We start from the raw sequence: 72,089 nt of genomic DNA on the forward strand, positions 1-72,089 counted from the left end.
AAAATCTTTTCCTGACATTTAAATTAATTTTTGATGTAAACAAATTATATTTCTTACTGAAGGCTCGTTTAGCTTGTGCTATTCGGCATTTTATATCGCTCCTGCTTCGTCCATCTTTAGTAATTTTACTTCCCAAATAACAAAATTCTTCTACCTCCATAATCTTTTCTCCTCCTATTTTCACATTCAGTGGTCCATCTTTGTTATTTCTACTACATTTCATTACTTTTGTTTTGTTCTTGTTTATTTTCATGCGATAGTTCTTGCGTAGGACTTCATATATGCCGTTCATTGTTTCTTCTAAATCCTTTTTACTCTCGGCTAGAATTACTATATCATCAGCAAATCGTAGCATCTTTATCTTTTCACCTTGTACTGTTACTCCGAATCTAAATTGTTCTTTAACATCATTAACTGCTAGTTCCATGTAAAGATTAAAAAGTAACGGAGATAGGGAACATCCTTGTCGGACTCCCTTTCTTATTAGGGCCTCTTTCTTATGTTCTTCAATTGTTATTGTTGCTGTTTGGTTCCTGTACATGTTAGCAATTGTTCTTCTATCTCTGTATTTGAACCCTAATTTTTTTAAAATGCTGAACATTTTATTCCAATCTACGTTATCGAAAGCCTTTTCTAGGTCTATAAACGCCAAGTATGTTGGTTTGTTTTTCTTTAATCTTCCTTCTACTATTAATCTGAGGCCTAAAATTGCTTCCCTTGTCCCTATACTTTTCCTGAAACCAAATTGGTCTTCTCCTAACACTTCCTCCACTCTCCTCTCAATTCTTCTGTGTAAAATTCTAGTTAAGATTTTTGATGCATGACTAGTTAAACTAATTGTTCTATATTCTTCACATTTATCTGCCCTGCTTTCTTTGGTATCATAACTATAACACTTTTTTTGAAGTCTGACGGAAATTCCCCTTTTTCATAAATATTACACACCAGTTTGTATAATCTATCATCTATCTGGGAAAGTATGAAATTTTAATTAACAATATATAAATAAAATATTTTTGTAATTGAAGAAATTTATACATCGTTGTATTATAAGTTTGTTGTTAAAATACTTTTTTATTGTTGGTTTCCATAGGGGGAGGAAAACGCTCTGTCAGCCGCCGTCATGCCCGTACTGATGGCAGTGCAGGGCTCTTATCCGCAAAAAAACCTCCCACTCATGCAGGGCCCGATCTAAATCATAAGGTATGTACACAACCCCAGCAAGATCACCTTGGCACTCTACTATCCGAATCTAGACGACCAGAAGGAGTCCCCAGGGGGTCATCAACGAGCGGCGACGACTCCAAGAAGCCCCCGCTGCCCGACCCCAGAAGCTGCCACCTCCCTGATCACCCGTCATCTATTCAACGCCTCTATTAATCCGCATCTCCTCCACCTGTCGTCGGCTCTCCTCACTGGCCTTCTCTTGTTGCGATCGTAGTTGAGACGCATTCCCATTTGTCGCTATTGCTGAGCATCACCTCGATTATATTGTTGGCTCCCTCTACACCCTGATCCTCGAGCACTACTCTTAAGTCGCCGCAAGTAGGGCAAAAGAACACCACATGCTCTGCTGTATCCAGCCTGCCGCAGTCATGACAAAAACTTTTATTGTTTCTACCCATCCTGTACAGATATTCCCGGAAACATCCACGTCCATACAGGAACTGGGTTAATTCGTAGCTTGTGTACCCTGCTTTCGCTCCACCCAGTTCCTGACATCGCTTATGAGCCCGTAGGTCCACCTTCCTTTGTCCGAATCTCGCCATCTGTCACGCTAAGCCATGTAGAGACCGTCAGTCGCTTCCTTTCTGTCCCGTCCGGTCACTTTGAAGCTCTCATTTTTGCTTGTAAGTCTATTGGCGGCACCTCAGCTATAACCGATGCCTCCTTGGTGCTGATCGTACGATACCCCGCGATGATACGTATATTTAGCCTACGTTGTTGTATAACCAAACGCTTCATGTTTCTAGTCCTCGAAAACGTTCCCAACCATATAATACTGCTGAAAAGTGCATACTGGAAAACAGTTTCCTCTTCCCCGTCTGAGGATCGCCCTTATTCCTCATAATTTTTCTGAGCGCCTGCACCACATTTTTGCCCTTTTTCGCCGCCTCCTGAACATATACAATAAATGATCGGTTGTTAAGATAATAATTCCTATTATCTTTTTTTCTAAGATCACTATAGTTATAAATGAAATGATCAGAAAAATGAATAAAAATAGAAATAAATTAAATGAAATTAAAACAACAAACGATAAAGAAACCTTTAAATGGAGTAGATTAACATTTACGGGAAAGACATTTACCCAATTAAACAATTCATTAATAAATATAATATAAAAATGGCTGTAAATACAAATAATGCACTAAAATAGATTTTTAATACCAACAAATAATGGTATACACAAAATAAAATGTAAATGCAATGCAACATACATTGGACTAACGGGAAGAAAATTAAAATTAAGATATAACGATCACATAAGACCTTTCAAAAAAAATGATTCTAATTATGCAACGCATTTAATAAAAGGACATACGCCAATGAAAATGGAAGCATCAACGAAAATTAATTCACAAATGTGTTAAAGGAAGAAGAATGAACATTTTAGAAAATCTAGAACTTTTTAAAATCTAGAATCTATTTTAGACTTTAAATTAAAGAGCAACAATAAAATGGATCATAAATGATCAGATCAATAATCAAACGGTTGTTCTTTTCAAGAATCTCAGTTTATTGAAAGCAGGAAATAGAAAAATAAAATTAAAAGGTAAGTATAATCATTAATAAAAAATTTATAAGAAGAAGGCCAGAGAAGGCATGACGTCAAATATAGGGAGGAGTGTTGACTAAATGATGTATAAAGATTAACAGAAATTTAAAGTATCAGTAAAATAAGTTCTGACAATGGAGTGGTTCCGAAACGCGTCAACAAGTGATAAAAGAATGAAGCTAAGAAAGGTAAGCAGTACTAAACATAGAAACTACGATAATGTTTTTAAGCGGAATATTTTTTGTGAAATAAATTTTAGAAGGTTACTTTATAATGTGTTGTTTTTTTTGTAAGGTGGTTATGACGTATTTATAGCACCTGTGGTACAACAGAGTTCTATCAGAATTGCTTTTTCTGAGAGTAACAATGTTCATTATACAGCTAGTGTATACAAAAGATTTTTAATAAAAAATATCAACTACATTTTAGCGAGTGTGGCATCATTCAATGAATGAGAAAACGGAAAACAGTTTCCTAGTATATCTGACACAAAATCTTGTTGCTCATGAGAATGACTATATTAGCATCTGGAATGTCTCTCGTGTCAGATAGCCTACAACTGGTTTTGGAGTATAATGAACAAAAAGCCCAAAATGAGACCACGGTAAACTAGTTTTGTTTAATTTGTTACTGAGCAATCGAATAATTTTTCTTAAAACATATACAGTTAGTAGATTTTATCATATATGTTATTAAACAATTATTCCGTGATAAATATTATTCAGTTGTACCCCCATATAAATTCTCTTTTTATTATACTAATTACGAGGTTCAATAAGATTTGTTTTTAATAACAATTTATACTTATGAAAATTCTGGTTAAAATATACTTAATATAACGAAAAAAGATTTCACATAAATTCTTGATTTTAAATAGTTAAATAAAAAAAGAACGCTTTTTAAATCACTTAATTTTACTAATTAGTTAAGATAAGGATAATGAATTAATGGAGCTAAAAATGAAAAGGTAAACTGAAAAATACAATTAATTTTTCATTTTATATCACAGACACAGATTGAGACTGGCCTTGAAGATGCTATCACTAACACTGTTTTAATTTTATTGTAAAATACCAGATTTACTTTCTACTTTGTAAAAAATTTTTTTTTTTCACGCCTTCCATTCTTCAACGGAAGAAGGAGGTTGGCGGAATTTTACATTTGAATATCCCTGGACTGATACCAACCAGATGGAATATAGTTTGGAAATAAACTATAAACATTGCAGGAAAAGTTGGCTATGAAAATCATAAATGGTGGTGCATTGAATATTTGGAAAATTTATATGAATATATTGAGTATGGAAAATTATTTTGTACAGCATTATTTTCGGTTGTGCAAAATAGTTTTCCATATTTTCCCAGACGTTCTCGTGATTTTTTAAAACTTTCGATTTGCTTGTCTCTTTTATTTATTTGTTGACTACTGGTAACGAAATTACTGATTTTTGTAGCGTTTTCTATGTCCTTAACAGAGGGCTATCTAGCTAAATAACTTTACAGTAAAAAACTATAATTTCAATCCCAAACAAGAATACAAATTCCATTAAACTTTGATTTCTTTTTTTTACAACGAAAGATTATAATGGTTATTTTGATTAAATTTGAACATAAATTATAGGTTAACTTATAAATCATGCTCTAGACGAGAAACAGTACTGTTAAGCAGTTTTCCTCGATATCAGTCAGGCTTTTGACAAGATTTGTCATGTAGGGTTGCTCTATAAACTGAAAAAGATTTCACTGCATATTTTCTACGCAGTACTAACATTTTCCTAGAACACTGGTGTTTTCAGTTTAAACATGGACAGGTCTTGTCGGATTTGTTCCTTATTCGATCACGGGTACCTCAAGGAAGCGTTTTCGGACCCATCTTGAATATTCTATTTACGGCTGACTTGCCAATTACGGCAGATAGTACAGTTGCGACGTTTACTGACGATATTGCAATTATTGCTGTACACGAAGATCCGGCCACTGCGTCTCATTTTATTCGAGATTATATCACTCTCCTCGAATCGTGGCTTACATGTTGGAAGATAAAAATAAACGAAACAAAATCAAAGCACGTCACGTTCACCCTTACTAGGGAACACTGTCTTCCTGTTTCTATCTTCAACGTTCCGATTCAGATATCTTAGGACTGTAAATATTTGGGTTTTTATCTTCACCGACGACTTACTTGGGCGAAACAAATCAAATCTAAGCGGAAACATTTGGATCTCAAGTTTGAAAACATGTACTGGCTGAGAGGACATAGATCTCGGCTTTCAGTAGAAAGTAAATTATTTATTTATAAATCAGTTTTGAAGCCTGTTTGTACTCACGGGCTTGAATTGTGGGGTACGACATGCAATTCCAGTATTGATATACTTGAACGCTACCAGACAAAAGTACTGCAAAAAATGCTAAACATACCCTGGTACATAAGCAATAGCCTCATGTATAATGATCTTAAGTTGCGAATCGTTCGGCAGGGAATCTCTGCGGTCAGCTTTCGTTATCAAACTCATTTGGATCGTCACCCGAATTATCTGGCGGTCAATTTATTGAATAACACGATCAGTGATTTTTCAAGATTGATAAGGAACAATATACTTGGTTTACCTTGTCCGTTTCAATTAGATGACTTTATGGTCTGGCTGTACGGAGTGATCTATTCATTTGGTTATCGTTAAGTCACCAGCCGCTGGATCTGTGACTACTTAATGTTATTTCAAATATATATATTATTTACTTATTGTTCAATTATCTTGCTGAACAGATTGTAAAGTTGCCTTGTCGTTATAATAAAAAAAAAATTATTAACAACTTCAAAAAAAAAAAGAAACAAGGGATATTTCGGAAAAATTGCGATATTTCATCTCACTTACTGTATAAAACTATTTTTTTTCTTCCAATTTAATAGAGTATAAGTATAAGAAAGAATATCAGATATAAAAAATTGAGTTTCTCTAGTAATTTTTTTTTTAAATAACAATATTTAATCAGATTTCTTTTATATCAGAAAGTTTACAGCTAAAAGATAGTTTAGCCATATTTACCAACTTTTGTCATATATAAACAGCCACGCTCTAGATATATATGTAAAAATAAAAAAAAACGACAAACGTCTCGCAAAGAAACATTTTTGGTACAGTCTGAATAGTTAAACCAACTGTTTAGTTGATTTTCTGCTTATTAAAATGGATAGAAACAGCAGCCGATGTTTTTTAATTATTTCATTGATAGAAGGAATTTTGTTTTACCTTTCATTATTTGATTTTTATATTGTAAAATCTACGTGGATATGAAGAAATAAAAGTATTTCAAAACTACGAAGTTTTATTTTCAGGTGTCTTATTTATCAACTAGATAATATGACATGTATCCACCGGGTTGGTCTAGTGGTGAACTCGTCATCGCAAATCAGCTGATTTCGAAGTCGAGAGTTCCAGCGTTCAAGTTCTAGTAAAGGCAGTTACTTTTATACGGATTTGAATACTAGATCGTGGATACCGGTGTTCTTTGACGGTTGGGTAACAATTAACCACACATCTCAGGAATGGTCGAACTGAGAATGTACAAGACTACACTTCACTTACACTCATACAAGTCATCCTTATTCATCCTCTGAAGTAATACCTGACGGTGATTCCCGGCTAAACAGGAAAAAGAAGACAACATGAAGTGTTATTTATTGGATTTGTTCCACAAAACAAGTAATACATTTACAATCAGCTACTTAAGTGGAACCATAAATAAATCGTTTGATAATAAACACATGATACGGGTTCTTAAGAAATTCCCATAACGAATAAATCCATACAAAAGTTATCAGTAAGTAATGTTCACGAAGTTCATTACTAATAAAATGTATATATTTGCCTTCACTTCATAGTCCATAAAAACAAAAAAGTAACCGATAAACAAAAAATAATCATGCAGAAATTGACAAGAACAATACAACTTGTAGCTATAAACAAAAAAGTAAATATATAAACAAAAACATCACTAGATTTGGGAGTAGTAACTGCAAACTGTCATTCATTAGCCACTTAAGTGAAGCACATGGAGACTCTTCAACCTTCGGACGTTTCCGCTGTTATCAAGCAGATTGATCGCTAGGTGGTTGACGTGATTTTCTAGACGTTGTTGATATCTAACAATCTTTTTCCTGTTTAGCCTCCGGTAACTACCGTTTAGATAATACTTCAGAGGATGAATAAGGATGATATGTATGAGTGTGAATGAAGTGTAGTCTTGTACATTCTCAGTTCGACCATTCCTGAGATGTGTGGTTAATTGAAACCCAACCACCAAAGAACATCGGTATCCACGATCTAGTATTCAAGTCCGTGTAAAAATAGCTGGCTTTTACTAGGACTTGAACGCTGGAACTCTCGACTTCCAAATCAGCTGATTTGGGAAGACGCAATCACTACTAGACCAACCCGGTGGGTTGATATTTAACACTACTGTTTTACAACCTCACGAACTGTCGGAAGTTCTATGTATTCATGAATCTCATTGTTCCGTTTGAACTATGGCGCCTTCGCAGAAATTCTGCTGGGATTGATTTTTTTTTGTAAAAACAATTTTTTTTTTCAGGGAAATTACGTAAGCTAATTAACAAGTAATCTATATCTGAATTAAACAATTAAATTTTTTACTGGTCGTCGGTTTGTGTTAATAAAAAAAAATAATTATTGCGAAACTTGACGCAATTTGACGTGTACATTCAACATTATAACAATATTCAAAGTTTATTTTAATAAGGTAACAACATCACGAAGTTTCTAGTTAAACTTTGAGCACATAAGTTTTTATAATAGCAAATACAGTGAAATCTCTTTATTCGCTCTTCTTGTATTCGCAATTTCGTTATACTCAATGCAATATTTTGCGATGTCTATTCTATAATCGCGGCTAAAACTTTCCGTATTCGCGTACATTACATTATGTAGTGACATTAAAAAATGAAAATATTAAAAGATTTAATGACGCAGGTAGAGTATGAACGTTAAGAGGTAGAATATACGATCTCTGGAAAACAGTTAAATGTTAAAACGCCCACCGAAGTCATTAAATTATCACATGATCTTATCCAGTTTTTTATAGATGCTGATTCATCTTTGAATAGAAGCTTAATCTTTAAACGCAAAATTGAAGATGCCACGCAAGAATACACAGAACTATACACGGATTTAAAAACAAGAGCGAGACAAAGAAAAATTACCAATTTTTGTAAATGCAATCCAAAATACTGTAGGTTAGTTTTGTAAATTTCCTTTAGAGTAATTTTAGTTTTAGTGTACGTAGTACTATAATGCTGATTTTTTTTTTTTTTTTTTTTTTACTTTTTAAGCCGATTACCGAGTACGATTTAAACACGTAATACCGGTTTCTAAGACAGTACATATAGTAGTGAGTTTTTAAATCAAACAGTTCGGTGTACTTCGGAGTAAATTAGGAAATATATTTTATTTTGTTAAATATTTTTTGCGTAGTGTACCAGTGTACCTATTTACTGTACTAAACCAGTGTTTATAATTAATTTTCATCAAATTAATTAATTAATTAATAAAAATTAATTAATTAATTTTCATTGCCGTATTTCATCAACATCGCCCTAAAATGTACGCATTTTTTTTTTCATTCCACGTAGAACCTAACCATTCTTCCTTAAATAAGTATTAGTTTCGTTCTATATTCGCAGTTTTCTGTTTTTACGGAATTTTTACTGTCTCTAACCCTCGCGAATAAGGAGATTTTACTGTGTACTAAATTTTTATAAAATAATTTTTTGTTACTTACTCTGTAGTTTAATAGTTGTTATATTGTCTAAATTTTGCGTTAAAACAAAAGGTTTTAATTATTTTAATTTAACTAAAGGTTTTTTAGTTTTTGATTAATTATTATTTATTTTTCGTTTAATTTTTATTGCTTAATTTTCTTTAAGTGTTGTTAATTTAGATTTACCGAAATAATTTTTGTTTCTTTATCCACAATTAACAGTTTCTTCACCATTTTACACTTGAAGAAAAGTATATCATACTTGACAACCGACAGATTATCATAAAATTTTATTTTAACATACTACAAAAAAAAAAAAATTGTACCTGTTAAGCATCAAACCGATGTATAAATATACATATTATCTATTATTAAAATCTAAAATGCCATGTAGGGACTTTTACTTTCTTCTTTCTTCTCTCTTCGACCTGTTTCAAAGATCAAGTCATCTCCCTTGAACTAATCCTTTTCCTAAACCTGATTTAACTTCATCTGATAAGAATTCCATCTTGCGTTTATTAATTGGTAAATTAATATCCTAATAAGTATTTTGGATAAAAGAGGTGTTAAACTGATCTTTTGATAATTCTTGTACATTTCTATATATGATTTCTTTCGGATTGTAATTATTCTCCCTATATTAAAAATTGGAAAGAGAAATACTGAAAACACGAAAATTATATTAACTCGAGATCTAACTGATCTAGTGGGACGGGAAGTAGTCGAAAAACTGCCCCTAGTAAAGTGTATTTTTTTTTTTTTTAAATAAAGGGTATAATACGAAATTTCATATATTTACATATTTTTTTATTTTTAGTAACTTATAAAAACTTAGACAATATTTTATCAGTTATTACATTTTAATGTGAGTTTTACAGTTAATTCTCTAAGTGATTCATGAATTTCCTTTTAAAAGGAAAAAAAGTATTAATTAGGAAGGTTATTTATTATTCGAACATCAAAAGTTAAAACATTTTATATTTTAAATAGTAAATTTATGAAAGATAAACGAATTAAATTAGATATTAAAAGCCGACCTGCACAAACCAGGAAAGAATTCATCAAGAATATAAACCTGATTGTATGAAGTGTAGTTTTAGAGATCAGTAAGAAATGTTTAAAAATATTTGTAAGGAGTTTAAGATTATAGAGGTTAGAAAAACAAAAAAAGTAGCGGCAAAATATGGTGTTGCAAGATAATGTTGAAATTTCAGTAAACCGTGAGAATAAAATTTTAACAGGAACTGAAGAACAAAATATGTATCTTAGTCTTCTAAAAAAGCGAGACAAAACTAGGTTCGCTATAAACAAAGGTGTAATTAATAAATTTAGATAAATGAAGTGTAAACAGTAGAAAAATTAAAAGAACATAAAAGGGCAGCAGAAAAAGTTAGAATATATGAAACAGAATGTACGCTGTAAGAGGTATATTGAAGCTTATAATAAAATAGAAAGGGTTGAATAAGTGCATTAAACCATTGTGAAAGGAAAAATAACTAATTCCTATATTCTAATTAATATAATTTGCATTTTTTTTTTACATTAGAATATCATTTTACGTTGACAAAAGATATATATTATTAACATCAAATAGTCCATAAAAAGAAACGAAGAAAAAATTAAAAAGAAAGAAAAAAAATATTCAAAAGCTTCTAATCTTGTGGATAAAAATTAACTTTATATTATATTAAAAAACCGGTATGTGTTTGATCTGTTACTTAATTCTAACAGAGAACAGCAATAAATCTTGTTAAGTCTATAAACCTGAAAGTGTAAACGAATTCTTTGTTACTAACATCTATCAACTATTGCACATAATTATAAGGACAAACTTTTGACAATTAATTCGTTAACTATTTAATATATATATATAAAACATTGTAATAGCAACAGAATTATTTTTTTTAGTTTAATTTGAAACTGAATATATAATAAATATTAAAATTAAATTCCTAGCCGTAATTATGGACGGTATAAGATTATAAAAAATTATATTTATTCTATTTTCTATGTTTTTATTACAGGAATAAAAAGACCGCCTTCTAGATCTTGTTTTACTATTAGTTCAATAATAATACATTTTGAATTTTTATGTTAAAGTTTTTTTTTTTATAGTTCTTACAAAACAATTTTAATAGCCTGAAAGAAAAATAGAAATTAATATTTGAAATTAAAAAAAACCGTGGAAACCGGTTGTTTCAACAGAATCTTAGTCATATTAAATTGGATCATTTTTTTATACATAATAACGTATTCCTTCATATATATATATATAAACTGCATTTATTTACACAATAAAGTTAACTGACTAGTCTGCCCGTTTAATATATATATTGGAAGAAGCCATCAGATGATATATTTATACAAATAAATATATAAATATATTATATATATTTTTTTATAATATTTATATATATATTTATAACAAAAACAAAATTGCTAAGTTCAATCCATTTTACATATAATAAAATGATAACTTCTTGTTCTTATTTATCCTTTACGCATAGTCCTGTTGATTTATCACGCAAAAACTACTGGACAGATTTTAATAAAAATTCACAGATTTATACCTCTTTCTTTTTTTTTTTTTGCCTGTTTAGCCTCCGGTAACTACCTTTCCAACAATACTTCAGAGGATGATATGTGTAAGTGTAAATGACGTGTAATCTTGTACAGTCTCAGTTCGACCATTCCTGAGAAGTGTGGTTAATTGAAACCCAACCACCAAAGAACACCGGTATCCACGATCTAGTATTCAAATCCATGTTAAAATAAGTGACTTTATTAGGACTTGAACAGATTTATACTTCAGCTTCGTCATTATCTCCAATTAGACTTATCACGATATTCCTAATGGGGACTAAGATATTAAAGATAATTATTTTACTCATTGAAAAATAATGGATGGTAACCTGCAATACAGTTATTACTATAGGGGGTACATAAATCTTCAAGATTATATACATAATAAATGTTTACTTTTATTATTTTAATTCTGTTTTACGATATTTTTGTTTGTTTATTCTTGTGTCTATTAAGCTTATGTTTTAAGAATTTATAACTAAATAAATTTATTTTCACTTGTATTCTCTTCATATTTTATAGGATAAAGATTACTATTATTACTACATTCATTAAGAGGAAAAATTAATCCTTTTATTTCATTAAATTTCTGTTACCATGGTAACAATATACTAGTCATTTAACTTAAAATAGTTATCTATCTATCTTATCTATCTATCTATAAAATAGTTAATATATACAACTATTAATAATACTCGTTCAATTGAACTCAGTACGAATACTTTGGATGTCCTTTTAGATATCTTTGGATTGGCAAAAATTAAAAAAAAATATGCCCCCAAGAAAGAGAAGTAACCTAACTTATTATTTAAAGTTTGCTTAAAGAATGAGAGTATTTCGGACATTAAAACAGCTGAAATGCGTGATTCTCGGTTGGCTAATCGAGAGCGTTACGCCCAGACTAGAGCTGCAATAAATTGACAACGCGAGTTACAATTAAATTCCTCACGAGTTCATACTGATGTCATTGTAGATCTACCTTGGTCATATAGTGATAGAAGGGAAGGGGAATCTAGAGGGCAGAGCTTCTTAGCTACCTGAAAGCGAGCGATGCAAGGCCGACAAACTGGAAATAAATAAAAGAAAAATAATATTAATATGATTAATTTTTTATAATACTAAATTAATGATTTCAAACCTAACATTTACTTGTAGTTCTGCGAAACCGTATTTTTTTAAGGTAAAAATTATTTTATCTTAAAAATCGTAAAAATTTTATAATTTTTTTATATTATTATTTGAAGAATAATAATTTAAAAGAGATTTAATGCCAGTAAATGTTACAAAACTTCATATCTCTTCAATTTTATACTATTATTATTATTATTATTATAATCTCTTTTGTGATTATTTTTACCTGCATATTTATTATATATTGATAGTGTTGTATAACTACCAGCAATTCTATTTAAATTATAATACAAATGTAACTGGATGAGGGAGATAGGATGTAAATGTGATGTACTACTACTTAGATATATTTAAAATTATTATTAAAGTTATCGCTCCATATCTACCACAATTAAAATTCTAATTATTATTTTTGTTGTATTTGAATTTATAATTGTTATTATTATTATTATTTTATTTTAAATATTGCATTTTTAATTTATGTGACATAACTATTGTAATGATATTGTAATTATTGTATATGTTTTTGTGTAATATTGTGCAACATATGAAGGTTTTTACAACTGTTCTGTTGCACGAACAAAACAAACAAATAAACAAATTATTATTATTAACACTAGTAGTAGTAATAGTAGAAGTAGTAGGACAGATATTTTTCCAAAACTGACTTAAAAAAATAAAAAAAATAATAATAATTTACACATACTTCTGTGATATGGTTGAAAAAAATTAGATTAGTAAAAAAAGTATTATTTTTCAATTTTTAATGCTTTTTCAAGGTCGGATTGTATATTTTTCTTAAAACTTGATTCTATTCTGCTTTTTAAATTTTTTATTAAGTATGGATAGACCTACAAAACAAGACCTACACCGGCCCCTAGATAGACCTACAAGACCGGCGTCTAGATAAAAATAAGAAAATAAATAAGAGAAACGATACTATGAGATGTAGATATTTTTTGAATTTATGGGTAAATATGTTTTGATATTTTAACGAAGATTTTTAAAATAATTTTATAAATGTATTTACGAATATATTTAAAATATTATCATGAGATCATGGATCATGGTATATATATATATATATATACAAAGTGTAATAATATATATATAATGATATGATATAAAATCATAAGAAAAAATAAATCATAATATAAATCATAAATCATCATCATTTATATAAATCATGATATGATGATATATATATATATTACTGGTAAGTGTAATGATATATATATATTACTGGTAAGTGTAATGATATATATATTTATATATCATTACACTTATAATTCAGCACTAAATAGTGATGACTGCAAAAAAAAACTACGATCTCATCTTCACCGATCGCATAATTTATGTTTAAAACTTTTTCCAATTGAATAAGAAAAACAAACCTTCATCAGAACTATCAGAGGAATTTGTAAAAATAGATGAAGAGTAATCAAAATTTATTTACTTAATTAAGGGAGATGATAGAATAAATGATATAAAAAAATAAAATATGATAATATAATAAAAAATATAGGCAATCAACATCGTTGTTAAATTATATGAATGATGTTAAAATTTTCGTTTACTAAGCCTCAAAATAAAAAAAAAATACTTGACATATTTTACTCTTGGTAAATTTATCCGTTCGAGATCCATACTCTGAAATTTATCTTCTATGTAGTATACACACGCATACTTTTTTGTGTATATTTTCTATTTCGTGAACGAAATTGAAAAATTCTGTTAAAATCGTTCGTCGTTTTTTTTTTTTAAATTTAAAACTTATTTTATAAAAATTGTCTTTATATAAATCTAATTCTTTTAAAAAATTTCAAAAATCGTGCAAGTAAAATTTTCATGAAGTCCAGCTTCTGCTGAGATATGAACCCATCATCCTTCTCCACCTCGTACTCCTTTGAGATTCTGATTCCAGACTTTAATATTTCAATGCTCCATACATAAAAATTATTATACCAAATTTAAAGATGATTCATTTCAATAAATCCCGATTTATTAACTCAAATAGATGCCAATGCTCACACGAACGGTTCGGTTATCGAATGAAGAACGCTGATTCACGAGGCAGGAATAGACTTACGGAGATACAGAATAGCTATATTTTTCAACTAGAAACTAATTTTTTCGTACTTTATCACACATCTATAATTCAATCAGTATTATTTTATTATAATGCGTTTATTTGCAATGAAATTACCAATAAGATTTTTATTTAAGTTTTTCATAATAAATGTACTAATAATAAATATCACAAACTAGTTTAAATATTTAGGAGAAATTGTAATGAGAACAGCAATTGATAAAGCGTCAATTAAAAATAGAAAATTAAAACTGAAGAAGCTTAGATTTATCAACAAAGACAGCTACAATAAGAAAAATCTCGCCAAGATTGTGAAACTTCGAAGTTATGCAGCTGTAGTAAGACCGGTAATTTTATATGGTAATGAAACATTACACCTCTCTCTTTATCTCTTTAGCCTTCGGAACCACCGTAAGACATCACTATAGAGGATGAATGAGGATGGTACGTATGAGTGTAAATGAAGTGTATTCTTGTACTGTCTCAGGTCGACCATTCCTGAGACGTGTGGTTAATCGAAACCCAACCACCAAAGAACACCGGTATCCAAAATCTAGTATTCAAATCCGTATAAAAGAAACTGACTTTACTAGGATTTGAACCTTAGAACTCTCGACTTCGAAATCAGTTGATTTGCAATGACGAGTTCACCACTAGAGACCAACCCGGTGGGTAAAACATTACACCTAACCAACCTCGAAAAATTGCTCAACTGAAAGAAGCTTAATAAGGAAAGTCCATGATCCAAAGTTAACAGAGGAAGGATGCAGAGTGAAATGTAACAACGATATCTACCAAAATATAAACATAAGAAACAGCGATAAGAAAATGAAGATTAACTTTCTTTGGGCATATAATCAGGACAGATTGAATAAACTGATTTTTAACAAGCTGTGAAAATCTAAGGAAGCATGAAAATCGAAACAAATCACTTTTAGCAGTTGGAAGAGGATATCCATAGGATGATACGCTTGAAAGAAGAGAGGTGTTGCGATACAGATAATCTTCGAGGAATAATTTAGAGGCAAACATTTACCTCACTTTGAAACATTACATCTGATTAAATTTAAATCTTGGAAAATTATAACTAAAGGATTCTCAGGAATCCTTTAAAAAACTCGAATCCTTTAGAACAACCTTGTAAAAAATTCATACAATCACCACCAAAGACTGTTAAATAAGACAAAATTCTTCTAATATAAAAAAAAATTATACACAACCTTAATGAGTACATAATTAATAACCTTGTAACCATAATTAATTTCAACCTTATCAGTAAGAGAAACACCACCAATAACAGGATTCATAATAAAATGAATAATCATTAAATCATAAATAAATTTCACAATAACAATCCCAGTAATAATAGTATCATCATCGATCTATCCATAAGAAAAAGTAATAAGTATAAAAAGAAAAGCTAATAAGTACAGCTATTGATGTGGGGGGGGGGGGGGTTTAACATTTTTCGGTGTTAAAGTTGTGCATGTGCCAAAAGTTCTTGTGGTAAAAAAGGACAGATGAGCAAACATGAAGCCATGCCGAAAAAATGAGAAACGCATGGAAGAAGAGCAAAAAACTAGAAAGAAGTAATATTTGATTGGCTGAAGTTGGCCTTTTCGAAAAAGAAGTTTGTTAGATATACCTCTGTAACTCAAATAAAGTATCTAACTACTCGTACATATGATTTATACATGCTATCAATGTATTTTTCCAAAGTAATTTTTATATTCAAAAAAATTAATTCTTAAAAAGTAATTAATAATTTTATAATTTATTAATAATTATATAAAAGTAATTAATAATTAAAAAGTTATTTTTATATCCAAAGAAAAATTACAATGAAATTGTTAACCGTACGGTAAGTCTCGCAGATATCATTTCTTCCGTTCAAAAAACAAAAATTTCTGTAATATAAATAAAACTGTTTTTAACAAAACGATACTTATATCAAAATAAATATGTGAAAATAGGAGGAGAAAAGATTGTGGAGGTAGAAGAATTTTGTTATTTGGGAGGTAGAATTACTAAAGATGGACGAAGCAGGAGCGATATAAAATGCCGAATAGCACAAGCTAAACGACCCTTCAGTAAGAAATATAATTTGTTTACATCAAAAATTAATTTAAATGTCAGGAAAAGATTTTTGAAAGTGTATGTTTGGAGTGTCGCTTTATATGGAAGTGAAACTTGGACGATCGGAGTATCTGAGAAGAAAAGATTAGAAGCTTTTGAAATGTGGTGCTATAGGAGAATGTTAAAAATCAGATGGTGGATAAAGTGACAAATGAAGAGGTATTGCGGCAAATAGATGAAGAAAGAAGCATTTGGAAAAATATAGTTAAAAGAAGAGACAGACTTATAGGCCACATACTAAGGCATCCTGGAATAGTCGCTTTAATATTGGAAGGACAGGTAGAAGGGAAAAATTGTGTAGGCAAGCTACGTTTGGAATATGTAAAACAAATTGTTAGGGATGTAGGATGTAGAGGGTACACTGAAATGAAACGACTAGCACTAGATAGGGAATCTTGGAGAGCTGCATCAAACCAGTCAAATGACTGAAGACAAAAAAAAAATCAAAAAAGGTAAGACACTACATTTCTGTTATCAAAATTTGTTATTAATTTAGAATTTTCGTAAAAAAAAAAATACATGTTAAATATATGTAACAGACAATAGATATACAATAATAGATAATAAACAATGTTTAAGCGTTCCATTTAATAAGAACAAAAAAAATTGTTACAAAACTCTTACCGGCCCGATTTCATTTATTAAACAACAAATAATCGTAAGAATTGTATTATTTCTATATGATATGTATTTTTTGTTGTTTAATAAATGAAATCGGGCCGGTAAGAGTTATGTAACAAATTTTTATTTTTTTTCTTATATTGAACGCTTAAGTATTGTTTATTATGTATTATTATACATCTATTGTCTATTACATTTATTTAACATGTATTTTTTTTTTTAAAGAAAATTCTACATTAATAACAGATTTTGATAATAGAAATATAGTATCTTATCTTTTTTGATATTAGTATCGTTTTGTTAAAAACATTTTTATTTATATTAAAGAAATTTTTGTTTTTTAAGTGGAAGAAATGATGTCTGCGAGATTCTTACTGTACGGTTTACAATTTCATTGTAATTTTTTTTGGATATCACTGCGTTTTGTTAGATTATTTTTATTTTTATTTTTTTATGAATTACTGATTGTTAATTATGGATTTATTACTCAAATTTATTGCCTTTCTAGAACAAACAAATTGAATTTCACGGCTATTTTTTTTGTTGATAGTCATTATATTCACATCATACCATATTTTTCATTTTTTAATAAAACTAGTATAATGACCTTTACGAATAGAATTATATTATATATATATATATATATATATATATATATATATATAATTAAATTATGTATAAAAAAGAGTTGCAAATCTTTTTTACAACAGCTCACAAAAACCTTTTTCAACATTAACAGAATTAGGTTTAGTTAACAAAACCGTAAATTTAATCAAACAACATTAACACATAATCTAAAATAAAATTTCTGGAAGAATTATCTGATCCTTTTCCCATCGAAATAGGCATAAGACAAGGAGATGTACTTTCTCCACTATTTTTCTACTGTGTTTTTAAAAAGGTAGTTAGAGAATGGAACAAAAATTTAGAAAAAAATAGTGGAATAAGACTGGGAACTAAAGGACTAAAGATTAATTGTTTAGCTTTCCCTGATGATATGGAACTATTAGCTAACAACTAAAAAGAAAGAAGCCGAACAACAAATTAAAGAATTAGAAAAAAAGTTGCTAAAATGGAATTAAAAATCGCGTTTGAGAAAACGAAAATTTTGACCAATGATAAGAACTGCCAGAATTTTCTTAGTATAAATAATAATAATAAGAAAAAAAAAAGATAAATTGGATAATTTCAAATATCTCGAAGAATAGATCGGTTGGAATTCTTTAGATAAAAAAGCGTTAACAGTTAGAGCTAATAAAATTGAATTTGCTTTCCAATTAACGAAAAATATATATAAAAAACAATCTTAATTATGGAACTCAAAATTTCGACACTATAAAACTGTGATAAAGACGGAAGCACTCTACGACTTAGAGCAGAAATCCTAAAACTGTGCAATAAAAATCTACAAGAAACTCTAGAAAAAAAAAATAAAGGAAAATTATAAGAAAAAATTTTAGGTCCTAAATTTCAAAATAATCTGGTAAAATTAATTCCAAATAACAAACTGTATATAAGAATTGAAAAATTATCAGATGCAATAGGAAACGATGAATTGCATTTTACTCCCACTTATTTAAAATGGATAATATTAGGTTGATTAATAAATTTTTTTATTTCTTCCAAAGTAAAAAAAAAACTAAAGGCAAATGGTTCACACAAATTCAAGAAGACCTAAAAAAATTTGAAGATAACTGAAGAAATTATAAGAGAAAAAATTTTCAAGAGAACATTAAAAGATGAAAATAAAAGGTTCCAAGAAGAATCAAAACGCAAGAACAGCAGAGATGAACTTTCTGAAAAACGAAGGAAAGAGATATCAGAAAGAATGAAGAGGTACTGGGAAGAAAGAAAAACAGAAAAAATAAACAACCGCAAATAAATAAATGATATAACGCGTTCCAAGGTAACTACCCTGAGAAAAAATAAGAGCTTATCCACCTTTATCTAAAACTTCAACTTTTCTTTTATATCAATAGTATTTCCTTTAAAAAAAAATTAAACTCAAAGTTTGATATCCTGTGTTCCTTAATCCTTAAAATATCAAAATAAATATAAAAAATCCCTTTCGGCACGCCGGAAGGCGGAGGTAGATTTCACCGGTGTTAAGCAGGGGATAAAAAGGATTTCCACCTTAAAGTTAAGAAAAAATTCAAATTTACTCAAAACGACAATGGTTGTATGTGAAAAAAAACTTCACCTGTTTAGCATACGATATTTTCTTACAATTCCAGCAACATTTTGGTTATCCCGTGCCGTTAGGGTTGGTCATATGAAAAACTGTTTCAGACTTTTAGGTAATGTTTAGAGGACTAACGACCACTTTATAAAACAGAGTAATTAGATGATAAAAATTGTTAGTTACATCAAAGAATTTGCCTCTATTCTTTGTTTCCAATTTACAGAAAAAAAAATTGATAAATATTACAGAAATAAGTTTTGGTACAAAAAAATAAATCCCTTTCGGCACGTTGGAAGGCGGAGGTAGATTTCACCGGTGCTAAGTAAAGGATAAAAACGATTTCCACCTTAAAGTTAAGAAAAACTTCAAATTTACTCAATACGACAATGGTTGCATATGACAAAAATTTTCACATGTTTAGCATACAAAAAGCTCCATCTTCTTACAATTCCAGCAAAATTTTGGTCATCCCTTGCCATAAGGGTTGGTCATATCAAAAGTTGTTCCGGAAAAACGATTTGGGTAATGTTTAGAGGACTAACGACCTGATTTAAACCGATTCGATACTGTGCCTATTAAGGGAGGTATGATTTTTTTTTTGTCATCGAAACCTCATTTTTTCTATCTCCTGGGCCAACGGTTAGTGATATCAAAAACTTTACTTAGATAAGTTTTAGACCCTTATTCAAAGAATAGTAGAAACTTTAAACGAATTCGATATTTTACTTAATAGGAAAGTTGTAGCGATATTTTGTTTTTTCGAAAAATCCCCCCCCCCCATTTCCATCCCATGATTCGATTTTACCCATTAACGAACTCGATTGAGATTTTGGGTCGATACATTTTATGTATCAATTTGAAAATGATTGGGAAAAATTACGGTAGTTATCGTGTTCACAAGAAATTGAAATATATATATATATATAGATGTATATATAAACTTTTGAACTGACGGTTGTTTTGGGGCCTGGGGGGATGTGAAACGCGATGATATATCGAAATTTTCCGGAAGTCGAATCATGGTACCCATTACAATAAGTAGCTTTCTTTTGAAATCTACCTAAAAATAACAGGAATCTTGTTATTAAATATAATACAATACGGATTTAATTTGTAATATAATTATAATTTTCCTCAAAATAATGTATTTTATACATGTATGTATACGTGAATGTATGTCTGTGTATAGGCGCGCGCACGTTTAATGATAGCTTTTAATGATTTAATAATTCTTTAAGTTATTACTCGGTTATAATGATAATCTATGATGTTGATATATGATAATTTTTGCTGAAATATATTTCGCGTGAGTTCAAGGCGTCAAAAAAGATTCTCGCTTTATGAGAGAGTTAATATAGAACAACATAATAATTTTATATAAGCATTATATTAATAAATTATTTTAATGACATAATAAATGATTAATTAATATAATTATTTATGATAAATATATATATATATATATATATATGTATAGTACTACGTACGATCAACATAACATAATAACATAATGTAGCAATAAAAAAAGAAGGCGTTGTAGGCTAAACTAGGCCACTTGAATGACCAGTAGGTACATATGTAATGCAGGTATTATTAATTCATTCAGTTATTTATACAGGAGTATGTTTATTTCATACATTAAAATCGCTTAAAGCGAAATTATATTCATTTCAAAAGTAATCTTTCTTTTAACTAGAACCAGATGGATGTATTAATTTTGTTTTTGTTTTATTTGCATGTTTTTTTTTTTGTATGAAGGTTAAGAACAATGATAATATAAGAAATTATCTAATTACAAATCATATTTTATGGCCTTTAGGTTTTTAAAGTATAACAATATTAACAATTAATATAACACCAATATACACAGACACCCTCGTATATTTATGCAATTACAGTTGGTGACTTTTATGTCTCCATATTTAACAATAAAAAAATAAAAAACAATATAATTTATTATTATTATTATTTTTATTAGAACAGTAATTCATTCAAATAACGATAAAAAATATCTATATAAGGTGTTATACCATCTAATATAACATAACGTAATGATGTAAATAACAAAAAACCAAAATTGGATAAACAATAACGGTAAAATAAATATGTTATACTGATACTAAATTGCATAAACTATTGCAATTCATTCTAAAAGATTATTAAGGTTGACAAAATAAAAATGGAATTTTTAATTTTCATTCAGTTATTTTGCAGTGTCATTAATCAAACTTAAATATATAAAACGGTAACAAATAAAATTTGACCTTTTATAAAATTACCTTTTATCCGATAATAATTTCTCTTAATATTTTACGATTTGTTTTTTGTCATTGCATTTATTTATTTATTTATCATAACGTACAATATAACAGAATAACCTACTAAAATAATAATAGCAATAAATAAATAGCAATCATTGATTGCTCAATCTACATACGATTACTTATTAATTATGTAAGTAAAATAAATCATGATTCAAGTTTTAATTTTACCTTGACCTTAAACATTATTTTTAACGGAACATAGAAAATAAACGTAAATAATTTGTTCAAATGATGAGTGTAAAACGGGTTTGCCTAGAAGCGGTCTTTTTCTTGTTTCTTATACCTAGCCTATATATTAATTATTTTAAACATATGTTAACCTACTACTATAATTCATTTCAACTATTATTATTATTATTACCTATTTTTTTTTTTAAACTGAATTATATGAACATCGACTTCTAAGGTAAATTACTTTTTTTTAACCTTCTGGACTACTGTTAGGTATTGCTTAAAGGATGATATGAAATGGAAATTATTGTAGCATGTTAAAATGCCATGGCTGATTGGGATTTGAACCCGGAACCTCCGGATGAAAGGCCGAGATGCTACCACTCGCGTCAACGGAGTGGCGATTAGCCCTCGTCAGATTCTTTAAAAGAGAATCAAATCACCAGTAGGATCGTCAGATATAAGGGTATATAGAGACCTTATATTTTAAATAAAAACACAAAAAAATACTTAGAGATATTTACATATACAGAGTGTAAAGCGCCCTAACATTTACATAATTCACAAAGAATAAAACGAAACATTAAACACACTTTCAATTAAAATACACAAAAAAAAGTTTTGACAATCCGTGTAGATGTGGGAACCCTTACTATGTTCAGGCTCTCACATATGAGATTCTCAGTCAACATAACATTTGAGTAAGTGTACACTGACTTTCGTCAAAGGCTTACATCAAACGGGTTAGTAATCTGCTGACATGTAGGCAAGCAACTTTTTCTTCTTCTTTTTTTTGAGATGACGGGCATCAGCTGCTTTAGTCATTTTACCCTATGATAATTGAAATTTCTAGCGTATAAAATATGCCATGCCTGACCGGGATTCGAACGCAGGTCCTTCGGATGAAATGCTGAAACACTACACTCCGTCACGGGATCGGCAATATTATCTCTTCTTTGTCATTTTTTAAATTAACAGCGATATTATTTTTAAAATCCAAGTCTCTCTCTGAGGTTTTCATATATTTTTAATTCTTCCAGTAGATGTTTAACAGTAAGTGATTAGTCAAATACATTGTACATTGATTTTTCTTCTCCGGTTAACAAATATGAATTTCTTAGTTGCGTGTGACCAATTATGAGTCTCGACATCGCCAATTGTTCCCGGAGAGTCAGTTTCAAGTCCCTCTAAATGGATTAATTCCATTCATTACTCCAGATGGTTCTGAAACTCGTTTTTGGATGATTTGGCTTCTTTTTACTGTTCCTGTTTTGAGTACAGAATTTTAAGAACAGCTTAATTAAGGGTACAATAAAACAATGCAACACCTTTTTTTTAGGATGTAATTTCTGAAAATGAAGGATTTCAAGTGCCAGATAGGGGTGGTTTTTTAAATTTTAAGGGTGCAAGGGTTAAAAAATAGAGTTTTCATGAATCAATCAAAAACCATAAATGTTAGGAAATTCAAATTTTTTTTCTAAAATACTAGATCAAATTCCCAACAAACTCTTTTTTGTAGCAACTCTCTACAATCAAAATTGACCGAGTTGAATTATACTCCATTTATCAGATCCACTAACTGGAATTCAGAACATTAAGGATCTGACTTCAGTTTATTGAATTACAAATCAAAACAAACATTTCCCCAAATGTTCATTATACCTTTGATTATTTCTTTACTGCACTACTATAATAGTGGTATAATATGCTTGATTAATTAATTCACCATAGAAGCTTATAGATAAGTTTGTATTTGGGAATATGGAAATGGGATTTTGAAGGGTAAGAAAAATTTCACTTCTGATGGGGATTCAAACTTAAAATCCGCCAAGTGGCGGATGATAGTAAAATCTATAATTAAATTGGATGTGCGCGCGCGTATATAAATATGTATATATATATACATACGCGCGCGCGAATCCTGGTTAAGCTTGGGATTTTTAATACGACAAAAAATTCATATATCATTATTAAGCTGTAATTGAACGTGTAAAGCAATTGTTGCTTTTAGAATAAAAACGAATAGATATATTTAAATATCCTATTTTATATATTTACATAACGTAAGTACAGAACATCTTGTTTACGTATTACTACATGTTAGTCCAAATGAAAAAAAAGATGTGTTACAGTCTTTTAACAGATGATCATTTTATTTGTGGCTAAATTCCATACTTAGATCTCAAGTGTGCGTTTGTATCTAACTCATTTACTTATGTGCTTACTTCGATCTCATGTATGCAAACATGTGCGCGTGTGTGTGCGCTAGTGCATGCGAGTGAGAGAGATTGCTTTTTTTAATTACAGTGTCATTTCAGTAGAATGGACTTATTTTGACCATTATACAATTACACAACTAATCTAGTACTCAGCAAGGTCAATGGGTATGTAAGATTATAAAAATGTATCATAATTCTTAATAAAATATTTATATTTTTTTACTGCTACAAGAAATAAAAGAAATTATTACAGAGATAAGCTGGATAAAATAAGAAACTAATTAAATATTTTAAAACATGTACACATATTTATAATACATACATGCGTACGAGCTTATTTCTAGATATTTTCCAGTATTGAAATGATCCTTGCTCTGGTTTTAAATCATAAAGATAATAATAGTAATAAAAACAATTATAATACAATATTTTTCTTCCACGTTTTGGTGTATTTTATTTTCAATAAAATTAAATCTCTGAACTACAGAGGATGTTCGTTACATAAACCGAAAACTATTTCAGAATTAAATTTTTTACAAATTTTGTTGGATATTTTAATTTTTTTATTGGCAATTTAACAAAGTTATTGTATATAAAACCTGAAAAATTATGTTTTTTCAAAAACAAATACTACAATTATAATTTTGGAAGCTAATTTATTTAATTTTTCAAGCTGAAAATTATATGAAACAATTAAATTTATTTATATAAATCTTTTTAGCGACATTTCGAAGAAAACTAAGAAATTATTTCGGTCGCATGCTGTGTGTGCTTGGTTGTTATGAAAAATACGACTAGAGGTGTGAGGAATACGAAAATACCAATCATATATTAAATGTTTCGCCTCAAAACTACTAGAACAGTTTCATTGAAATTTGGATGTGCTGTAGTAGTGTATCTGAAGTTGTGCATGTGAAAATTTGGTGAAGATTGGTTGAGTTGTTCTTCAGTTACGCTCAATTTAAGGTCGAAAAAATTTGAGCTGGGTAAGTTAGAAGCGTGGTTCGTTTTAATGCTGCAAGTTGGCACGTGGAAACAAAATAAAATAACGAAAAGTTAGTCTTCTTGCGCAGAACTGCACAAGAATTTTTTCTTTATTTTTACTTGTAGGACATGTCCTGAAATTTCTCCTGTTTTTTCGTAAGACACTTTATAGACATGTTATTCGCTGTTAGGATGAAAATGGATGGAAGGGAAATTTTGTGGAGGAGCTGCGGTGTGGGAGACTATAGGAGACTCACTTCCGAAAGCGGACCAGAGCACAGAAAGAGGATATGTTTTCATTAGAGGCTTATTAAATTTGTAAATCTGTTTCTTGATGATTAAGTAAATCAAGAGGACTTTGAGTAAATTTAATTGTAGGAAAAAATCTAATATGGATATCATATAACTTCCTTGTTCGCCTATTAAATTACATATACACATTTTTAAAAGTACATAAAATTTTGTTTCATTAACTTTTGATATTTTATTTATTTTTTGTTGTTATTATTGAATTGTTATTTATCGTAATTTTTTTTACAATCAGAGGTTAATAATTATTAATAAATCAATATATTTAATTTAAAAAAAAAATAAGTTAAAAAAAGGAGATGAAGTCTGATTCGAACCGATGTGCCTTCCCCTTCTAAAATCCAGATATTGCAATAATTAAAATTTCATTTGGTTATAACTCTGGAACCAATGAAAATAAGTACCAAATATGATATATCGTTGAAAATCTCTCAAGAGTTGCACTTAAAAAGCCCAAAATACAATTTTTTTGGATTTTGGGCTTTTTTGGACACTTTTGGTTCAGTCAATTACAATCAAAAGGGAAGGTGCAGAACTAGATGTTACAACAGTCCTAAATCCAAAATTTCAACATCCTACGGCTAATCGTTTTTGAGTTATGCGAGATACATACGTTCGTACATATAAAAGTACGTAAAGACGTCACGCCGAAACTAGTCAAAATGGTTTCAGGGATGGTGAAAATGGATATTGCTATCTAAATCTGAAAACCGAAATTTTTCGCGATCACAATACTTCCTTTACTTCGTACAAGGAAGTGAAAATTGTGTTCGTTGTGATCAACATTTGTTTTTTTGGTATGAAAATAGTATTTTTGGTGTTTAAAGACTCAATCAAGTAATGTTCTGACTGCATAGTCTAATTGAAATTAAATATGCTAAGAAATTTTGTGGATTGGAGGAAGACGCGGGGATCGCGTTTCTGTGAATCGGTTAATTTAATAGTTGTAATTTATAGTATATAATCCTAGTTGGAAGAGGTCATAGTCAGTTGTGTAAATACACTGATGGAAATGTATGCCGAAGTATTTGCATCGGGGGTATCCTGGGAGAAGCCAAACTGATGACTGTGGTATATTATAAGATTTAGAGCAGTGGTTCCCAAACTTTTCCGAGTCGCGGCGCCCTTTTTCAATTAAACTTTTTTCATGGCACCCTACCCTAAGTAAAAGTATGACTACTCGTAAGTAAGAGATAAAAATAAATAAAACTCGCGTATCTTCATTATTTTTATTACTTTATTACATTAAATTAATAATTATAAATGTCTTGGTTCAATTAATTATGGAGCTTTTACAATATTTCGTGGCGCCCCTGGCGCCCTGTGAAGAGGCCGCGGCGCACAGTTTGGGAATCAATGGTTTAAAGCTAAAATATTATCTTCGGTAAAGCCCATCAGGACTAGGAACGGAGAGGGCGGTGTAGCAATCGGAATCGTCACAAAGAGGGTGTCTTCCCCTACGAAGGTTAGGAAGAATACAGTTAAAATGTACAATTTAAAAAATGAAATCAATGCAAAAGAATTACTATTTATTATATAGTAAAATTATTTAAAGAAAAAGTAGTCGAAAGCTATCAATTTAAAATGAAAGGAAAGAAATTCATTTAAAAATTTACCACAGCATATAAATTAAATATGTACAATTTAAAATAAATAAATATACTGTATTAAAACTAATTAACTGTAGACGTATGACAGCTAAAAAAAAACTTATCTTAATTAAATCACATACACATCTGAGATCTATAACCCTATCTTGTGTGAATAATAACGGAATTGTGAAGTTAAAAAGAACATAAACACACATTTTATGTCAGCGGGGATTATTCGTGAGGACACACCGCTGTGTTATGTTGTATCTGATTTCACTCTCTCTTAATCAATGTTAGGTTTAAAACTCATTCAAATCTTTTGATGTTATATATTTCTTAACAAGACAAAAATAATATTCTAATATTCTAGAACTTTTCTGTCGTAACAATATTATAAAAAAAGTTACATGAATGAATTTATACTAAACTTGTCAGTGGATATATATTCCAGAAAAGATACCAATAAAAACAACTAAATATATTTAAAATATTTATCTATACAATAATAAAAAACAAGTTTTTGTATTTAAAAGAATATGCCTTATCTATAATACAAATACAGTATATATCATAACCACGGAAATAAATAATAACATGCGGAAATAATTACGTTCAAGATGAACGTATCCTAGTTTGATCAACAAAAATAAAAATTTATAACGGTAATTATAAACCAAAGATCAAACCACCTACAGTGCAAATATATACGATTATCTCGAAAGGCTAAAATGCGTTATGAATATTACGAAATATCCGTAAACTTATAAAGAAACCTGTTTCAGTTATTAAAATACATATAACGCGTCTTAGGTAGTATATTCAGACACTACGATAATATAAAATAAATACCTACAACTCATTGTAATACTTTCTTATGAGCTTATATTACGTGCAATAACTTTGGAAAGTGGGCGTCAAACAAGTATGGCAGGTAAAATATATAAACAATAATAATATCTTAAAAATAAACTGTATTAAATAATAATAATAAAACTGATATTGTAGAATATTTAAGTAATATTTTCACTTATATTATTTTATAAAACAGAGTAATTAGATGATAAAAATTGTTAGTTACATCAAAGAATTTGCCTCTATTCTTTGTTTCCAATTTACAGAAAAAAAAATTGATAAATATTACAGAAATAAGTTTTGGTACAAAAAAATAAATCCCTTTCGGCACGTTGGAAGGCGGAGGTAGATTTCACCGGTGCTAAGTAAAGGATAAAAACGATTTCCACCTTAAAGTTAAGAAAAACTTCAAATTTACTCAATACGACAATGGTTGCATATGACAAAAATTTTCACATGTTTAGCATACAAAAAGCTCCATCTTCTTACAATTCCAGCAAAATTTTGGTCATCCCTTGCCATAAGGGTTGGTCATATCAAAAGTTGTTCCGGAAAAACGATTTGGGTAATGTTTAGAGGACTAACGACCTGATTTAAACCGATTCGATACTGTGCCTATTAAGGGAGATATGATTTTTGTTGTCTCCAAAACCCCATTTTTTCCACCCCCTGGGGAAATGATTGGTGATATCAAAAAACTTTACTTCGATAAGTTTTAGGCCGTTATCCAAAGAATAGTAGGAACTTTAAACGAGTTCGATATTCTATTTAATAAGAAAGTTATAGCGATATATTTTTTTTTGAAAAAACCCTCCTATTTCCATCCCATAGTCCGATTTTACCAATTAACAAACTCGACCGAGATTTTGGGTCGTTATATTTCATGTATCAATTTAAAAGTAATTGGCGCAAAATTACGGCAGTTATCGTGTCCACAATAAAGTGAAATATATATATATATATATATATATATATATATATATATATATATATATATATATATATATATAAATGTATATATATATATATATATATATATATATATATAAATGTATATATAGACTTTTGAAATGAAGGTGGTTTTGGGGTCTGGGGGACGTGTAACGCAAAGATATGTCGCAATTTTCCGGAAGTCGAATCATGGTAGTCATTCCAATAGGAGGTTTTCTTATAAAATCTATCTAATATGTTCAGTATCGAGAAAGGTTCAAAAATTTCTAACGAGGAATTAATAACTAAAAAATAAGTTTTATAAAACCAAGATTACGTTTAAATTCATTTCAGAAAGGGAAAATCTGGTTCGTATTTAGAGCAATAGTATTATATAATATTATGACATAACAGTTGTAGAGTTAATGATGTATAATAATTTGAATTCATAATAATAATAAAAATAATATTTTAAACTATCTTCACGTGAAATTTGAAGAAAATTAATTAATTGAAAAATGTTGTATTAAAAAATAAAACACATTTCTCCATGCCAAACAACCCTAACTCACACTCAATAATACATCGAATTTTTTTTTCGTATGGGGAGGATAAAGCTCTGCCAATCGCCGCCAGGCCCGCTCTGACGGCAGTGCAAAGCTATCACCCGCTAAAAAATCTCCCCCTCCATTCACGCAGGGGCTGGATTCAATCCCTGTGGCATATACCCAGTCACCGCGTGATCACCTGGGCTCTCTTCTATCCGACTCGAAACGACCCCGTGAGTCCCCTGGGGGCGATTTACGGACAGCGACTCCGAGGAGCCCTCGCCGCCCACCCCCAGAGGTTGGCTCCACGATAATTCGTCTTCAGACTCCACGCCTGGTTCATCCGTTGAACCATATTCTGTCGAAGTCTCTCCTCATGCGACTGAGGAGAGTTTACTATATATATATATAAAAAAGTTTGGGCCTTAAAAATCTTCAAACCTATAGGATAAATTTCACTGACATTTAGATATGATGTAGTAATGCATCTCAAGTTGCGCACGTGAAAATTTGATGAAAATTGTTTGAGTCGTTCTTTAGTTATACGCTCAAAGTCGAAAAAATTTAAGCGGGGCAAGTTGAAGCGTATTTCGTTATGATACTGAAAGTTAGAACGTTGATGTTTCGTAATCTGCGGTACATATTATTAATAATATTAAACCAAAATTTAAAAAAAAATATTAAAACCGAACTAAATCAATGAAAAGTCTATCCTTTTGCGCAGAACTGACCAAGAAATGTTTTCCTCATTTTTATCATGACACAGGTAATATATCTTATTATATTTTTTGAGAACGGATGGCATTATTTTATAAGGATATACACTAAACAGGAATTAATCTAAACTATTTGTCAAAAAAAAACCATGGAAAACCGACTTCCAAAGTCACAACATAAATTAAAATTAAAAAAAAATCGATTAATTTAAATCTACGATAAATTAAGGTTTGTAAATTTCTGGTTTATCCAGAAATGGATAACCAAAAATTTCCTGGTTATCCAGAAATGGTTTGGTTTCTGATTTGTTCTTAATTCGATTTTAATAACTGAAAACTAATTAAAAAATTTAACATTTAGTTTAATATTTTTATTACATTTTTTTTTATTATCAAAAAATGGTCAACTAGTATGGTCATTATTCCGGTGGAAAATGGTAGCGTGTGAAAAGATGCCATTTCTAATCAGGATTGAACCCCGGCCCACTGCACGAAATTCCGAAACGCTACCTGCTCGGAGGACGGCGTTACATTTTTTGTTTTGCTATTATTTTTTTAATTATTTTTTCCCGGTTATATAGTTATATTGTTTAGCTATAAGTTATACAAGTTTAAGGAAAGTACGCTAATCGGGTCAGATTTTGCAAATCAGGAGTTTTGCAAACTTTGTTGGCTGTGCAAAATCTGTCGGCTGTTTTTTGAATAGTAAACGTTTCAAATTTATAACATTTTACATTTAATCAGAACATCTAAAAGATAATTTGAAAAAAAAAAACATGAAAAATCACAAAAAATAAAAACCATTCATTTTTCAAAATTTTATTAAAAATTTGATATTGAATTGAACAGTTTTTTTAAATATTTAAATTCATTTCAAAAAACGAATACGTAATATAACTCAAAACTTTCACATAACATATGTATATTATTATATGTGAAATTATAATTTCTCAGATGATATAATACATAATACATGAGTATATAACAAAATATTATAAGCATAACATTAATATAACAGTAAAAGTATGTGTATTATAGACTGTGTACATATATACCATATTATTGAATAAACAGTCTGAATGCTGAAGAATCGGTTTTGTAATCGATGTATTATACCATTCAAAGTATGCAAAACAACGAATGGTATTACTGAAACATCGCCCTTCAATCTTCAATATTTATTAGATTCTAATGCAATGAAGAAATTTAAAAATTTCAATAATACTAAATAATATCATGAAACGTCATTAAATTATTGAAGTATCAAAACTGCATCGATTTATTTAACAAATAAATCGATTTATAATAAAATAAGCTATATATAGCGATGAATGATGTGACAATGATGGTAGTGATGTAATCAGGTGTTAATAAATATTTTTATCGTTTTATATTTATAATTTATTTTAAAAAATATATATTTTTAAATTCCTATTAAACGTAATACCTTTCAAGTTCTCTGGTCAAGGTTTGTACTCGTAATCCAATAATCTACTTTCATAAATTTTATTTTTAAAGTAGAGTGAGAATATTTACGATTATTTAATTATTTTTATTATTATTTTTTTTTTTTAAGTAAAGTGAAATATGTTGTTGTTATTGGCAATGCTCACGAATAAATTATGGTAAAGTCGTCCTTACTTTTTTTTTTAAAAACTGTATTTTGAACAAAATTTCATAACATGACCTACAGAAATAAATAAATATAGCGTAACAAGACGGTATAACGGATCGGAGTATCGGATTCCTGCCAAAGAACAAAGTAGTAGAAAATATGATAATTGGAAAAATCCAGAAAGGAGCTATACTAACTCTTTTAGTAAAGGTAACAGGTCCGTTTAACAATCGTCTTTTGTAATATTGCCCGCTGACACACTAAACACATGTCGTTCCATGAGAAGAGTTACCGGATCAAGATTTGGAATTTAATGGGAAAATGTGAGAGCGGTTGATCATTCTCACTCTTCGAGTTGGGTCCAGTCCGGCAGGTAAAGAGGAAGGAATATAAATACTCCAGTTAAAAATCAATTCTGCGAATCAGTCTAGGCGAGACGTTATTATGCCAGATTGCGAGAAGAGAGTTTGCAAGATGTGAGTCCGCGAGGAGAGTGTGCGAATCAGTCTAAGCGAGACGTTATAATATCACTCTGAGAGATGTCACTCAGCGAGAGTATTCTGTGAGGAGGTCAGTGAAGAAGCGAATTTCTAGTGAACTAAGTTCGGCGCGATTACGGTGACATTACAAGTAATTCCAGTACATGAAAACAAGAAATGGTTTGGTGAGTTACTGTTAGACTATAGTTGAAAGAGATAATGAACTAAATTTCATTCATAAATTGTTAGTGTAGTTTTATTTATGAACAGTAAAGATATTTGAACTTAAAGGTATTTGGATAGCAAAAAGAACTTTATGCTTGTCTTATCTATTGTACTATTCTAGTTAATAAGACTAGCGGTCACGATAATGTCTTTTGTCGATGGGTCTGAATTCTTTTTTTTCATTATTTATCTACTTATGAATAAATCCTAACGATTACTTTAAATTCTGTTTTATATGTAACCACTTATTATTATTATTACTGCTATTATTATTGTTGTTGTTGTGGTTGTAATTACTACGATCGTTATTTGTTTATTTATTACTGTCATTATTTTAATTATCATTATGAGTTGTTTATTATTGTCGCTTCTTATTATTATTACTATTGTCATTATTATTGATTTGTCTGTTTTACTTACGTTCTTTAATTAATACATTGTAATTATATAAACATTTTCAATTGTCAATCTCTCAATATACTGATCGACCCGCGAACATGCGGCAATATATATTCTGTTTATCATAACAGTTCTTGTACCCATTAGTTTTAAAATTATAAGATTTTATCGAACAAATCGTAAAAATGAAAAAGAAAAATCATTTATACTTTAAAAGAAAGATATCTTTTTAATAAAGTTTTTTTTTATCCTAGATTATTTTCGATAATGTTTATTACGATGAAGTATATAATCATGAACTATATATATTTATATATATATATAATCATGAACTATACATATGAAGTATATATATTTATATATATATATATATAATCATGAACTATATATATGAAGTATATATATATACAGGATATGCAAAAGATCTAGTAATAAAATTTACGTTCTGGATTACCCAAATAGATTTTTTATAAAACACACTGGGCTCTTACTGATATATATTATAAAGCAATAATAATAATAATAATTTACTCATTTATTTAGGCTTACGCTCACTTACAGTAACCGATGGATGATAATGAATCTTAGAGCGTGTGAAAAATTCCATTCCTGACCGGGATTGAAAAATCGGGACCTCCGGATGAACGGCGGAGACGTTATAACTCCACCATGGAGGTCGGTAATAATAACAATAACTATTTATTGTACTGCAATTTTAATTTAATTGGAACTAAATTAAATTACAAAGTAGCCATTTTTTATTTTTGACCTATAGAGGTTTTGATGAGTAATTATGAGGCACAGTGTAGTTTCTGAAGTCTTAGTTTTCTAAATGATCGCGGTTGTTTCAGTATGATGTATATGTTATTAAAGAACTCAAAGGAAGTCTTCGAAGTGATATAGCCAATTAATTGGTTTTCGAATGCTTTAGATCCAGAAAAAATCGTCTATTATTTCGATGCAGCAACCAGCAACTTCTTTGGTTTCTTTAGAAAGTTGCTGGGAGAAAATTAATGTTTTCCGACTCTGTGGATGTTGTTGTTGTTGGTATTTCATTAACAGAATCCATTGAATATAATTAATAAGTAACTAGTAGTATAGTTTAGATAATTTGTTCAAGGTCTTAGCACTGGGCCTTTATCTATATTACTATTATACATTATTTTTTATCTATAATCTATTTATTTTATTATTATTTTCCGAATGTGAACGTTGCAATCTGTTCAACTAGTGAACAATAAGCAAACTCCCTTCCAAGGCCCAATGAGATAAGGACAATATGTGATATTTAAATGAGATGCAGTCTTGCACAGACTCAAGCCGATCATTCCTGTGACGTGTGGTTAATTGAACCCCCAAACACCAAAGTACATCGGTATTGACTGTCCAGTATTCAAATCCGTATAAAAATTACTAACTTTTACTAGAATTTGAACCTGAGAAACTTCGTCTTCGAAAATCAGCTGTTAAACAACTGATTTGCGATGACGTGTTAGACCAGCCCGGTGAGCTATTATTATACATGAATATTTTCTATATTATACTAAAATTGCTGATTTTCTGTTTGTTTTATACATTTTTTTTTTTGATTGATAAATTAATTCATCAGAAAAGCTTATTTAAAGAAACTTGTGCGTGTGAATATAAAAATGGAAAATTGTAGCGTATGAAAATTGCTATACCTGACTGGGATTCGAACCCGGGACCTCCAGATAAAAGGCCGAGACGCTACCTTACCGTCACGAAGATTGGCTAAAGTTATTTTTTTAAATTTTTTTGTCCAACTTATTAAGGATTAAATTGCGCTGTTGCACTTCCCCTTGTTTAGGTCACTTTTGGTAACAATTTAATCTTCAATGGATGGTTAAAAGAATAGATGTGGAGGCCATAAAAAAGTTATTATTATTATTATTATTACATAAAATTGCAAAATCTCTTATTTGGCGAATTTTTCAAAACAAATTAGTATGTTTTTGATAATATTTTATAATCATTATTTTTTTAAATGATTGTATTAGGTGTGGTAAGGAGGTCTCGCTTTACACAATTAGCAATTAAACCTTAGGTTGGACTTTTGTATAACCATTAGATAGGAAGAGTTCCCGAACAGGTTACAGATAGAGCCACCAGTACCAAAAGAAACACAAGTACAGGAACACAATAAGAGTTAATCAATTCAGTAATCAAAGAGGTTCATATTATTAACACGTATTCAACGGCTGACCTTTCAGATCGACACAGATCCACTGATTCCAGAACACAGAAGGAGACAATCTTAACATGAATTCACCGGTTGTCGAGGAAACCTCTACAAAAAGTTTGGAGAGGAAAGACTTAAGTATAAGAAAAAGGAATGGATAATAATAAACGGGTAATTAACCAACAAGTAGATTTCAAAATGAGACAAAAAATACTACTCACGTCCCTTTCAGAAATCCAGGCAGCGGCCATCCACTTTTCCCCAACCTTTTGAGAAATCAAAGTATCCTAATAGCAATAACATATCTACTGTTCTCTAATTTTGCATCGATTAATAATAAATTCTGTGAAAATTGAGCACAGGTACTAAAATTATGTGCAGAGTTATAAAGATTATACAAAAAAAATTACAAGAAGTAATTATCGTAACCATTTTATAAAAAGAATTTGATGTGGACACTACAAGACTTCCTTGTACGCCTATTAAATTACATATAAAGATTTCTTTAAAATTAAAAGTACATAAAATTTTATTTCACTAATAACTTCTAATATTTTTTCATATTTTTTTGTTCTTATTACTGAATTATTACTTATCGTAATTTTTTTTTACTATTAGAGGTTAATAATTATTAATAAATAAATATATTTAAATTTAGAAAAGTTAAAAAAAAGGAGATGAAGTCTGATTCGAACCGATGTGCCTTCCCCTTGATCAAAAATTTTATTAATTAATATTTAATTTGGCTATAACTCTGAAACAAATGAAAATAAGTACCACTTATGATAAATCGTTGAAAAGCTCTCATAGAGGGCTTATTACTGCAGTTAAATAAACAATCAAAATCCAAATTGTTTTAGATTTTGGGTGTTTTTGGACACTTTTGGTTCAGTCAATTGCAATCAAAAGGAGAGGTGCACAACTAGATGTTACAACAGTCCTAAATCCAAAATTTCAACATCCTACGGCTAATCGTTTTTTGAGTTATGCGAGATATATACGTATAGACGTCTCGCTCAAACTAGTCAAAATGGATTTAGAGATGGTCAAAATGGAAATTTTCGTTGAAATCTGAAATTGAAATTTTTCGCAATCACAATACTTCCTGTACTTCGTACAAGGAAGTAAAAAATAATTGTTTGCCCCGAATCCGAATAAGATTTTTATATTATAGAACAGATTTTTTTTTTTTATTAATTAATTTTTAAATGAAAGTAAAAAAAAAAGATAAAATATTGATTTTGTAACCGTTTCTCTAATATGAAAAGATTTTTCTTTTATATTCAATATGAAAGACCAATTTTGATGAATATAGATAACAAAAATTAAATTTACTGTTTCTTCATAAATACTTCAATCAGGCTTTATACAAAAAGATAAAATATCTATAAACAATTTCTAAATTTTCCAGTAGGTTTGAAACATTATTAAAGAGTATAAAATATCTTAAAATAAAATAATAATAAATTAATATAATAGAAATATTATACGGTAAAAAAGTTGTTGAAATACTCGTACATTTACTCGTTTTCGGTCATAAATGGAACCAGAAATAACAAATTACTATAAATTTTAGAGTTTAAATTAGAACAGAATTGATGACGTCAACATTATAAAATTTTACTTTTTTTGGAATTAATGAACTAACAAGGAATTTTTTAAGATTAAAATGTAAATTAAGTAGAATATGTATCTTTTCTCTGATCATGATACAAAGGTTTTTTAAAATTAATTATTTTTTAGGGTTAGTTAACAAGTTAGACCTACAATAAATTTGATAAAAATATAAATTCCTCTCCTGTAATAATATAAATAAATCCTATTACTCAAAATTACTAATATTATTTTAAAGGAATTATCATAACGTTTCACAACTGATCATAACTATGTTATATTTACATATAGTTTAGTAATTTAATGCTTTACTTTTTAACTAATAAAAGTTTATCCTACTTTTTTTGTATTTAAGGAAATTATAAAACTATAAAAAGGCATAATTATTCAATTAAAATAAACTTAATTTGTAAACTATATAATCTACAGTTTACAAATTATAATTAGATGGACTCGTTACATAAATCAAAAGAATATATAACCTTTTATGATAATAAACACAGCTTTCATCTTATAAGTAGGATACATTCTAAAATTATATATTTCAACAAGATAATCCTATTAGACTAATTCATATCACTGTTATCAATGACACCTTTTTTAATTAACATATTTATTTTCAGTTAATTTGAATAAAAATAATAATACGTAAAAGAAAAGACCGTAGTCCCGTCGAGAATGCTCCTTTGGGTGTTCTCTTTTGAGGCAAACAAGTCATAAAAACCGAGTCCCGGTTCCAAGGGTGTGGGAACAGGAACGACGTAGTAGGACCTGGTAATCCTACTCTGGGAGTTAGAGGCAGGCATTAATAATTAAGATCCATCCGGCTTATAAAAGGACACTCCTCCGGATTGTGTTATGCTTTGCTGTGGAATCCGATTCGGTAGGCGAGGGGGGTGGAAATAATAAGTAAAAGTCAACTTAATATTTTAAGCGTAATAAAACTGTTGAAAAATATTTAAATTTTAAAACAGCGGATCAAAATGTGCTTATTTAGTGCAAAGAATCAACACTATCAATTTTCTTTCAGCAAATGTTTCACCATATTCTCTCCAAGACAAACCCAGACGCTGTAGTATACACGGATGGATCGAAACAGAATGATACCGTTGGATGCGCATTTATTTTTAATGGTCGAATCTATATGTTTGGTCTACCTGGTATTACGAGTGTCTTTACTACTGAATTATACGGAATAAATAAGGCTTTGATTATCATTAATCCTAAGTACCGTCTTATCCTGATTTGTAGTAACTCGTGTAGAGTGCTCTCCAGGCCTTAGAAATTTTTTATTCCAGACATCCTAGTGTCACCGAAATTTACAATGCAATTGCCGAGTTGAACTATCGCAACGCACAAGTGAGCTTCTGTTGGATCCCTAGCCACATGGGAAGGTTCCGGGTAATGAACGTGCCGATTACGTTGCTAAAGACGTATGTAGTCAGCCATCCTTCACTACCCGTGTTACTGTATCCGACTTTATTACAGCTATGTAAAGCTCATTCTTCGCGCAAAGTGGCAGGATGACTGGACGGCTACAGTAGATAATAAACTCCGGCACATTAAAGGGTCTGTGTTGGCGTGGAGTTCCTCATATAGGAAAATTCGTTGTGAGGAAGTGGTCCTCTGCCGATTGCGGGTAGGATATATGACAGCTACTCACGGGTAACTTATGTCAGCAGTAAGCGCACCACTATGCATACGTTCCGACTGCCGCTTGACTGTAAACCACATCCTTGTGAATTGTGTGCATTATGCGGCCTTGCGTCGCAAATTTAAATTGCCCATGAACATTCGTCGAATCCTGGGCAATAATAAAGAAGTTTTGGACCAGGTGTTTTTATTTCTGCAAAGTGTTGGTATTTTAGATACGTTTTAGTTGTGTTGGTTTATTTTTGTTATGAATTTCATTTAATGTTTTAGTTTAAGTTTTTTATTTTGTTTCTCTATTTCATATTTTAATTTAAGTTTTAATTTTGTTTTTAAATTTCTAGTGTATGTTTTATTTTTTGTTGTTTTATTAGATTTTATATTTTGTTTTTATATATTTATTTTTGTTTTCCGGGCGATGATGACGTAAAAACATTTTTCACCTTAAAAAAAAATAAGTGAATTAAACATCTACTTCTTCGTCATATCAAGGATAAGATTATTCAGGCCGTCTATGTTTTATTCGCTTTTCCTCATTCTCTTCTTCCACAAGGATTATATTTAAAAGTTTTGACTGGTAAACGTTCTGATGACATTATATTTAAACGGTCACACCAATTAACTTTATAATTCCTAATTGTGTTTAACAATTGCGTCATACTGAGTTCTCGTCTAATTTAGTTAGGTTTCTTGTCTACTCTCGTATAACCCCTGCTCTTAGGTATCTCATTTCCTCTAGATGAATCACAGATTCTTCCATTTTTGTTATCACCCATATTTCACTCTGTAAAATAGTATTGGAAAAGGTAATGTTTTTATAAAATGTTTGTTTAGTTTTCCTTTTAGCCTTATTTTTAAGAGTGGAATATACTGTTCTACGGAAAATTCTAAATTTATGTAAAATGACTTCATCCTTATAAAATGATACGTCACATTCTAAATACTTAAGACCTGCTAAAAAATATTATTTTCAAGGACTACCTTGGTTCTAATTGGTAACCTACGCAAGAAAAAAGTTGTCTTAGATTTAAATGGCGATATTGTCATCCCAAAGTCCTTACATATGTTTTACAATTTATACATAAAACTTAAAAAACAGTTTACTGGTTGAATTTTGAAATCTAAATCAAATACTTCACAAAATTATTAATTTCAATCAATTTATTTTGAATTCACTTTCTAAAATTTATGGTACGACTGATTTTAAGGCAAATATTCGATTCTTGAAACAATTTTACATACTTAAGTTGAAAACTAAAGGAAACAAGAGATTAAATTAAAAATGGCATTCAAAACTAAACAAAACAAAAAGTAAATTATTCTCAATCAATAAAAAATTAAAATCTAATGTAAAAATAAAAATTTTATTTCCCCGACAATAGTTCTACTGCTGTTGCAAAAGCATAAATGCAGAGTGTTCCGCGAAAAGAAATTTTCAGAACATGTTCTACTAGTGAAAATAATTAAAAAAGGTTCATATAAACGTAGGTCTGGAAACGCTTTGTTTTCGAATCAGGCTAGCGAAAGATTTCGCCGGGATTTCAGCTTTTCTAATAAAAAAAAAAAAACGTAATGTAATTTTTGAGACTAAAATTAAGAAGCAAAGTTGGTAATTTCTTATGAAATTTAAGCTGGGAAATTGGATAAAGCAGGTCCCTGAATTGTAACTCCAGTACATTTTAAAATATCTGATGTAAAAATAAAATTCGGAGTAGATTGTCGTAAATTACCGTATTTATTCGAGTACTCCCCGCACTTTTTTTCTTGGAATTGGAGAGAAAAAGTACGGGTGCAGAGCTTACTTGAAACATAGCCTTTAGCCAGGATAATTTATGTAAAGTAAACGTTTTCTTAGAAGTACCTAAATTCAATCACATAAATATAGTTACATTAGGCTTTCGTTATAAATACCGGATGCCGGTTATCTTTAATTATCAACATCCTGTTCATATTATCGATAGGAACGAAGTTACGGTATTTTTACAAAACTGATTCATTCTGTGTAGGCTGCATCTGGTTTTAGAACCAGATATCAGTACAGTATCAGTTACCCATCGTCGTCTTGTCTATTCGCCATAGTCATTGTACTGTTTGTATATGTGGACGGTTATTTCCATTTATCTGTTTAGTTTATCTTTTAAAGTATAATACGGTGATTTATTTTAATTACGACATTTAAATGAGTACAAAAGGACAGCGTCTATGATCTTTCATAGTAAATAAAAACTGCGCGTTATAGAAGAGGTTGAAAATATTGTAAATCGGGCGGCAGGAAGAAAATTTGACGTAGTTGAAAGCTGCATTCGAGACTGGCATAAGAAGAAACAATTTCTGGTGAAAGGCACCGGTAATAAAAGGGCTTTTCGTGACTTAAAACCAAAATACACAGACATAGAAAAACATTTTTGATTTTGTTATGGAAAAAGGAAATGCGGTTATGCTGTCACGACAGAAATGTGTCAATCATATGCTCGTGAAATCGCTAAAACATTGAATAAAGTTAATTTTAAAGCAAGCCGTGGATGGATAACACGATTTTTTGCACGAAATGATTTGTCAATAAGACGTAAGACGACCATTTCTCAACGACTTCCAGACGCTTATGAACAAAAAGTATTACATTTTCACAAACACATAAAAAGTCTTAGAAAGGCTATGCCTTCTCAAATAAGAAACGCTGATCAAACACCCGTATATTTTGAAATGCCATTTGACAAAACCGTAAACAAAAAAGGTAAAAAAAGTGTTACGATTCGCACTGGTGGAAATGAAAAAAAAAGTGTAGTGTTATGCTTTGCATTACTTTTGATGGATCAAAATTACCTCCGTACATTGCTTTTAAAAGAAAAACTCTTCCTATCGTACAGGTAAATGGGGTTATTATGAGAGCACAGGAAACAGGTTGGATGGACAAAACCTTAATTTTAGATTGGATCAGGTGTGCATGGCAAAAGCGATCAGGAGATTTACTTAATAAAAAAAATACCGGTATGCTAGTAATGGATAGTTATCGGGGGCATACGACTGATAAAGTGACATTTTAAAAAAGGTATGAAAGACCAAGTAATAATTTCAGGCGGATTGACATCTCTATTGCAACCACTAGATGTCTGCATTAATAAACTGTTCAAATCTGCATTAAAACAACTGTACGGTAAATGGATGGCTGATGAAAATTACTTGAATAACCTACGGCTTGAATAAATACGGCATTTTAAATTTTTTTATCATTTTTTATATTTGTAAAATAAATATTCTAATTCTGCTCCTTGACCTATATTTAAATTTGTAAATGAGCCATTTTAAACCCGTTTCTATTTTATATAGAACAATTTTATATTTCCTCACGCCATACATTTTCGAAGACTGGGTAATTTTATTTATTTAAAAAAACCTGTTCCTGTATTCGGATATGTTTTTAATTATGAACCGAAAATAATTTCTTTTTTTGCAGTATTTGTATTTAAGCAGATTGACGTTAATACATCCATCAGTAATGTGTTACTCCCATCTTCAGGTCCTTGATCTGAGAGAATTGCGAGTGGAGAGGCCACCCATTATTTGGACGAATCATGAGCTATTTAACTGGTTTGTTTATCTACTATTACAGTTCGTTAACATGTTTATCATAATTTGTGCCATTTCCTTGTTTTTTTTTGTTCTTTCCTAGTTTGAAGTCTGTGGATGTTCTCTACTATTTCCATACTGAGGGAACCGTTCTGAAGGCCTATAAGAATTGTAAATCCTTGGTATTAATTTCTCCAACACGGTACCGATGATATGTTAAATGAATAAATTAAAAGTTAATATAATCCATTTTACCAGCACGTTGATATGTACTCTAGATCTTTCGGTATGCTTGGAAAAAAATCATAGTTAAAATTAAAAGTTAATATAATCCATTTTACCAGCACGTTGATATGTACTCTAGATCTTTCGGTATGCTTGGAAAAAAATCATAGTTAAAATTTAGTATACTAGTAGGACCGGGACAGTCATGACTGTTTTTAAATTTTAACTATGATTTTTTAAACTTTTGACTTTAAATGCATTAATTTTAACTCTTGATGATGACTTCCAAGTAAGCCGAAAGATCTAGAATACATATCAACGTGCTGCTAAGGTGGATTATATTTTTTTAATTTATCCTTGGTATTATGTGGTCGATGGAAGCTGCCATTAACCTGATTGGAGAGCCTTATTTTTTGTCTGATTCCTACCAATAAGTCTAATGGTTAAATTGCCAATAAGGGTAATTCATTTCGTCTAATCTCTCCCATAAAAAAAAAAAACAACAAAAAAGCCTATAAAAATACATTATATTTTTAACTAATCATTTTCATTATCTGGAAGGCGTGTAAATAAAATTTTAATTTTTTAAACTAAACTCATATACTTACTTGAGGCCATATGATAAATGCAGTTTGAATTTTCAATAAATAAATCTCTTGGATTCTATTTAACCAAATGTTATATAATTAACATAATTCAGTTTTAATACAATCCTTAATTAAGTAATTTGAATATTAACATAATTTAATCTGATTATAATTTAATATAAAATTCTTGAAACTGGTAACTCAATTCAACAATAATTCATAAGTCTACACCAAATAATATATGACGTGTAACACGGCTCCGCTTCGTGTGTGGCCGTAAAATGACATAGCGTGATCGCAAGTCATGTTAACTGGCAACCTGTAAGAAGCCAAGAGTACAGCAGTCAAGTTTCTATATAGCATGAATGAAATGAATAACTGAATATAGCTGCAATTTGTAGCAACCACGCGACATAATACCTTCAGGTATATAAGATATCTTAATAATTCTGTCATTCAATTTATTACTTCAAGTTAAACTTTAGTATTTGTTTTATGTTTTTCAATTCATTTTAAGTTCAAAACGGTGTTATTACTTTTCAAATAATATTTAAACTACCAAAGACTATATTGCAATTAATTAATGAAATTAATTAATTTATTGGCATATAACTACCGTTATGAAAAGAAATACCATTATAAAAAAAAAACCATAAAAAGTAGTTCACGTCAAATCCTATTTCATCAGTCGGTTGCTTTATTTAACGATGAATAACTTACACATTTGGAATGAAATCTTACAAATAAGTTTCTTGCGGGATGTACGTAAATAAGTAAAGGTAATTGATTAAATAAAGAAAGTAGAAATAACATTAAAATAAAAGAGTAAAACTAAGCATTTTAACAGTAAAAAATGATTGATTTTGAGTAATTTTTGAAAGTAAAGTTTATTTTATAATCAAAAAATAGGTAAAAATATTATCTATTTTGATAGGCTTTTTTGTATTTTTTTATGTGAGGAATAAAACGAAATGGGCTACCGTTACAGGCAATTTAACCATTAGGCTTGTTGATAGCTACCAGAGAAAAGAAATGCCTTTCGGCACGCCGGAAGGCGGAGGTAGATTTCACAGGTGCTAAGTAGAGGATAAAAAAGATCCACCTTAAAGTTAAGAAAAACTTCAAATTTATTCAATACGACAATGGTTGCATGTGAAAAAAGTTTCACATGTTTAACATATGGTAAGACTCATCTTCTTACAATTCCAGCAATATTTTGGTCATCCCTTGCCGTAAGGGTTGGTCATATGAAATATTATTTCAGACAAAAGTTTTAGGTAATGTTTAGAGGAGGAATAACTCCACTTTAAACCGATTCGATACTGTGCCTATTAAGGGAAGTATATCTTTTGTCTTCGAAACCCCATTTTTTCCACCTCTTGGGATTGGTGATTTTCAAAAACCTTACTTAGGTACGTTTTAGGTCGTTATCCAAAAAATAGTAGGAACTTTAAACTAATTCGATATTTTACTTAATAAGAAAGTTATAGCAATATTTTTTTTTTTTTTTTTTCGAAAAAGCCCCCCATTTCCATTCCGTTGTCCGATTTTTCCCATTAACGAACTTGACCGAGAGTTTGGATCGTTATATTTTATGTTTCAATTTGAAAGTGATTGGCGCAAAATTACGGCAGTTATCGTATCCATAAGAAAGTGAAGTATATATAAACCTTTGAACAAATGGTGTTTTTGGGATCTGGGGGATGTAAAACGCGAAGATATTTCGAAATTTTCCGGAAGTCGAATCATGGTATCCATTACAACAGGTAGCTTTCTTATGAAATCCAACAAATAAAGCTCTCCAACCAAGTCTATGGCAGCTCCCATCGAACAAATAATACCAAGGATGAACAATTCTTATAGGCCTCGGTCCCTTCAGTAAGGAATTAGTAGAAGAAAACACCCATAGGATTCAAAGTGAGAAAGAATTGAAAAGAGGTAAGGAAATAAGACAAATTATGAGAAAAGATGATAAACATATTAACGAACTGTAATAGTAGATAAACAAACCCAACGAAAAGATGAAGGTTCTTTTAATTTTTATTATTAGTCATATTCGACTATTATTATTATTTTTAATGTATTTTCATGCCTTGTTGATGATCAAATACACCAATTTTATTGTTTTCGTTCTGAAGAAGTTCCTTTCATAGTTTCATAGTAAGTTTCTTCCAGAAAAAACTTTAAAAAGAAATAATTAAATAAATAAAAATTATAATAAAATTAACAACAAAGTTGTAATTTTTTCCTGCCATTGATTATTTATCCTTATGTTGTGGAAAAATAGTTATACATGAAAAAAGTTACCGAAAATTTATTTTTTGGGATGAGGACAATTTATGATACAGGACGTTAACAAAGTATACTTAAATAAATTTTTAACAATTTTATTTATTTTTAGATTTTTGAACAACTGAAAATTGAACAAACGCTCCTACTTCAAATAATCCTAAGTAGTTATAAATCGATTTTTCGATATAGATCGAAAAATCGATCTATTACTACTTAGGATTATTATTTTACTCCACTTTTAAACACATTAAATTTTTATAACAAAACTTTTATTTTTTAATGCCTCTTAAAATTTTTTGCCACAAGTCTAACCTTCTTATTTAACATTTTTGAGTTGCATCCTTCCTCTGGGTGCTCGGGATACAGTAGTTTCATACCAAAAATTTTATTTTTTCTAGGTAGGTTCTACCTCGGAAAAATAATTTCCTACATTTCACAATTCTACGTTTATCTGTCAAAAAATTATTTAAGGATTACCATAATTTAACTGTTTTATACCAGCTCTACCCGCCACGCTTCGCTGTGGCACATTGTGGTTGCATGGATGAGAATTGTGAGAATTGAGAAACAAAACAAAGCATACGTTTCATAGAAGTTTAATTTTGCAATACTTGTGGATATACAATATTTTTTTTGTTTTTCCACTGTCTGCGTAGATATAAAGGCTATCTGGTTTGTCGACTCGGGAACACGCAACATACAGTTGCCCATGTGAGAAGCAATCTGCATCTAAATCTAAACCACACAATTCTAAAGATTAACCTTGAGCTTTACTGATTGTGATTGCAAATGCCAATCGAATTGGGAATTGCAATCTTAAAAATTAAAATGGTGTATCGGTCGGGATTATGGGTATTCGAGGAATGAGGACATCTTCACATTTGAAAGGCCCCGTTAAAATCGTTGCTTCCACTACGTTAATCATCAATTTCTTAACTGCAAGTCGCGTGCCGTTGCAGAGTTTTGGCTGATTAATATTCCGCAACTGGATAATTGTCATTTTTTTATCGAACCGTTGCTAGAATCAATCTAATGAGGAATGTTTTCCCAGTTCCTCCTGGCGCATCCAAGAAGAAGGCCCCCCCAACTCGGTCATTTATCATTTGCATTATGCGATCATAAATGCCTTTCTGTTCACGCGTTAATTTGGGAATGTTTGATTGGACATATGACTGAAGATCACCAATGTTGTAACTCTGTTGACGGCGTAAATCCACATCAAATGAAGGAATCGCAGCTCGGGTGGGTGCTGGCATTCCCAATTGACTAAGAACTTTATTTGCAATAGCTAAGCACTTGATAAATATCTTCAATATTTATCAATGCTTCGTTGTAAATGCCTTCTGTAAATTCCATGGTCATATTGGTATTTTCTAGGCGTACTCTATGCAAAATATCCTTAGCTATATGCGATCGATATCTTTCCCATAACTCTGTGGGTGATGAAGGAAAGCAAGCGGTCAATATAATTGCGAATAATGCGCGAATTTGGTTTGGATGTGCAGTGTTGCACGCGTCATTAATACATATATCCCACTGTTGGTCGTTTTTTAATAAATTCAGAGCTTGGTGAAAGGCGCAGCTCAATCACGACACGATCACACAAAAGTACTTCGATTATAGTGAATATTTAATTCAGATTGTATAATAATCTGAATCAGATGCAAGTGGATACGTTTTTTTCTTTTTGTTAATAAACAATGTAATTGGGGACAGGTATTGTTTCACATGTGACTGCGGTTGTCGTTAGCTAGGGTTATATATCGTGCTAAAATCTGAGCTCAATCGGTGCAGAACATTTTGAGTTTTTGAAGCGTACACAAACGAACTTAACATTTTTATATATAAAGATTTGTAGGCTGCGTAAAAAAGCCCTTAAGTGGTGCGATAAAAACATAATTTTAAATGCTTACAAAAGCAGAGTAATGCTTACAAATTACAGAATAATCAAACGGCGTTGATTTCAGATGTTAATATCCTGGTAACGTAAGTAGAAGTTGTGCTGGTTCAGTGTACAACGTGATTCTCGAGTATAAATCTACTAATGAATTACAGTCTCCAAAGAAAACAAAACCCCGCTGGTCAATTGAGAAAAAGGTGAGATTTTGATAAAAATGCAATTCGTAAAAAAATTACACGAATTTGAATTATTTAGAAATAGTTTAGCAGTGTATGTCCTTTGGAAGAGAATTCGGTTGTTGTCTTCGACAACGCTTCTTATCATTAAACGAACAGAATTCCAGCCGTGTTATAAAAAAACAATGATATCAAAATGTGGCTTAGTTCAAAATGAATAATTTTTGAAGAGGTTTAAGTCTATCTGGGCTATAAGAAAGTTGGGTGTTTTAATTTATTTACTGTAAGTCATCCTTCTTGGTGGCTTTTCTTTTTGTTTTGGTATTTTTTTTTTTTTTTTAATAAAATACAGATGTTTTAGCTGTTAAATATAATTCAAAGAAATTTTTTAATTAATCAGTTGTGATTTTGTTTAAATTGGCAACGGCCATACGGGCTCTCTGTGATTGGTTGTTGTGTTTGACAGCGGCCATCTTGCATTGATCTGATTGGTTTTCCTTTGTTTACATTTCAATCTGATTTATTAGCCTCTTATTTATTAAAAAACTGTACAAATTAAAAATAGATAGATAGATTTATTGAAAATAGATGAAAACAATCTTTGATGCGGATTATATATCGTGCTAAAATACAGATGTTTTAGCTGTTAAATATAATTCAAAGAAATTTGGTCGTTGTGTTTGACAGCGGCCATCTTGCATTGATCTGATTGGTTTTCCTTTGTTTACATTTCCAAATTTAAAATAGATTAGATAGATTTATTAGAAATAGATGAAAACAATCTTTGATGCGGGTTATATATCGTGCTAAAATTTGAGCTCAATCGGTGCAGAACATTTTGAGTTTTTGAAGCCGTACACAAACGAACTTAACATTTTTATATACATAGATATATATGCATCTACATTATGTTAAACGAACGAATTATATTTTGGTTCCTTAATATTCTCTAAAACTATTCAACAAACGACCTCCACAACGAAATGTGCAATAGAGAGGACCAAATATGAGATTGTATCATATATAATTATAGTTCCAAGAATAACAATAACCCGTTAGCTAAACCTTTTTTTTAATCTAGTTTGAAACTTATGCGAAAATAGTTTTATTCTTAAAAAAGAAACTGATAAAAGTAACAAAGGAGATAAGTTAATAATATTACGATTTGAGTACGTGACAAGGTCAAATAATTTATCAATAAAGTAGGTTATTATTTAGAATTAAACCATAAAGTTTAAAGAAAAATAGCTAAATTATATTAAAATAATTTCTTTACATGTATATAAATTTTTAAGTGAACAATTTCTATAATGATTATTTCGAAATTTTATATAAATTATTTTATTTTAACAGTATAATTAAATTGAATAGCATTTATTTATATGTGACCTTGGGTTTATTAAAGTAAAAACTCAGTACATTGAGGATAATGTACATTTTATACTTTTAACACAATTATCTAGTTCAAATATCGATTAATATTGATTATTTGTAGTCAGTATGATTAAAATATAACAGACATTAGTATTATAAATTGCATTTAAGGAGGTTGACAGACCTAAGCTTAACCAGATAGGAACATCATTAAGCTTGTTGAACTGTAAACACCGCTCTTTTATACTAATAAAAAAGTAATCAGTACGGGGAAGGTAATATGGGTTCCAGAGAACATTAGCTTACGTTGTTTCCCGGCATTTAAAAAAAAAAAATATGTATATATTTTTTACAACTTATAATCAAGTTCTGTAAGTCCCAACTTTCTAATCATCGGAATGATCTATTTAAACGTTTATTCCTACATTTAAAACGAGGAAGGATTCTAGAAAATCTTCTATCATTTATAAATCTTCGCCTGTTAAATTACATTTACACATTTTTTTAAAATGAAAAGTACATAAAATTTTATTTCATTAAAAACTGATATTTTTTCTTTTTTTTTGTTGTTATTATTGAATTACTATTCATCGTAAAATTTTTTTACACTGCAAGGTTATAATTATTAATAAATAAATATATTTAAATTAAAAAAAAAGGAGATGTAGTCTGATTTGAACTGATGTGCCTTCTCCTAAGATTCAAATATTTCATAAATTAAAATTTTATTTGGCTATAATTCTGGAATAAGAGAAAATAAGCACCGCTTATGATATATCGTTGAAAAGCTCTCAATGAGAACTTATTATTGCAGTTAAGAAAAAGTCCATAATCCAATTTTTTGTGGATTTTATGTTGATCTCGTACGATATTCCTGTCTGCGATGGTAATTTACGCAATTCTTTCCTTGGAGACTGTTCAAATAATGCATGTAGAGCACGATAAAATGACTACGTTTTATTTGTTTTTTGTAATTTATAACTATTCCATTCTTGCTAAACCAAAATCTAATTGCAATCTATTACCTCTATACCGTATTTCTACTATTGTCTAAAGTACCATCGATATAAACCAAGGCAATAAAAAATGAACAAGACAAAGGAAATTCAGAGAAAACTTAAATGCATGTATTAATGATTTTTTATTATAATTCTGCATTATAAGAAAGAGCGGTCTTTTACAGCTTTGAGAACCTCAACATCTTGCTCGGTTCCAACCATGGTGGAATAAAGTTAAGAACGTAAATGAGGGTGGAAGGGCAACTCCACCCTATTTTATGTTGTATTATATTTAGAAGTTTTAAATTTAACTTTACTTAAATATATTATCCTCATTGATAAAAAAATTTAGAAATATTTTAAATTCATTATTTTATATCCATTTATGGATATAAACTACATTCCTTAAAAATTTTATCATGAAACCAACAATCACTTTTACATGATAATCTTCGAATTAAAAATTATTTTGCTAGAGTTCCCCATTTTATAAAATATTACCCCGAAAAAATTTTTGTAAACATTCATTATTTTTATTCCTTGTACGAAGGAGTTGTGCACCTCTCCTTTTGATTGTAATCGACTGAACCAAAGGTATCCAATAAAGCCCAAAATCCCCCAAAAATTGGATTTTGGACTTTTTCTTAACTGCAATAATAAGTTCTCATCGAGAGCCTGATAAACACTATTGTTACCTGCAACAAGACGGGGCAACATTCAATACATCCAAAAACACCATGGAATTTTTGGAAGAAATGTTTGGTGAACGCATGATCTCAAAAGGTTCCTTTCGTTGTCCTGACCAGACTTCTTTCTAAGTGCTTCTTTTTTGAAAGGACGTGCAAACTCACGTACTCTACATGTTCTGAAGCGAGCCATTACTGCAGAGATAAATTCCATTAGCGGTGATGTCCTACGAAGGGTGTCAAAATATATGGCGCGTAGGGTTCGAATCTGCCTTCGGGAAAATGGTGGACATTTCCAGTACTTGTTGTAAGACATTACCAGTGATCACGGTAATCTCCACGCCAGGTAAGTTTGTACACCAGCTGCACCAGGAAGGAGGTTAGCCAGGGGTGGAAGTTTAGTCGGTAGTGCGCAGGTATACATACACACCTAATATCATCTTGCGGAACTTGTTAGTGAGTCTGACACTGCTTCAAAGCTCGTAAATTAAGTTCCTCCACCTGTTAGAAAAAAAAGAAAAAAGACATTACCAGTTGGGCGTAACTACATTCCATGAATCAAATCAAATGTGAGCATCTCTGTTTTATAATCCATAGTGGAATTATAATCTACTCGTACAGTAAGTATCATGATGTGCGCGATAGAATAATCTCACTGCATTTGTATAATGAATTTTTCTATAAATTATTGCAAAAATGTTGGTTGGTTAAATAATATCATTTCTAACTGTTATAACTGTTTTATAAGAGACGCCTCATGCTTAATTAATTGTTACAAAATTGATGCTGTTGATTTTTATAAATATTTAGTTTTAATGTTGGACAGAAATTTGAAATATCTGAGCACATTTCATTCGTAAATAACAAAATATTACAAATTTCTAGAATTTTATACGGCAAATTTATGCAGTAAAATAATATATTTTTTCCTATGCCAATCTAAGTTAGAGTATGACCTTGCCTGATGGGTAAGATGCTAATAAAACTACTTTAAAACCAGTTAGCAATACTCAGAAGAAGTTAGTTCAAACAAATTAAAAATATAAAAGTTTAAAATTTAAAATAGGTATTTGAAATATTTATATAGATAGATATTAGATATATAGATAGATTTTACATAGATATTTGAAGTGAATATATTATCTACAATTTATAACCATATGGTATTGGATAAAGTACTGTTAATATGAATACGAAATTGACTTTAAAAAATTGGCTTTTGAAAAAAGAACTATTGTTTTCTTATTAATTTCTAAACAGAAAGAATGATTTTTTCTGAGTTTATCTGTCACTATCAGCTACTGAAGTATAATGTTAAACATTTTTATTTTTGAATATATACTGAATGTAAGCGATCCTGCATTTACACCAGTCTTGTACAGATTTTTCCTTGGAGAATGTTTTATGTTTATTATAACGATTTGTTGACGTAATTTTTTCATATTAAAAAATTGTAATTATTTTTTTGATACATATGTCATAAATTTTGTGTTAAATAATAATATGATTTTAGAATAATGTTGTATTATCTATAAAGTAATAATATGAATTGGAAATGTTTATGTTAAGATGTTTTTTTTTTTACAACGATGTAAGTTACGTTTTGATAAATTTCTTTTTTTCTTTTTTCCGCCTCTGCCGGACGAAAAATTCAAGCAATCATAAGCTTACTAGAAATATATACCAATCATTTTGATTGTTCACTGAGTGTAGGTACTCGTATAAACCTCACATTAACCTATCTACTTTTCATTCAGATTCAGCACGTTCTAAAAATTACCTAAAGAAATTTTACCTTCTTTAAACTTCTTTTAAGAATGCGGTCTGGCATTGTCAGCATGGTATGCAACACCCTGTCTGTTGACCAGTTCAGGTCGCTTTTTTGTTTTGAATTGCTAGGTTCAATCGCGCCAATTGTTCATAGTATAGGTTTGAATCTATCGTTCTGCCCGGTGGCGGCAGGTTGTGATGCACGATGCTTTTCCGATCCCACCAAACGCACAGCATAACCTTCCTGGTGTGGGCTTTGCAACAACCTACCGAGGTTCTCTTTGCTTCGAATACGATCTTTTTTACACATTATTGTCGTAAGTTATCCACTTTTAATCACTCATGATCAACCGCTTCAGAAATGGCTCGTTTTCGTTACGTTTCAGAAGTGATTCGCAGATAGAAATTCGATCGAATAAATTTTTCTGAGTTAGATCATGTGGCACCCAAACCTTGAGCTTCTTTTTGGAGCCAGCGTTGTCTACACGGTTTAACGCTGTTTGATGATGGATGTTAGGTCACTGGCGATGACTGCTTACATGCCGGTCTTCCTCAACTTTTGCCAGAATATCATATACTTTTTCTGTAATTGGTCGCCCACTGTGAGATACATGTTGGATATCGAAATTTTCAGAATGAAAGCGACTGATCTTTTGGGCGTTGCTTTTGATAATGTATCTTACCCATAAATAGCACAAATTTCTTCACAGGCCTGCACAGCATTTGCTCCTTTATCAAAATAAAATTTTAAAATGTAGTGCAGTTTTGGGAAAGTTCACTCATCTTCACAGTGTAATACTATTAGACTGAGTTTAAGAATTATGAACTTCAACTCACCTGTCAAATGATATTCGGCCTTATCCACTGCGACTCAAACACCTTGAGATTTTGGATGCTAACGCTATCTCGTGCGCAAAAGGCTCACTACTTTTTAGACCACCTATTATATATTTAAAAGTTTAATTTCATATTATATAAATTTAATTTCGACTTAAAAAGACGATAAACTGGAAAGATATTCTATTTTTCTGAGATTTAAAATAATTTTTTTTTAATTTTAAAATTTTATGTTCGTGAAATTACTACCATATAATTTTTGAGAAAGGGAATCTCTCACCTCGCTATCATGAAATATTCTTTTACAAAACAAAAAAAATCGTTATTTATTTACTCTTTTGGTCGGTATATAAGTTGATGTAATTTAGACTGAGTGGACGGCAATGTGAAATTTTTTGTTTATTTCAACATACCAGTTATCTTACCTACAACAACGGTGTCTCAATCAGACATTTCTAGGAAAGATTGCACCCGTAAAATGAAAACAAAACCTTTGCAACATATTTTTTCTAAACAGATTTATTATATAAAAAAATAGCTTTTAACAGTTATAACGTATTTTGATATAAGTTGATGAAATATGAACGTAAAAAAAAATATTACTTTTCACAATTTGTTATTGACCTCTCAACCTAAATTTTTAATTTATCTGAATTATAATTGCGCCAATAATAGTTAATGATTTTTACTTAGTAATTATCAATATTAATTAAAATTTAATTTCTATTAAATAAGGAGTGCATATAGCCAATTAGGTTCAGTATGACATTGAAAAATTCCAGCGACAAAGTAATACAGTATTATTCTACTCGAACGAAACACACAGCTAATAAATCAAACAGAGAATAAATTAATTTATTTCTACCATGTTAATTTTTCATAAAATATTAAGTTTCATTTCGTAGTTTATTAATTTTAAGGATAAACCAACATCTGTGCACTAGTTAATCTATTTTAATATAATTATCAAAAAACCTATCCTTTACTGAATCTATGAAACAAACTAAGGTATTTTCATTTAAACTAAAGTTATAAGTTATTAAACAACAAGCCTGTTAAATAAAAAAAAACCCCATCTTACAAGCAAATTAAATTACCGAATAAATCAATTTAATTAACACAATACGAGTAATTTCATGTGTATTAATTTAGTAATTCATCGATCTATGCAATTCATTAAATTTTCCAAATCAGATTAAATATTATAAACGGTGATTCACGAAGAATAACTTTCAGGACGTGTTCTAGAGGTGAAAATAAAGAAGCAAGCATTTATTAATGTAGGTTTGGAAACGCTTTACTAGCTTTGTCAGCTGGCGAAAGATTTCGCTCTGATTTTTGCATCTTCGGTAAATTTCATCCGGAGGTCCCGGGTTCGAATCCCGGTCAGGCGTTATCTTCTGAAGCAATAACTAACGGTGGTCCCGGAGGTTAAACAAAAAAAAAGTTTGAGCGGCAAATTATTAGATATCCATGAGGTAGGTTACATTTAGGGTCGTATGTCATACCGTAATTGAGTTTGAAAAGTCTGTACGGGTACACTAATGAACGTTTTCAAATTATTTTATAGAGATTTTCAGTGAATGATTCCTGACGATGGCCGGAATAAATTGTAAAAAATTTAGAAAATTTTATTTCAATTTTATCCCAAGTTATTTTTATTTCTACTCCTAGGATTTTGGGCCAAAAGTTTCAATATATATATGCTAAATATATATATATATATATATATATATATATATATATATGATAAATATTTGTAAAGAATGTTAATATTTGTTTTCACTAAGGTAAAACAGTAATCCTGTACGATTTATCAATATTCAAACAGATCAAATACAACACAAGTTCCCTTTTAATTGGGTATTTATAGTTAAGATTTTAAAACTGTAATGTTCGATTTCGAGATAACTGAAAATGTTTTACCAATCAAACCAAATTATGTTATATAAACTACTCATTCTAAAAATGTTTTCTACCCAGAATTTTGTATTTTCAGAATAATTCGGTTAATGAAAAGAAATAATAAGAGTTAAATAATAAAGAATATTAAGAGTTAATGAAAAGAAGGCTTTCCATTAAAATGAATTTTTGTTTATTGTATAGAATAAACGGAAAATAATACTTACCTTGATTATCGTAAGTAGTTAATTCAATAAATTATTACTGTTGCGGTTATGATGACACCGCAAATAAACACATTTAAAAAAGAAATACCAAGTTTTATTTTTCTTAAAATACGCAAATAAATAGCCGGAAATAGGTAACAAACAATTGATAGGAATAATACCAAATTACAAAAATAAATATATGTAATATAATAATATTTCCTCATATAAAATAATGAAATTATATATATTTTATCATAAAAATCATGTAACTTTTTTCTTCATTTTAATAATAATTATTATGACTGAAATAAAAAATAAAATATCCTCGCCTATAATTTATATACTTCAGAAAAGGTTTTTATGAAATTTATAAATTATTAAAAGAACAAAAAAATAACCGCAAATGACATTAATTTTTTCAAAATTAAAATTTCAACAAGTTACGTAAAAATTACACTAATAATTACTATTATTTACTTTCTACGTTACAAGTATAAAAAGTGTATAAATATATACGCTTTTGTTTTAAATTAAAATTTTTTTATGTGTTCAAACACAAATAATGATTTTATTGGCCTACATGTAAATATATTTTACATAAGGTAAGATATAAACATAATTTTGCATGAACTATGTAATAATAAGCTAAATTTGGCATACAATTTGCATAATATAATAAAAGATTTTGTTATTCAAGATTTCACCTTATTGTGAATAAACAAATTGTTCTGTAGGTACATATTATACACGTTTCAAACCGATTTGTAATGTAATTACTTAATGCAAGAGCGATAAAAATTTTAACCGTACGATATTAAATTTCAGCAGAAATTTTAAAAGTTACAAAACCATTTATTGTTGATATAAATAACATTTATTATATGTGTTATACATATGTTAACACATAACTGTAGGATTATAATTATTCTGATCTCGTTCAATCTTCCAACTGGTCTAAATATTCATTATGGAGTGGTTTAATATTACTGATAGGTGACAGTTATTTCTTGAATCCTACAGTTTACAAGTTTGTAAAGGATAGATTAATACGTTGGAAAGTACTCCTCATCTACCTTGGCATGATCTTTTTACCTTGGAAACGACTGTATCTATTTCAGGAGTGTAATGCAACGCACGGGCGCGCGCGCGCGCGCGCACACACACACATATATATATATATATATATATATATATATATATATATATATATATATATATATATATATATATATATATTTATATATATATATATATATATATATTTATATATATATATATATAACAATAAATACTAGATAACTGAACCATATACTCGTATACCACACTTATTGTTTACCAACATTTCAAAATACTTAATTTGAATATGACAAATAAATAAATGCCACACTGTTTCTAACTATAAAAAACATTTAAGGAAAGTTTTAAATAATAGTTTCAAAATATTATGTACATAAAAAAAAACATTTTTTAAACATATAATCAGAATGAAGTAGATGCATTCAAGTTTCATAATAAAGCGAATATACTTCAGTGCGAGTAACGGGAAGATGAGAGTTGTATTAGAACGCCCACTAATGAGAATATTATGAAAACTAAGCAGAAGTGTAAATCCATTACTCTGAAAATAAAATTCTATAGTCATATATATATATATATATATATATGTCTAGCTAGAACCGGACCCTCAGAACCCAGGTGAACCCCAAAGCCAACTTAGGGGCACTTCGGGTTCACAGAGCCTACGCCAGGACCACAGAGCTCGCTTTGCTCGCCATTTTGTGTTGCCAGAGGGACTGGCACCACAGAGCTCGTTTCGATCGCCATTCCTATCTACTCAGAGGGCTCCACCCACTAGATCTCCGCACTGTTCGTTATCTTCATGATTGTGAGGATAATACTAAAAAAAAAATTAAATTATTCAGACTTTATAAAAACCATAAAAAGAAACTAAATTACAAAAGTCAGTAAAAGTCTGTAAAGTACACACATCTTTGTCGACGAAAAATTTGTAACTTATTTCTTTACCAGGGTAACAGAAATCTAATAATGAAATAAAAGGATTAATCTATTTTTTCCTTAATGAATATTTTTAATTTACAACTTCATCCTCCTTGGGGGTAACTATAATGAATATTTTTAATATCTTAATTTTCAAGGGAGACAAGGCCTCAGTCGTTGGCCTGGTATAGCCTCGTGGCCTCACCTTCCCTGGTATAGCACGATTCTATCCTGCAAATTTGAAAGCAATCGGTCGGTTGAGTTTTGTGTGATGCGATAACAAAAAAACAAAATAACATATAAACACCCAAAACACTTTTATATATATATATATATATATATATATATATATATATATATATATATAAACACCCAAAACACTCTGAGATATTATGCATCACATTTCCCAAAACAGCGCCCCAGGGACATCCCGTTTGTTACCAGTTGATGGTGATGATTGGTTTAGCCTCCCACGAGGTGCCGCATACCTCACCACTTTAGCCTCAAACCTAGTCCCCACGAAAAGCCCATTATTGTAAAAAAAACTTTTTAAATTTATTTAATATTATTTTACTACGTAAATTTAATTCTATTAGTTTTGTAATATTATTAATTGGAATAATTCAATTCAAACCAAGCTCACACAGTTATAAATATTCACAGTTCACAATCCATTATTTAAATTCATTAAAGAACAAACAAAAACCCTCTTCCTATGTATATAATAACGTTGGTGTAGATATGAATCGTCAGTATATAAGGTACGAGCTAAAGGGATATTTAAAAGAATAATAATTTCTGAAAAAAAGGTTTTACTGCTTTCATGGATTTTAAATATTCAATTTCAGTTTAAAGGATAACTTAACGGCTGTCTCGCACAGATAGGCAGCAATACACTACATCTAATTTGACAAAAGCTTATTATATGAATGTGATCACTCATTCTGCCTGCAGCCGATATTTGAATACAAATGTAAAATTTTTTGAAAATTACCTGAACGCTTTCTCTGAAAGCTTTTGCTTTCGATCGTAAAGGAACTACGATCTGATACAGCAACTAACTGCTCTATCAGATCGTAGTTCCTTGAATTGCTAGGCTATGAAACTGGTAAAAACTGAAGCGTGTAATGCAACAATTAAGAAAAAAATAACGTAGATGTCCGCTGTTAGTTGATGAATAACGAATACACGAAGACAGTACTACAAAAGCACTGTAAACAGAAATATGGCGAATAGTTATAAAATAAATATTATTTTTTGTGGGAATAAATTCTTGTTGTGCTTTGTGTTGAATTAAAGAGTTCAACCAGAAAGAAGATCCGAAAAGCAAAGTGCTTAATTTTTTTTAAGATTAATAAAGAAGATATAATTGTGAGGCTGGGAATTGTAATTGGGATATACAGTTTGAGAATTATAATCTCGTAGAGATAAAGAAAATTGATACAATGAGTTCGAATATTCATACTTGTATAGTCGAGAGAACTTTTTAAAGAACTGTCACTTTAGTAAAAAAAAAGGAAAAAAAAAAGATTATAAATGGCATGTTAAGATTGTGCTTTTATAAGATAAAGAACAGAATTTAACCCATTATAACCTTAACGTCAAAGATTTCCCATGTATTGCGCCTCGGCCTTTCATCCGGACATCCCGGTTTATACCAAACCTCATTTTAATCACTCCGTAATATAAATGAATTATTATAGCTTACATATATCTGACTTTGTGTAAATTACATCTTGGAAGACTTTACATTATATTTCGTCATGTTATATATGTCCATTCTAAACAAGTTTTTTAAACTTCTGTTTTTTTTTTTTTTGTTAATTTCTCTGCAATTTAAAAAAGAAGCGAGTTTTCAATTCTACCAATTTTGTTTTTTTTTTTTTTTTTTTTTTTACGTTTTTTTCATAATCAAATGCACAGATTGGCGAATCCGTTACATGTTTTACCAGATATATCGATCATTTTATTTTTAACGAAATTGTGAATAAACGTAATACGAATATTTTTTCTTTGTCGTATTTTTTTATTGTTATTTTGTAATTGTAAATAAAATTTAATGTCCTTTAACATGAAAATATATTTAGCCTGTAACCCAAAGAATTTTAACTCGAGTTTGGTAAAATATTGATATATTTTTCTACATCCCATTCTATATTCAGTACTCTAAAAATCATATCTAAAGAAATAAATATCAAAACTTCACGATTCATTATATTTTGAAGGTTGAAATCCTAAATGTTTGAAAAGAATTTTTAAACGTGTAAGGACCGGATGCATTTAAGGTTTTTTCCAAGGTCTGTTCTATTATTTCCAAGGTTTATCTAGTTAGTTTCTTTTTAATTCTAATATTATTTTAATTATTTTTACTAAATAAGATCGCGTTTTGGGGAAAAAGACTTCCTTTGTAGTTCTCGAAACAACCAGTGAATATTTTATATAATTATATCCACGGTTAACATTTGTTTAAGTCTAAGTTTTGGTATTTCATTTAATTTTAAATTAAGTGCCTGAAATATATTTAGATCTAAATTTTGTTCAGTGCTAGTTTCAGTGTCACAACATCTAATTCCCTAGTTTAGATACTAAGAGCCTGTTAATGGACTACAAGAAATTGTACGCCTTTGTCAATGTAACTCGCGGTCTGTGTAAGAGAGTTAGGAAGTCAATCATGCTAACCAAACTAAACTAAATATGTAATTACATTAAACTAAATAATAATTAGGGTTGTACTAAAGATTAAAGTCTACAGACGAAACTAATTTGAAGATTATGGTACTGAATGAAAATCTTCGATTAACTGAGTTTGGCATGCTGGTATGCTAAAGTACATAATACTGAACGGAATATACAAAGGAATTGATGACTAACTTCAAAGCTGCAATGTTGTTTAATTTTGTTAAAAAATTAAGTTTATCATCAACGTCATCTTATAAATCCAAACACTACGATTAATGGAAATATCCACGCGATAAAATTTATAATGCGTCACATATACAGAGTTTTTCTAAAATGGTGGGCTGGCTAATTTTTCTGATTTTCCTGTAAAACTATAGAAAAAATATCCTTAGGAAAAATGGTAACTTCGTTCTCCCCCTGTTTGCGAATTTGTTATTTTTATTTGAAAATTTATATCACAAGTTCGGATAGACGAATCACATTAATATTTTGTAAGCGTCTTGGTAATAAGTTTTAAAATTAGCAAAAAATCAGGACTTAAATACCTTCGAAAATTAAAAAATGGCGGCCATGTTTATTTTTCAATCCGTTATATCTCCATAAATATTAGTTTTATCAAAATTTATGTTATTTGCTAAAATATTAAGCCTTTTTTCTAACAAAATAACATTTTATTTTTTTAAATCGGTTAACAAATAGTCGAGTTACGGTGATGTAATTTTGTGTCATAATTAATAGGTCTATTATTGTGAGAAAATTATTACTTAATTTGATACTAATTTATAATACTAGAGTTTACAATAAATAAAAACAATTAATATTTCATCGAATTGAACGTAAAGTGGAGGGCATGAAAACATTCACATAATTGCTTAACTTATTGTAACTTACTCATTTTCCCATAAGATTGCTTCACTTTTTGAATACCTATATAGAAATACAGATTTTTTTTAAAACTTAAAAATCTCAGTTATTCAAATTACTTTAGACAGAAATGCCTACTTCTGATACTTATGGTATATAAATTCTGCAATGAACCGAGAGTGTTTATAGTTAAAACAAGTTAACTTACTTGATAAATAAATTTAAAAGTCAATGAACATGTTCTACAACCCAATCACACGTCTTATACTACACAATTTTCATCTGAACACTGGAATTTTATCTAAAAAAACAGATGATAGAAAATTTATCGACTAAAAAGTTTCATAACATGAGCTGCATTGCAACTGTTTCTTATTCCCGCCCGCAAATGTTACAGGACTTTTAGTTTACATTTTGGCCATTTAAAGATAAAAATTTGTTTTAAAAATTAAAAAAACTTTTTTTTATGAGAAAATTCAATTTAAAAGTAGTTTATACGAATTATCTTTTTGATAATACTTACTTGAATTTAGATTAATACATACTTTAATAGAAACATATACGTGACTAGGATAGTATTTAAAGTTCTAACGTAATAAAAAAATTTATATTCGAAATACTAATCTATGATATGTACGTTTCATGAAATATTACGTCACTCTTAAACTTATTAAAATTGTATTCTGATAAGTAATGATACCTCTGGAATTAATCAATACCAAAGAAATAGTAAGTAAAATTCGTAAAAAAAAAGGTAATTAAAAAATAGGAAAAAACTATGGAAAATTTGTTTTATGCGAACACTATAAACACATTGTTTACACGTGTATATATACATACATTATATATATATATATACATATATACATATATATATATATATATATATATATATATATACATATATACATATATATATATATATATATATATATATATATATATATATATATATATTCTTGGAAAAACGTTTATTCAAGTTATCCTTATTTATCAAACTGGTTGGAAAGAACCCCAAGATTTAAGTCCATAATCACATGTAAAACTTTGAATTTATGTGTATGCTCGTGTACACACACACACACACACACACACACACACACACACACACACACATATATATATATATATATATATATATATAATCTATAATAACTGCATTATGCAGTCAGAAAACGAGAAATTAAATCGACAAAATTATTACAATTTAAGTATTTAATCTAAATAATTAGTTTAAAAGTAAATAAATGTTTTCATGTTTTGAAGCATTTAAGAGCAAGGTTAGCAACTGCTGATAATGTAATATGCATGATATACGTACAATTAAATCTTACTCTACAAGTTGAACATCGTAAATTATATTTTTTATTGTAGCAATTAAGTATATTTAACATACAAAATAGATGCAATGTCCGTTTTAGAATTTGACATAGGGTGTTCATAAAATACGATTTCAGTATTAATCCTTAATGTTACCAACCGTACAAAATAAAATGCTTAAAAAAGTTACGTCATATAAACTTGGTTAATCCAAATTACTTTCCATAATCTGAGTAAATTTCTTCCACTTCACCAATTAACCATGTAAATTTAACATTTAATTATATATATTATAAAATCTCACTTCTCTTACATTAGAATACATTTGGATTTTATATAAAAAGCAAAAACAGGCTACCTGGAACTTAAGGTGATGATCAAAATTTTAGCCCCATATTAATATCGAGGTTTATTTACCGCGATATTTTTTTTAATACCATTTTAAAATAATTTTAGGTTTATCAATTTGAAATTAAATTTCTCGCAGTTATTTGAATTACTGCAGTTTGTTGATCTTTAATTCCCTATTTGTGTTTTAATAAAAACTATCTACTATTTGTATTTTAAATATATATATTTATATATATATATATATGTGTGTGTGTGTGTGTGTGTGTGTGTGTGTGTGTGTGTGTGTGTGTGTGTGTGTGCATAGGTCTTCATAAAAGAATAGTGGGATTTCTGTAATTCAGATCAAGACAGTAAATCCATTGGGTTGGTCTAGTGGTGAACGCGTCTTCGCAAATAATCTGATTTCGAAGTCGAGAGCTCCAACTTTCAAATCCTAGTAAAGTTACTTTTATACAGATTTGAGTACTGGATCGTGGATATTGGTGGTCTTCTTTGGTGGCTGGGTTTCAATTAACCAAATATCTCAGAACTGTTCGACCTGAGACTGTAGAAGATTACACTTCATTTACACTCATACATATCATCCTCTGAATTAATACCTGACGGTGATTCCCGGAAGCTAAACAAAAAAAAAAGATTAAGGCACTAAGAAAATTTTGAGAAGTTATGTTGGTAGCCCTAATAACCTACAACTCAAAAGTTTGTGTAAAAGCAGATTAAACCACCACACCAGTTTCTGTATTGTTGCTGAGGTGTGTTATTTCTTTACTATGTTCACTGTTAAAAAAAATCAAAGTGTGTTTTATGGCAAAATGTATTAAAGTTCATAATTTTAGTTCAACGTGCATTTTGAAGTAAATATGGAAAACAGCCACCACATGAAAATAATATACGACGTTGATTGTAACAGTTCGAAGAAACTGGATAGTTTTCATGGAATACGAGTGTCAGACTGTTGAACGAATTAGGACTTCTGTAATCAAAAGTCCTACAAATCTATTCTCATCGAAGCCTCGAGTTAGATACTCCGAAAACAACAATTCATGAAGTTTTACACAAGACTGAAATTACACAAATGTATAAAATCCAGCTACTGGAAGAATTGAAACCTGATGAAGGAGAAAAACGTTTCAATTTCGCTGTTGAAATTTTTCACAAAATTAAAGAAAAGGAATCATTTTTAGACGACATAATTTTTACGGATGAAGCTACATTCCATATTAATAATGGGTGTGTTAAGAGACACGATTCACGAATACGGGAATCTGAAAACCCACATATAATTTCTAAGAAACGTCGCGATACGCCTAAAGTTAGTGTTTGGTGTGGTGTGATAAAAAATCGTGTAATGGGGTTTCTTTTCTTCGTTGTAAAGACTATTAAATAAAATATTTATTCGATATGTTAAACAATTACCGTTTTTTTTTCAACCGGATGAACTCGAAAACATACAACGAATTCATTTCCAAGAAGATGACGCACCCCGCACTTCAATAAATTCATCAGCCAGGCTTTGAACGGAAAATTCTGATATCGATGGACAGGCCATCAAGGACCTGTACCCTGGTCTCCAAAGTGTCCAGACCTGACACCTTGCGATTTTTTCTTGTGGGAGTATATAAAAAATACGATTTTCTGTCTATTTTTCGCCTGTTTTGCTTCAATAAAAAAACAATTTTTAAAAGATTTTATTTCATTTACATTAATTTTCTTAGAATTAAATTCTAAATTCTTTTATTGGAAGAGTTGAGATCCGATTGAAATCCTTCGCTAGCCGTAACTCGAAAACAAAGAATTTCCGGTCGTATATTAACTATGTACCATAGGACCATAAGACCTATGTAACATAGGTATGTTTCCTATGTAAATGAAATCCTTTATTATTTTTACCAGTAGAAAATATCGTGAAAATTTCTCCGTTTCTTCATGGCACATTCTGTATATTCCATATTTCAAATAACTGGAAATCATTAACACAGCACTGTAAGTGTAATTTCTCTTCATTAAAAAAAAGTTAATTTGTCACCTGTGTCTCTTGGAAATCATTTTTTTATACGATCTATCGTATTTTGTAGATCTTTCATTTTCAAACTAAAACAAAACAAAAAATAATTAAAATACCAAATTAATAAAATTTTAATTATAAAGTTGAAAAATCAGAATCAATTAAAAATAAAATCTTATAATTCCCGCTAATTAATAATAAATATTGATAAAATGGTAGGTCAAAAAATAAATTATAAAAATTAAAAATTATATTCCTTTAAAATGAACAAATACAAATTTCTTTAAAGTATGGAATCGGCTTCGTATTTCAAAAGTAAGGGCTACTAGGAGATAAAAACAAGGGCAGATCTACTACACAGTGACAAAATTAATAAGTTAGATGAATTTGAAATTTTCGTCCGTCTTATATAAGAAGACGAACAAAAATTGAATCACGCTTTTTTTTATTTAGAAAGGTGGAAATGCGATATATGATTTTAATATAAAATTACGAGAACAATCTTTTCTGGTTAAATGCCTTCATTTTTGTGTTACAATCAATCAAAGTTGCAAAAACAGAAAAATTGTAGTAGTAATAAAACGAGGTAAAAGGACCCCGTAGTAACTTTTTTATTACCCTAAGAATTACTCCCAATAATTTTCATAGTTTTTCTCGTATAATTTTACATTTTACATTTAAATCATTTATCACATGTCCATCTTCCTAAATACAAAAAAAAAAAATTGATTCAATATTGTGGATCTGAGATCGGATCGGAAAAATGTCAAATACACCATCACACAGTAGTAATTTTGTAACTATGTAGATCTGTACGTGTGTCTATATCTCCTAGTAGCTCTCAGTTTTGAATTTGAAACCATTTTCATATTTTAATACCACATCGTATATATATATACATATATATATATATATAAGGAGAAGGAAATGTAAAGAGTGAAAAGTGGAAAACGGCAGAAAGGCGAAGGGGAAAGGGGGGTGAAAGGAACTATGGTAAAAATGAAAATGGGGAAAAGGAAACGGAGAAACGGGAAAAGGAAAATAGGGGAAGAAGGGGGAAAGGGAAAGAGGGAAAAGAGAGAAAGGGTAGAAACGAAAAAGGGAAAGTTTAAATAATGTGAAGATCCGTAATGTTCATTTTGTGAATGTTTTATCAAACTTTCAATTGAATTATGCTCTTTTAATCTATATATATATATATATATAGACGAATATGTATTGTCCCTGAGAAAGTTTAGAGAATTCTGAGTGAAACGAAGTGAATCCAATTTATAAGTTACTATAGTTGATTGGTTAACCCAGGCCTGGCCAACAGTTTTTGCCTCCGGGCCAAATTGGAAAGAAAACTTCTTTCACGGGTCGAACGAAATATTAAAATTAAAAAATGTTGAATAGAAAACAATTTATGTAAGTAAACAAAATTTTATTACGGAATTTTTTAATAAATAAATGTAAGTAATTAGTACAATAAATTAACAAAAAAAAAACTGATGTGACGTGTTAAGTTTTTTAAATTTCCGTATTTTCCATTATTCAAATGCTTATAAAAAAAAGCTAATATTGAAAAATGTTTTGCGGGTTGAAGTAAACTTTAAACTAAATTTACGCGGAGAAAATAAATTTAAATAAATTACATTTAAGTTAATATTCATATATACTCGTATATATACACTTTTATATATATATATATATCTTAATATTAGACCAAATTCTAAGCAATAAATGAATGGATAATAACCTCTAAGGTTCCTCAATTATTTTAGTAGCGAAAAAAGTAGAGTAGTAGAGAAAAAAGTGTTTTTTAGTAAAGAAAACGTATTTTGAGGTCAACAGTGCACGATCTAATTTCAGAAGATAAACAAGAAAGGAATAAAATTACCATAATTCAATTAAAATATTAATTCAAGACTACATTTACGATATTTTATTATTTGCAGTTCTTTAATAATTAAATTAAATAATTATTAAGGATAATCTATTGCCCGTTTAAATCGTCCAAACAGCAACATAAGGTGTACAACCGGAATAACTGGAATGTATAATATTTACGCCCTTTAAATAATACTTTACTTCCCGGAGGGCACAAATTCAGGCCTAAATGCAAGTCACATACACGATTTAATTATCGTAAAATTGGGTTAAAAAAAAATAATCTAGCACAAAAAAAAATACTGTTTAAGATTTATGAAGTATTTATAATTAACTAAAAACGTAAATAAATATAAAAAAGTTCTTTTTTTAATTCTAAATTATACATTACGACATGGTTGTGGGTGCGGTAACTACTGTGATATTTTCAACTTTTTTGTTATAGTTTCAGTTGAATGGTAAGAGGTCTATCAAACGATTCAGTTGAATGATATTGGAATCTACTTTTCAAAAGAACCGTGAAAATCGGAAATGCGAAGTAAGGAGACTATGCCAGGATTTGTGGTAATAAGACGAATTATAAATTCATAATTTTCTAAACGCGTAAAAATCCAATAAAAATTGACTTTATAAAAAAAATCCATTTTGGCACGGAAGGCGGAGGTAGATTTCACCAGTGCTAAGTAGGGAATAAAAAAGATTTCCACCTTAAAGTTAAGAAAAACTTCAAATTTACTCAATAGACAATGGTTGTACGTGAAAAAAGTTTCACATGTTTAGCATACGACAAGCCCCATCTTCTAAAAATTCCAGCAATATTTTGATCATCCCTTGCCGTAAGGGTTGGTCATATCAAAAATAGTTTCAGACAAATTTTTACGTAATGTTTAGAGGACTAAAGAACACTTTAAAATGATTCGATACTGTGCCTATTACGATAGGTATGATATTTTTTTGTCTTCAAAACCTCATTTTTTCCGTCCCCTGGGCCAATGGTTGATGAAATCAAAAAAACTTTACTTCGATAAGTTTTAGGCACTTATTTAAAGAATAGTAGGAACTTTAAACGAATTCGATATTTTAGTTAATAAGAAAGTTATAGTGATATTTTGTTTTTTCAAAAAAGCCCCCCCCATTTCACCTTCATGGTTAGATTTTACCAATTTAACAAACTTGACCGAGATTTTGGGTAATTATATTTTATTTATAAATTTGAAAATGATTGGCACAAAATTACGGCAGTTATAGTGTCTACAAGTAAAATATATATATATACTAGCAGACGCGGCAATGCTTCGCTATTGCTAAATTTGAGTATATATATAGATTAAATGAACACAATTGAATGTTTGATAAAACATTAAGAAAATGAAAATTATGGGACTTCACAATATTTAAACTTTCCCTTTTTCCTTTCTCCCTTTTTCCTCTTTCCCTTCCACTATTTTCCTTTTCCCCATTTTCATTTTTACCATAGTTCCTTTTACGCTCCTCTTTCCCCTTTCTGCCATTTCTCCCTTTTCACCATTTGCATTTCCTTCCCCATTTATCTTTTCCTTATTTCCACTTCCCTCTTCCTCTTTACCCCTTTTTTATTTTAGATCGTTTCCCCTTTTCATTTCCTTTTCCTCGTTTTTTCCTTCTTCATTTTCATTTTCCCCTTCTTCCCTTTTACCTTTTCGATTTTTCCCTTTCTCCCTTTTTCTCTGCGCGTAAATCGGTCCAGTAGTTTTTTAGTCCATGGCGGACATACATATCGGAAACATTGAAATGGAATCGTAAAATATTTAGTATAGCGTGTGTTCCTTTTACGTCCAACAGATAGCGCTGTTTTTTAAAAAAAAGCATGTTTTTACCTGTCACAGGTGTGACATCTTAGATATATAAATAGTAGATATATAAAAACATGCTTGTATTTAAATGCAACGTTGTATCAAAATTTGAAAGCAATCGGTGAAGAACTTCCGAAGATTTAAGATTTTTAACAAACGAACATTTACATTTTTATCTACATATATATATATATAAAAGTATAAATAAACTTTTGAACTGACAGTGATTTTGGGTTTTAGGGGATGTCAAACGTGAAGATATATCGAAATTTTCCGGAAGTCGAAATCATGGTACCCATTACACTAGGTAGCTTTCTTATGAAATCTACCTAATATCTATATCACTTTCAACATTTATGTAAAACATGATTTACAAATCGATCTATTGATTTTATTCTGCGCGTAACACTAGTTTCATTACTAATAAAGATTTTCAACTTGGTAAAAAAAAAAAGCTGAAAACACAGTTGCAGGACTTTACCGTCACGCGGCTAAAACCAGGTTCGGGAAAGTCCTACAACTGTGGATTGTATTTGATGCACACACACACACACACACACACACACACACACACACACACACACACACACACACACACACACACACACACACACACACACACACACACACACACACACACACACACACACACACACACACACACACACACACACACACACACACACACACACACACACACACACACACACACACACACACACACACACACACACACACACACACACACAACTTAATTTAAAGTATTTGTCATTTTATTTAAATATATTTTTTCGTTTATTTAATTCAATGATTATAACTAGGACGCGCGCACATACCATGTTTAATTCGCGCGGATGTGGCGGTATTAGTGGTGACGGTCGGAACTAATTAAACTAATGTGATTTCACAATTTACATAAAAAAATTTTGCTTGTACGGTCGGCAGCCTGGTAGCCGCGAGACTTAATATACCAGGGACTGAGTCAATCGGGCGATCGAATTCGACACCCCGCCCGACTGAGTTATTTTTTTACACTTTAAATGTTATTCATTTATTTAATTCTACCTTTAACCTGTGACGTCACAACATATCAGACGACTACAACAGCATTTTTTGGGGTGGGGTTGCGATTTTGCGAAAGTTATTATTTTTTAGTTGTTAACGAATGTGCCAAAGAAAAATATGACCTCAATTAGGCGAAATCTGGAGATACTGAGGGTGACCTTGATCTACAGCCTCACTTTCTCGAACTTTTAAGTTTAAAATTTAATGGCATCAATTCCATAGATATATAAGTAATCTGATCAAGTTTTGTCAAAATCGGTTCAGTAGTTCTGGAGATAATAGTTGATTTAGAGGCCAACACCGCACACACATACATACGAATATTGACATCCGTAAAAATTTCCCTTCGGTTTTTTGGGTTCTTTAGGTGTCAAAACGTCAAGATCCGGTGAAAACCACATTTTCCCAAATTGGACCTATTACAATACTTTCCCTCATAGAGCTATAGCGTTATCTAGACGGGAAAGTAAATTATAAAATATATTTTAATGGTCTTTTCTTTTACAGAATAATACGTTGCTATTATTAACAAATTTTATTAAGGACTTCAACAGTCTTAATTTTTATGAGTCCAAATTTTTATGAGGATTATCCTAGATTTGGAAAGTTATTGAAGTCGTAGAAATGCTAAAATTTATTTAGTATTGCTAAGTAAATTTTATCGTTTGTACCTCTTGGAAACAGGGATATATAGAAAAATTATACCATTGGTAACCCTGAATTTTTTCTTCATGTAGCTTAAATAACATTCCTTTAATAACTACGCGATGTGTGTGTACTTCAATTGTAAAAATGTTCATTAGAGCAACAAGTTATTTAAGATATTATCTACTAATTATTATATTCAGACGGAAATTGTTTGGGAGCATTAACTGATGCCTATCACTTTCGAAAGGTTGTATGACCACATGTTATATTTAAAAGCAGTATTAAAAAAAAGGAAAACAATTAAGATAAATACAAATTTACCTTGTATTTTTTTATATTGTCTTCTGACAAGTTAGAGCCGCCTAATTTTCAAAATTATATTCTATTATACTGTAGTTTCAGCTACAATTTCCTTTATTGCATAATCTTTTAATTTATCTTTGTCTACTTTTTAAATGAATTAATTTATTAATTCTTCACAGAAGTTTCTGAATCTTGTACGTGGGAATAAACAAATGAGATTTTGTAGCATTTAAAAATGTCATGCCTGACTGGGGATTTGAACCCGGAACCCGTAAATAAAAGGCCGAGTACGACTCAGAGATCGGCCATTTCAGATAATATCTGAATTGTATTATTTTATTTCATATATTATTTCATAACAACTCTTTCTCTCTATTCTGTTTAACTTCCGGAACCACCGTAAGGTATTACTTCAGATGATGAATGAGGAATATACGTATGACTGTAAAAGAAGTGTAATCTTCTATAGTCTCAGGTCGACCTTTCCGAGATGTGTGGTTAATTGAAACCCAGCCACCAAAAAACACCGGGATCTATGGTCTAGTATTCAAATCCGTATAAAAATAACTTCCTCTACTAGGATTTGAACCTTTTAACTTTCGATTTTGCGATGACAAGTTAACCACTAGACCAGTCAGGTGGGTTCATAATACTTGCAAATAAAAACCATCACTAAGCACCGCCCATATTAATCCTATAGGAATTATATTTCAAATTTTGAACCAAATTTTTTATATTCCTCTTAGTTATATATTCATACCGTTTGCAATCTCTATTTTAAAAGAATTATATAGCTCGGTTTCACCAAATAAAGCCGGGCATCAGACAGAACATAAATCCCATGCAAGAGGAATCCGCTGGATTTTTCTTGGTCTCAGCGTGGATCTATCAAGATCAGATCTTTAGTCAATAGAAACGAAAATTGGGGAGAAAAAACGACAATAACAAAAAGGAGAATGATGAAAATGCACGATCTATTTTATACTCAGAGGAACGGCATTATCCAAAATAAATTAAGAGATCAACTTAAGACAATGCTTCTCCAAGGAGCTAGGGCTCAATTCGCTCACAAACCTTTCGGAGAACTTTTATTAATGGTATAAATATTACTGATTGATTTTAATTAAAGGGAATATTAAAGGATTTATAAACGAAAAATGCACCTATCCCGTAATTATGAACGAGGAAGCAGCTAACTGATCTAATAGATAGAACTCAATGGAGACGGCATGCATAAAGAAAAATGTAGAAAATACTACTCGTAGTAGTATTTTTACGATTTACTATTAAAATTCTTCATTTTTATGCATTCTAAGGAAATTTCATAATGCCATTCATTTTTTGACACCTCTTAACAGTGGCGGCTCGCGTATAGGCACTGTGGAACTGCATCAACCCCTATTTCCACTTGATATTATCTATATAATTTAATACAATAAGCCCTTTTTTCTTTTAATACTTTCTTTATACTTTTACAATATATAATCCTGAAACTTAATATCAGTAGTCATCCCCAGTTTATGAAAAAGGTACAAAAATCTTTGTATAGAACTGTGCGCTTCACAGTTACAGCGGCGTGGTGTTTGGGTGTTTTGCGCATGCGCACATAGGAAGCTACACATGAGACTGCGAGGGAGAGAGAGTGAGAGAACACTATCACTCTCGCAGTGCCGACCCTGGCGTGCACTTAAAAAAACTGCCTTTTTTAAGTGGAAGGCAGTTTTTTTTTACTCCGCGTCTGTATGAAACGTTCCTTGTTCGTTCCCTTTTCTAGTTAGTCGGTTGAAGGTATATGAATGTGGTTTATTTGATTTTCAGTAGTGATCAGAAAATGGCGGAAAGCAAGGGCTCTTTGATTACCAAATCTGTCCAAAAACACGCTGGAAGGGTGAAAGAGAACCTAATTAGTAAAAACTAGTCATGTATTTGTTTCTGTGTACATAGAAATTTAAATTAAGTACCATTGGACTATAGTGTTTTTAAGCGGATATTTTATTAAGTTAATACTATTAAAAAAAATTATCTCTGTTGACATTTTATAATTTATTCGGTTAAACCGTATACGGTTTTTAACACTTTGTGTTTAAAATATGTACCATATTCTTGAATGTGATAAAGTGTAAAATTAGATTATTATCCTGGTTCCAGCTATTCTATTTGATTCTTTTTTTTCGGTCTTTTATTTTACAGAAAGCTTTAATCATGACCTTGAAAAGGCCCAGAAAAAGATTTTCTGAACCAGTACCCTCAATAATTTTAGTTACAAGCCACTACTGCCCCTTGAGAAATTTGTAAGTTTCCTACACTTAAATTCGTCTTTTCGTATCAAAGAACTATACGTTATACTGTTGATATAAACTGTTCATTGATATATTTTTTATTTTGAGAAAAATATATTTAACTTATATATTATATATTCTTGGATAAATTTTCTACAATTTGAATATCATTATACTATGCCCTAAATTTATTTGATTATACCTAAAATTCAGGTTTTTACTTTATATTCC

This window comes from Lycorma delicatula, chromosome 9 (assembly GCF_047948215.1).
Source record: "Lycorma delicatula isolate Av1 chromosome 9, ASM4794821v1, whole genome shotgun sequence".
Taxonomy (NCBI): Eukaryota; Metazoa; Arthropoda; class Insecta; order Hemiptera; family Fulgoridae; genus Lycorma; species Lycorma delicatula.